The 71,751-nt window shown below is 46.1% G+C and overlaps 2 protein-coding genes and 1 long non-coding RNA gene across 3 annotated transcripts; all 3 read right to left on the bottom strand.

The window, feature by feature from the left end:
* Positions 1 to 6,985: 6,985 nt before the first annotated feature.
* Positions 6,986 to 8,962, bottom strand: LOC120113099. The gene is made up of 4 exons (XM_039133885.1): positions 8,931 to 8,962; positions 8,732 to 8,769; positions 8,561 to 8,638; positions 6,986 to 7,288 (listed from the first exon to the last, which is right to left on the bottom strand). Exons 1-4 carry the CDS (start codon positions 8,959 to 8,961, stop codon positions 7,070 to 7,072), a joined length of 366 nt encoding a protein of 121 aa, XP_038989813.1. The 5' UTR covers position 8,962; the 3' UTR covers positions 6,986 to 7,069.
* Positions 8,963 to 22,379: 13,417 nt separating this feature from the next.
* On the bottom strand, positions 22,380 to 25,559 carry LOC120113098. Its single transcript, XR_005514953.1, has 3 exons — positions 25,396 to 25,559; positions 22,508 to 22,675; positions 22,380 to 22,436 (listed from the first exon to the last, which is right to left on the bottom strand). It is a non-coding gene; the product is annotated as an uncharacterized LOC120113098 (long non-coding RNA).
* Positions 25,560 to 46,968: 21,409 nt separating this feature from the next.
* LOC103695876 (cysteine proteinase 1-like) lies at positions 46,969 to 53,231 on the bottom strand. The gene is made up of 4 exons (XM_008777310.4): positions 52,663 to 53,231; positions 52,413 to 52,532; positions 47,960 to 48,206; positions 46,969 to 47,545 (listed from the first exon to the last, which is right to left on the bottom strand). Exons 1-4 carry the CDS (start codon positions 53,137 to 53,139, stop codon positions 47,274 to 47,276), a joined length of 1,116 nt encoding a protein of 371 aa, XP_008775532.2. The 5' UTR covers positions 53,140 to 53,231; the 3' UTR covers positions 46,969 to 47,273.
* Between the last annotated feature and the right edge of the window lie 18,520 nt (positions 53,232 to 71,751).

Here is a 71,751-nt window from a genome sequence, read left to right as displayed (position 1 = left end):
CGATAGGAGCTGTCTTAGGACAACGCAAGGATAATAAGCCATATGTCATTTACTATGCAAGCAAAATCTTAAACGATGCTCAAATGAATTACACCACTACCGAGAAGGAATTGCTTGCAGTAGTATTTGCCTTAGATAAATTTTGCTCTTATTTCCTTGGTGCTCTTATTGTTATCTTCACAGACTATGCAGCACTAAAATATTTGCTGGATAAGGAAGAGGCCAAACCACGCTTAATAAGATGGATACTTCTACTCCAAGAATTTGATATCACTATCAAAGATAAAAAAGAAGTAGAGAATGTGGTTGCTGACCATTTATCACGGCTAGTTTTTAATGATTCGGTGCCACAGTTTTCCATCAAGGACTCATTTCCTGAAGAGCAGTTGTTTGCACTCTCTACTGTGCCATGGTATGCTGACATTGTAAATTTTCTTGTTACAAACCGGATTCCGGAGCATTGGGGGTCAACAGATAGAAAAATTTTTTTGCACGAAGTGAGGAATTATTACTATGACGAACCCTATTTGTTTAAATATTGCAATGACCAAATTTTTAGACGATGCATACCGAATCATGATATACAAAGCGTACTTTCTTTCTACCACACTGATGCTTGCGGTGGACACTTTGCTCTAAGAAAACTATTACAAAGGTCTTGCAATGTGGTTTCTATTGGCCTACTATGTTCAAAGATACCCACGAGTTCTATAGGACATGTGATCCATGTCAACGTATTGGAAATCTAACTCGTAGGCAAATGATGCCTCTTCAACCCATTACTAATATCGAAATTTTCGATTGTTGGGGCATCGATTTTATGGGCCCATTCCCACCATCTTTTGGATTTGAGTACATTTTAGTTGGTGTCGAGTATGTGTCCAAATGGGTAGAAGCTGTCGCTTGTAAGACCAATGATCACAAACCTGTCCTAAAGTTTTTAAAAGAAAATATTTTTTCACGATTTGGGATGCCTCAGGTTATAATTAGTGATGGTAGAAAATACTTTTGTAATAAGTCTTTCGAAATCTTATTGAAAAAGTATGGTGTCACCCATAGAGTTGCTACCCCATATCATCCGCAAACTAGTGGCCAGGTAGAGCTCGCCAATAGGGAGATCAAGCGTATTTTAGAGAAAACGGTAAATCCATCACGAAAAGATTGGTCCTTGAAATTATCAGATGCATTATGGGCTTACCGTACTGCTTATAAAACTATTCTTGGTATGTCCCCGTATCGGCTAGTCTATGGAAAAGCATGTCATCTACCTATTGAAATAGAGCATAAATCGTATTGGGCCATTAGAAAATTGAACTTTGAATTGCAAGATGATGGTTTAGCTAGAAAATTACAATTAAGTGAGTTGAATGAAATTCGTCGGGATGCGTATGATAATGCTAGGCTTTGTAAAGAATGAATGAAAATTAGGCACGATAAATCAATTCTAAAAAAATCTTTTGAACCTTCACAAAAAGTTCTTTGTTATGACTCTCGCTTAAATCTGTTTTCTGAAAAGTTACGATCAAGGTGGACAAGTCCTTTCATTGTAAAAACTGTTTTTCCACATGGGGCGGTTGAGATTGAGAATCTACAGGATGGTACGATATTTAAGGTGAATGAACACAGACTTAAATCTTTTCTTGAGAATTTTGTAGATAAAGAGGACTCCTTTTCCTTGGGGAAGCCTTCTTATGACTGAGCATGAAGGCAAAGGTATATGTATATTAGTTAGAATTATTTTTTTTCTTTTTCTAGTTTTCTTCTTATTTTGTAGGTCTTATTTTCTAGATATCAACAGCTCAAGGTATTCCTCTTCTCTCCAATATTATTTTCTCTACTGTCTCTCATATATAGTTTTCTTGTATCTATTACATTGAGAACAATGCAATGTTTAAGTTGGAGGGAGGGAAATATTTTGCAAAAAAAAAAAAAACTTGTTTTTGCATTTGATCTATTCTATTACTTTCTTTTCTAAGCAAATGCATATGTATTTTCATATTGAGTTTGTGCAACTATTAAGGCAAGGAACACATGCATACTATGACTGGTCAGAGACCTATTATTAGATCCCCGCACATGTACTTAATGATTATAGGAAGGCCTTAGGAGTTCATATTTGTTTAATGCATTTTTATTAAGCCATATCTGTAAAAGAAGTACGAGTATCCTTGTTCGTACTATAAGATTCATAATTTGGTTTTCACATAAAGATAGAGGTTGAATACCCCGGCTAGATCACCTAAGTGCCTTATGTTCCGACCTTGGTTGACCTATAGTCACGATGCAGTCACATTATATGGTTCAGTTTACCTTCTCTTTTTATTGCATATATATATATATAAAAAGAGAAAGAGATGACAAGTCTGACCTCGTGGTGTAGTCTAGTTCGAGTAATTAAGCCCGAGGGGTGTTTCACCTAATGCCTTGAGCCAACTGGATCAGGAGTCATTGGCCGAAAACTCGCTACGTGGACCTTACTAGAGCCTAAGGGGGTTGGATTATTAGAATCGTCATGTATTTAAAAATAAAAATAAGCATGAATAGGGTTGGTCGAACTGAACCCAGTGACATGTGGTAATGGCTGGTTTGACTCCATTAATTTGGAACTTTGTGAACTTTGGATGTTTAGTTGGGATTGATAGCTCCTTCTCTATATGCGAACCATTCTTGACAAATTTAGACAACATGAGATATTCTAAAAATTTGATGGATCAGGCTCTAATAAACTGTAGTAAACACTTATGAACTTGAGTAGTGCACCTAAAATTCAAGCGGTACCATGTTGTGGTGGAGGTATTAGTGCTCTAAGAAAGTCATTCTGTTTATGCATACTACACTTTAGTATTACCCTTGCTTTGATAGTTGCCATGTTTGAGAAAAATATATATCACGTGTATTGACTTAAATGTTATTATATATCATTTTATGAATGATGTTTGTGGGTAACATCACTGCAAATCCTCACGAGACGACACTCATCCACTAGGATAACCTAGGAATTTAACGGCTTGTTGCACGTGCTAAGTGCAATCGTGATTCCTACGAAAGTGAGTACTTATCTTAATTTTATGCAATTAGTTCTAATAAAACATCAAAGGATCAACCAACACTTTTTGTACTCTCATGTTATTATTTACTCTTAATTGCTAGAGACTAGCAATAAGCTAGTTGGGGGGTGTGATGAGGGCACAAAAGTACGATCTAAGTACCAATTAACTTAACCTAATGCTAGCAAAATAATGAAAAATAATAGGTGTTAATATTTGCATGATTAAATATTTTATCCTTAGCACTTATTATAATTTTTATTATTATTTTATTCATCTAAAAAGAATGCATCTTCCCAACTGCAGAACAGAGTCCATGACTCTCCTTCCGTGCACCCGAGCGACTTCCCATATTCCGCGATGCAACCCAAGCTTCCAGCCATCTGCAGTCAATTGACTTTGTGATTCCAAATCAGCATCATCCCAAGCGCCAGCATAAGTTGTTTTCCATCTTCACTGTCCACGTTCAGTGCATCCATCTCCTCCTCCCGTGAAGTCTCCCAGCATCTCGTGCATCCCAGCTTCCTCCAAGCGTCCAACCGTGATCTTCACCTACCACATCCCAGTGCGTCATCCAAATCCCAAGCCCATCGCGTCCGTCTTCTCCGAATGTCCCGCAAAGCATCCTCCTGCGAGCCTCCCGGGATGCTGGCTCATGGCATCCGCGATCTTCCGGAACCCCGAATCCACGGCGTCCGATCTTCTTCTCCCACATATCTCACGCATTCCATCCCGCCTGCAGCCATCCGTGAGCCAGCGATCAGCCCCCTCCAGCGTCCGCGGCTTCATCCATCCGCAATCTCCCAGCCGAGATCAGCGTCCATGCCCTCCGCATCAGTTTCTTCAGCATGCGGTTCATCCGTCCACGTTCACAGAGCAGATTAGTGCCCCATCTTCCGCGATCAACCCTCTCCACGAATCAAGCATCCCGTGTGCCATCCTTTCCTTCCGTTCACAGAGGCCATTCCTCCGCCCTAATCCTCTCATGCGGAAGATCGTATTCTCCACTTGATAGGTCGGGAAGGCTATAAAAGGGGGCTAGGAGGGATTCAACGGGGGCGCCGGGCGATTGAGAAAAAAAAAAGAAAACAGAGAAGGGAAGAAAGAAAGAAAGAAACAGGGTATGCCTTGTTTCTGAAAAGAAAAAAAAAGAAGAAAAAAAACAAGGGAGTTGATGTCAAAGGATTTGATGTTTGTAATGGCTTACTAACTCCCTTAGCAAAGGGTGATGGATGAACCCTTGTCATGTTGCTTTCTTCAAGTACACTCTAAACTTTTATTCTAGTTGATTTATATCCATTGGTATGTTTTGGATTCTTGCATATTTATTTATTAGATAGATCTTGTATGGTTTATATATATTGATGCATGGATTGTTTCGATTTTTGATTTGTCGTAGACGTAACCGGCACGATAAATACTTGGATGTTGAATTCATATTTTCAAATTATATATTCCATGATTAGAACTATTCTATCTAATTATCCTTAATCAAGAATCGCAGAATTTAATTGTTGAAAACAACATTGTCAAGGGGGAATCCAGATCCCTAGCTTTCTCTATATTCTTGAACTTTGTTTAATTACCTATTATTCTTTGCTTTTAATTTCTGAAAATCAACGGAAAATTGCATCTGAAATTACACTAATAATTCATAGACCGCTCCTTGAGGATTCGACCTCGGACTTTCGAGTATACTACTTGTGCGATTCTCTTGCACTTGGGAGAGCATTTTTGCGAACGCATCAGTCACCAATGGTGACCACACTTCCATCCTTCGCCTTTAGAAAAATGAATTGTGATTCATCTCCCATCATGTATCTTGAGCAGCTATTGTCCAAGTACCATTTTCTATTTATGTCATAGACTGCTAGACACCTACAACACAAAAAATTAAGTCTTTAATTTAAGTACCCAAGCTTTCTTGGGTCCTTGAAGGTTAGTAATTATGGTTTTTTTAGGAGCCATACCTTTTTAATAGTTAATTTACCTACTCTTCTAGACTTGCAGGTGAAGAATTTGTGACCTATTCTACCCTAGTTGAACAAGTTATACTAGTAGAATAGTCATTTGATGATTTGACAAGTATTTTTCAAAAATTTTTATTTTTGCAGGGGGTTATAGCTAAGACCGGCCTTGTTATATACAACATGTTGGCTATCTAAAGTTATTTGCACTAAACCTAAAATAAATTTATGTACAAGAGGTTTTAATCTCTCTACTTCTTTCTTCATATTTTTATTTTCATCAATTAGAAGAAAAAAAATTCTTGGAGAATGTCATCTTTTTCTTTGGTTAGATTTTGATTTATCTTTTTGAGTTTTTTGTTTTTCTGTCCTAGTTTTCTTAATTAATACATAAGATCAAGCATAACATCTTAAAGTTCTTCTATAGTGAAATGAGTTTGTGTTTTAAAAAATACCTCCTACTCATTTGCCATGGGGCATAGTTTTGCAGTCTCTTGTGCCTCTTCCTCCAAGCTTAACTCCAAGTCGCTATCATGGCCTTGTTTTTAAAATTTTTGGGATCCTTCTTGAGGAGAGGATAGTCTGCTCTGAACTATCTAGGCTTCTTGCACTCATAGCACACACCATATGATTCTTTGCCTTCTCCTTGCTAGTTTCTCCTTTGGAGGTGGGCTTCTTCTTGAAACTTTCCTTTTTCTTCCTCATGAACTTCTAAACTTTTTCGTAATCAGGGCTATTTCCTCACCATCCTCAGCTCAGATTCCTCACTTCCCTCTTCATCCTTAGGTATTGACTTAAGGGCAATTATCTTCTTCTTTGACTCCTTATTGTTGTACTTCATTGTGAAATCGTGTGTCATCAGGGATCTAAGCAGCTCCTCCAATGGTAGGATATTGAGATCTTTTGCTTCTTATATGGCAGTCATCTTCTCTTCGCACGTCCTTGGTAGTGACCTAAAAATCTTCCTTACAAGATCACTGTTAGTATAAGCCTTTTTCTAGGCTTTTCAAGTCACTTATAATATTTGTAAATTTAGCAAATATTCTACTAATAGATTCACTAGATTCTATTTTAAATAATTTATATTTATGAACAAGCATATTTATCTTAGATTTCTTAACTTGGTTTGTTCCTACATATGTGATTTCTAATCTATCCCATATTTCTTTTGCTGAAATTCAGGTAGAGATCCAATTAAATTCATTTGCACTAAGAGAACAATAAAGAAGATTCAAAGCTTTAGTGTTGAGCTGAGCCATTTTCTTATCATATTCATCCCACTCCCATTCGAGCTTAGGAAGGGACACTCCATCAACAACCTTAGTGCATGTGTGAGGTCTGCTGATGATGACACCCCACATGTCATAATCTAATGCTTGAATTAAAATGTACATGCCACTAAATAGTAGGGACCACTACAAAAGAAGGAATAACTCCCGATGGTTTTTTTTTGCCTCTACCGACGCTTATAAGCGTCGGCGAATTCCTAGCCCACGCTTCACAAAGCGTGGGTCAAACGTCGGGCAGGTGGGCGTGGGTCGGGTTTAACCCGACGCGTTAAAAAAGCGTCGTTGGTCTTTGCCGACGCTTTAAAGCGTCGTTCCTTATATAAGACGCCGACGCTTATAAGCATTGGTGATAACGGTTGGTTAGGCTGACGCTTAAAAGCGCCGTTAAAGGCGTGCCAGTTTACGTTCCGGTTGGGCGTGGGTCGGGTTTAACCGGTCTATGCCGACGCTTTTAAGCGTCGTTCGTTTTCTAAAACGCCGACGCTTATAAGCGTCGTTAAAGGCGTGCCAATAGTTTACGGTCCAGTTGTTTTTCCCGACGCTTATAAGCGTCGGCATTAAATTTTTTTTTTAAAAAAAAATTTTATGAAAGTAATTTTTAAGTACTCTGTGTACATTAAATTCTAACAAAACAATAGAAACAAATACACTGAATCACATATATAACAAAATACGAGTCGCAAACAAGAACTTTGATTACATTCATATTATCATATTTGATTACATTGTACTTCAAAAACATTCTAAAAACATACAAATCAAATTCCTACGTACACAATCTACAATATGTATCAAGGGTCGGCATCATCATCTCTACAATATTGTCATTAAGCTTGGGGCGAGCCCAGTCAACCAAGCTCCGCTCCTTGCTCGGGCGAGTCTTGTCCACAGACCGGAGTCTTCTTAAGCTCTGCTCTGCACCGCTCCTTGCTCGGGCGAGTATTGTCATTAAACATTCTAAAAGATATTGAAAGAATTCTTGCGACTGCAACAACAAAAATTACCATTTATTGGGTTAGATTATATAATAATAGAAAGTGTGTGCTGCAAAACTACAATGAGCCTTGAGGAAGTAGGGTTCTAAGAGTCATAAAACATTAAGTAATCTCCACAAACGTAACATTCACAAATTCACATGCTAACCTGTCAGCTATAGTAAAACAATTATAAGATTATCGTGTTATCGATTTCTATTGCATTAATATAAGCAGCTTAATACAATAAAAATATAAAAATCCTGTCAATGCGAGAATGGTTATGTTCAGGAGAAGGTTCTCAGATGCAGAGTTCTGTGCAGGTACAGATCTGTAGCATAACCATTCATTCTGATGCTTTTTTTTATAGTAAATTTAGGCTTTTAACAGACGGTCATATCTGAATCAGCCTCTCATCTCAGTGAGGGAAGATTGTAATTTTCATTTGACTAATGTTAAGCATTTCGTGTACCAGTTGAAATGAATATGAACAAGATAATATGTTCGGTAGGATTTTGCTTTGTGGTACTGATTCTACTAAAATTTAGGGCAAACTGTTAATGATTTAGCTGATGATCAAACTGAGCAACTGAAAGTACCTTGTGTCTACTACTTCCTATGTTGATGAAACCCCTAAGATTTAGAGCTGGCATGTTTGCAGGTTTATCAGACAAATGAGCAGGGGGATCCATTTACTGAGGAAAGTACAATAATTTTTTTTTTCACGTTACAGTAGAAAGCCATTGTTAAAATATTATGCAAGTCATCTGGTATTATTTACTGGTGACATGGATGTTGCTCTAAATTAAGTTATTCAAATGAAATTGATGCTTAACGAAAGTTTACAAAACCATATTTTAATTGGTGGCAAATTATGAAATTTCTAAAACCAATGTTCTTCTATTATAAAAGCCCTGAGATTTCAACTTGCTAGTGAAATGAAAGGAATGAAAATGATGGGACAAGTAACACAAGAGAATGACAACCAGCACTAGGAAAAGTAAAAGAAGTACAGTGGTATGACTAATTGAAACGTATGTATGTTGTTGGTCGGATTCCTCACATGGATTGTAAAAGAGCTGTGTTCATATGGTTATTCTAGCATTAAGCCTCCTCCAATGAAACCCTGCCTCTTTTTACCCTGATTACAGTGACTTCACTTCCCTCGAAGACCATTCTCGCAACATGTTATATGGGAACATAGGGTGAGGTTCAATCTAAATATGCATCAAGAAACAATATGATCAATAATTTGAAAATGGTATCAAGTGATCCGTACGTACAAAGTCGTCCATAAATGCCAATCTGTAGTGATCCTGGGACAAGCTGGCAATCACAAAGCATAAGCCCCGCCTCCATGCCTGTTCCATTCAGAAAAAAGATTGATACAATCAGAAAATATAGAATATCTTGTCCACAGACCGGCGTCCTGTTAAGAGCTCAAGAAGGACAACCCCGAAGCTGTTGACATCCCTCCTAGCTGTCAAGTGACCTGCTCATAGAATAAAATATGATTCAAAATGAACTCACAGCAATTAATTAGAAAAGCAATTAATTATCATGTTGCTCAAAAAAGATCTCATGATCATCATACAAGATTAATCAAAGGAATCTCCAAAATTTTAAAAACATACAAGTCAAATTCCTACGTACACAATCTACAATATGTATTAAGGGTCGGCATCATCATCTCTACGACTAGTTGAAGTATCATCAACCTACAAGAAAAAAAAATATTTTAGAAACTAAAAATACGAAAGTCATCACGCTCATACAAGAATACATTATAATTACATAAAATATTCAAATAGATTTAGTTATGTACCGGAGGAGCAAATCTCTGCAAAAAGGATGAAATATGGTCAAGCTGGTCCTGCAAAGATTGTATCTTCAACTCTTGGCTTTGCTTCAACTCAGCCATATCAGTCATATGACTCTGCCTCATCTCCTCTATCCTTGTCTCATATGACTGCTTTATCTGTGCCATCTCTGTCTTCAAACTACAAACCTCTGTAGTGCTAGTACCTTGTCTGGCATCTTGGGTATATCGGCTCATCGCAGACAGCTGAGTGGGGGTAACTCCGATACCGTAACCCCTCACGCGACCATAACGTTCTGGGCCCATCAATTCGGCATAGACCTGAGCCTCGACATGACTGGCCGCGTCGGATGATGATGACTCCCCGATGCGCTCTGAAATAAGATTTGTAGCTCTTTCCTATATCTCTCTCAAAAAAACAAACAGTCACATTAATAATTTAAAAGAAGTAAAATTAATTAAAAAATTATGATAAAATAAAAAATGAATACATAATACATACAACTATATCTCTCGACTCGTCCCGGACAAAGCTGCCATCTCGGTGAGTGTGGGTCATCTTATAAAACTCTACCTCACCAGGCTCCCTTCCATGCTCTACTATCTACACATACGGAAAGTATATGGGCAAACTATATATCATGATACGTGCTATATGTTAGTAGAGTTTCAAATAGTTTCAAAAGAACTTACGAATTCATTTCTACGTCTCGCATAACTCTTCGAGCCTGAAGTATGAGGAACTGCTTGAGATGCTCGTGCAACTCTACCAATATTAGTGTTACGGGGGAAATAAGCCGCCATGCCCCACGTGACCGGCACGCGCGCCCAGGAAGACTACGGCTGCCCTTTGATCCAGCAATCCGACCCCGAGTCGGACATCCTCGGCTCCGCAGCCCGACCCCGAGTCGGCTGCCCTTTGATCCAGCGCTCCGACCCCGAGTCGGACGTCCTCGGCTCCGCAGCCCGACCCCGAGTCGGCTGCCCTTTGATCCAGCAATCCGACCCCGAGTCGGATATCCTCGGCTCCGCAGCCCGACCCCGAGTCGGCTGCCCTTTGATCCAGCAATCCGACCCCGAGTCGGATATCCTCGGCTCCGCAGCCCGACCCCGAGTCGGCTGCCCCTTGATCCAGCGCTCCGACCCCGAGTCGGAGATCTCTTGATAACGACAGGCTATTCCCCAGAGGTACGCCGCGGCCTCCTGCTCCACTACTCCCTGCAACGGCTGTATCCGATGCTGCTCCACGATCTCCTGCATCAGCCGTACAAAGCGGAGCCCCACTATGCCCTGACGTGGCCGTACCCGGTGCTGCTCCACGACGCCCTGTAACGGCCATGTCAGTGGCCACACCATCGTGCCCCACGATAACGAACCCCCCTGAGAGACCCCCCAGCCAGGTATATATGCGGCTGGGGGGAGAAAGGGGGGGGTGAGCAATATTTCCCAGAGCACTCTCTTACTTGCGATTATCACCTCTCCTCCTCCTCCAATCTCCTCTGACTTGACCGTCGGAGGGCCATCACCACCCTGGTGGTGGTGCAAGGCTTGTTTGCAGGTTTCTTGGCGGAAGGTGGAGCGCAACCAACACCAACCAAGACAACTCAGACGGAACCCCGTTCACACCGCAGTGCCAATCGTTCTCGGTTTGGACCACCAGCAACAGTTGGCGCTAGAGGAAGGGATGAATCTTAGAACGATCGTAATGGCACGGCGAGGTGGTCGTGGAGCTTCCAATGCTTCCGGTCGCGGAGCCTCTCGCGCCTCCGGCCGAGAGGCTGCTGCGTCCCCAACGCACTCTCAGCAGCACTCCACCGCCCCTTCTCCCATTCAGACGGTCGAAGCTGCTCAGTTCGACCAGCTAGCCCAGCAGGTTCGCACCCTCGCGGAGGCAGTGCAGAATCTGCAGGGTGTGATCTCTCGGGTGCCGCAACGGGCTCAGGAGCCGCTGCCCCCCGAGCACTCGCCTCTTCCTCACAACCCGCGCTCCTTCCTCTCCCATGGAGAGGAGCGCCGGCGCGAGGAGGATTCTCGAGTGCGGTCCATTCTGCCAGGACCTTCTCATCGGAGCTGTGCGGGGTACGAGAGGCGGACCCGGGCGCGTTCTCAGACACCCCAGTCCTCGAGGGGCCCGCACTCCAGTCGGTCCCCCTCGCGCCGCTCCTTGTCCCCCACCCACCGGTCGCGCTCCCTGGACCGGCGGGTGGACGATCTCCACAGACAACTCCAGGTCCTGAAGGGCCACTCCAAAGATCCCTTCGCTGACTTGGAGATCTCCTCCCAGCCGGCGCTTGCCTCGAGGATCCTGCGGACCCCGAACCCGCCGGGGTTCAAAATGCCGGCGATCGAACCCTACGACGGGGCGGCGGACCCGCGGGACCACGTGGAGAGTTTCAGGACTCTTATGCTCCTCCATGGAGCATCGGATCCGCTCCTCTGCAAGGCCTTTCCGGCGACCCTCCGTGGCCCGGCAAGGGCATGGTTCGCCGGCCTGGAGGCTAACTCCATCCAGTCCTTCGACCAGTTCACCCGCTTCTTCATCAGCCATTTCGCCGTCAGTAGCAGGCGGCGACTGGTCTCCGACTCCCTCTTTGATGTCCGGCAAAACGAGGGAGAAAGCCTGCGGGATTATCTCACCCGCTTCAACAAGGCTACACTGGAGGTCCGGAACCTGAGCCAGGAAGTGGCTCTCTCAGCCCTGAAGCGTGGCTTCCGGAAGGGCAGACTCACCTTCTCCCTGGACAAACGCCTGCCGCGGAGCTTTCCGGAGCTGTTATCTCGGGCAAACCAGTATGCAGACGCCGAGGAGGCAGCCTCCCACCGGAACAAGGAGGCCGCCGAGGCCCCTCTAAAGCCCGGGAAGAAAAGGCGAAAAGAGGCACCCCAGAGGAGGAGCCCGACGCCTCAACGCCGGCGCAGAAGCCCGTCACCAGCAAGGAACCACGGCGCCACACGCCCTCGTTCTCCGCACCGACGCTTCAACCGGTACACCCCACTCCTGGCCCCCCGGGCCCAGATCCTCATGGAGGTCAAGGGGCGGGAGGACCTCCCGGTCCCGAGGCAGATGAAGAAGATCCCTGGGAGGAGGCCTTCTCGGGCGTACTGTGAGTACCACCGAGACCACGGCCACGATACCGAAGACTGCTTCCAGCTTCGGGACGAGATCGAGGCTCTCATTCGCCGAGGGCGTCTCGGTCGATATGTAAACGACCGACGTCCCCCGGCAGACCCGCGTCCGGCCGACCCGGCCCCTCAGGAGCCTCGGGAGCAGAATCGACCCGTTGCGGGAGTGATCCACACCATCACTGGGGGCTGCTCTCGGCCCGTGAGGAACGCAGGGGGCTCGGCGGAAGCATCAGGAGTGGCCGTCGCGAAGAGGCAGCGGGTCGGAAATGTAATCGCTTTTTGTGATGAAGATGTAAAGGGGGTTCAGACTCCCCACGATGACGCCATGGTGATCTCTCTCACTATGGCGAACTATGATGTAAGGCGTGTTCTTGTGGATAGTGGAAGCTCAGCTGATATTTTGTATTACGAGGCCTTCCAAAAGATGAGCTTGTCCCGACAATTGTTGCACAAAACATCCACCCCCCTCATAGGATTCACTGGAGACGCTATCTCGGCTGAAGGTGTCATTGAGCTGCCTGTGACTGCGGGCGTTGCACCCGCAGAAGCCACGGTGCGACTCGGGTTCTTGGTCGTCCGTGTCCCCTCGGCCTACAACGCTATCCTCGGACGACCCGGACTGAACGCCCTTCGCGCGGTGGTTTCTACCTACCATTTGCTCATGTGGTTCCCCACGGCGGCCGGGATTGGAGAGGTCCGAGGTGACCAACCAACCGCACGGCAGTGTTTCCTAGCAACTCTCAAAGGGAAGAAGCCCATGGAGGCCCTAAGCGTCGAGTCCCTTGACGCCAGAGACGAAGTGGCCTTGCGGCACGGGGAGCCGGCCGAGGGCGTAATCGAAGTTCCCCTCGAAGAAGGCCGCCCGGACCGCACGGTCCGGGTCGGTGCCAACCTCGACTTGGAAGCTCGGCTCCGGTTAGTGGAATTCCTCCGAGCCAATGCTGATGTGTTTGCCTGGTCGGCGGCCGATGTACCTGGGATCGACCCGGAGGTCATTTCTCACGCCCTCAACGTCGACCCGACCCACCGACCAGTAAAGCAAAAGAAGAGACACTGTGCCCCGGATCGGATCCGGGTGGTCGACCAGGAGGTAGACAAACTCTTGGAGGCAGGTTTCATAAGGGAAGTGAGCTACCCCGAGTGGCTGGCAAACGTCGTACTTGTCCGGAAGGCGAGCGGGAAGTGGAGGATGTGCGTCGACTACACCGACCTGAACAAGGCGTGCCCCAAGGATAGCTTTCCGCTTCCGCGAATAGACCAACTAGTCGACGCGACTTCCGGATATCAGCTGCTGTCTTTCATGGACGCCTTCTCCGGCTACAACCAAATAATGATGGCTCCACAGGACGAGGAGAAAACGGCCTTCATACAGACAGGGGGCTGTACTGTTACAAGGTAATGCCCTTCGGTCTGAAGAACGCTGGCGCTACTTACCAGCGCCTCGTCAATAAAATCTTCAAGGAGCAGATCGGCCGGAACATGGAGGTGTACGTGGACGATATGCTGGTAAAGAGCCGCCATGCGGATCAGCACATTGCGGATCTGGAGGAGACCTTCGCCACCTTGCGGAAGTTTCGTATGAAGCTAAACCCAGCGAAGTGCGCCTTTGGTGCTTCGGCCGGGAGGTTCCTCGGCTTCATTGTCAACCAGCGGGGGATCGAGGCCAACCCGGACAAAATCAAGGCCATCCAAGATATGTCCCCTCCGACCAAAGTGAAGGAGGTTCAGGAGCTCGCTGGGAGGGTCGCCGCGCTCGGACGATTTGTGGCAAAATCGGCCGAACGCTGCCAACCGTTCTTCAAGGTGTTGAAGCGCCCGAAAGACTTCCTCTGGACGGCTGAATGTCAAGTGGCGTTCGACCAGCTCAAGGAGTACATGGCGTCTCCTCCCCTGCTGTCCAAGCCGCAAGAGGGGGAGATGCTCTACCTTTACCTGGCGGTCTCCCCAACCGCAGTCAGCGCAGTACTGGTTCGGGAAGAGGCAAAACTTCAGAAGCCCGTGTACTACACCAGCCGAGTCCTCCGGGATGCCGAGACGCGGTACACGAAGGCTGAAAAGATCGCCTTCGCGCTGCTGACTGCGACCAGGAGGCTTCGCCCCTATTTCCAGGCTCATTCTGTCACCCTTTTGACCGATCAACCACTGCGGCAGATCCTCAGCAATCCTGAGAATGCGGGACGGCTGGTGAAGTGGGCAGTAGAACTTGGTGAGTTCGACATCCGCTACCAGCCCCGGCCCGCCATCAAGGCCCAGGTGCTCGCGGACTTTCTCGCTGAGTGCACTGTGCAGGAGGCGGAACCTAGGCCGCCGGAAACACCCAGCCTCGATCTCCCGATCTGGACGCTCCACATTGACGGGTCGTCGAACCCTGAAGGTGGAGGGGCTGGGCTGGTCCTTACCAATCCCGATGGAGTGATAGCCGAGTATGCCTTGAGGTTCGGATTTCCAGTGACCAACAATGAGGCGGAGTACGAGGCCCTAGTCACGGGACTCAAACTCGCCAAGGAGCTCGGCATCCGGCGTCTGAAGGTCTTCACCGACTCCCAGCTGGTGGTCGGGCAGGTTCGAGGGGAGTTCGAGGCACGGAGCCCGACCATGCAGAGCTACGTCCGGAAGGTGCAAGCACTCATTCCCGACCTCGGCAGTATTGACATTCAGCAGGTCCCAAGGAGCGAAAATGCTAGGGCCGACAGGTTGTCCCGCTTGGTGGGCGCTGAGGCACACAACTTGTCAAGGGCGATATACCTGGAGACCCTAGATGCCCCGAGCATCGGCGAGGCTGAAGCGGTAATGGCAATTGATCCGGAACCATCTTGGATGGACCCGCTGGTAGCTTACCTCGCCGAAGGGATCCTCCCCGAAGATGAAGATCAAGCTCGGCGACTTGTTATGAAGTCCGCCCACTACGTACTCTACGAAGGGAGGCTGTATCGGACCTCGTTCACCGCCCCCCTCTTAAGGTGCCTCCGCCCTTCGGAAGCGGCTTACGCCCTCAGCGAAGTCCACGAAGGCATCTGCGGATCGCACCTGGGGGCTAGGTCCCTGGCACATAAGATCATGAGGCAAGGCTACTATTGGCCGACCTTATTGGAAGACTCAAAGGATCACGTACGGAAATGCGACGCCTGCCAGCGCCACGCCAACATCCAGAGAGTCCCCTCTGTTCCCTTGGCGCCAATCACCGCCCCCTGGCCCTTTGCACAGTGGGGAATGGATATCCTCGGACCATTCCCCATCGCTTCGGCCCAGCGGAAATTTTTGATTGTCGCCATCGACTACTTCACCAAGTGGGTGGAGGCAGAGCCACTGGCCACCATCACGGAGGCGCAAGTCCGGAAGTTCGTAAAGAAGAACATCATTGTCCGATTTGGGGTACCTCGGGTCCTCATCTCGGATAACGGTCGACAGTTTGATAACAAGCATTTCCGAGACTTCTGCGAGGAGTTCGGGATCGAACATCGGTTCACGTCCGTGTCGCATCCCCAAACCAACGGCGAGGCCGAGGTCACAAATCGGACAATCCTCCAAGGTATCAAAGCGCGGATCGGACGGACGGGGCAAGCTTGGGTCGAGGAACTCGAGAATGTCCTTTGGGCGTATCGGACCACGCATCGGACTCCTACCGGGGAGACGCCTTTCAGCCTAACCTATGGCACGGAAGCCGTTGTCCCCGTAGAGCTCGGACTTCCCTCACCTCGGGTAGCCGCACACCGACCCGAGGCCAACTCGGAGCAACTCCGAGGGAACCTGGATCTCTTGGAAGAAGCAAGGGAAATGGCGCAGGTTCGGATGGCAATGTATCAGCGGAGGGTGGCCCGATATTACAACTCCAAAGTCCGACCGAAGCTTTTCAGAATTGGAGATCTGGTGCTGAGGCGAGCTAAGGCATCTCAACCTACGGAAGGTGGGAAGCTAGCGCCGAATTGGGAAGGCCCGTATAAAGTTCGTTGGGTAAACCGACCTGGCTCCTACCAGTTGGAAGCCCTAGATGGCCGAGAAATTCCAAGGGGCTGGAATTCCGCTAACCTGCGGATGTATTACCAGTAGAACAACAAGGCCAGAAAGACAATTTGAAAAGGTGCAACACTTTTCATTTCAATAATTTTTGGTTACAATGGCGTGCTCGTGTGATTACAAGGAATTCCCAGAGGGGAATTAGGGAGTAAAGAAAGCAAAGAAGAGGTGGAGAATCCGTGGAGCTGAGGACCGAGGATCCCAAACCCTCAACCCAAAGCAGCTGCAATCCCACCGGAAGTGGGTGCTTCTAACCGGAGGCGCCATCCAGCACCTCACCAAAAAGACGAGGAGCCGCCGCAGAAGAAGCTCCCGCTGCCCCCAGGGGAACGCCGCCTCCAAAGGATATTCCCATCCTCCCCAGTGGTAGGAAAGAGAAGGAATTCGAGGGGGAAGAGCATATGGAGGCGCGGTCCCGGACTGAGCGTCTGGTGCAGAGCTCAATCGGGAGGCTGAACTTCAAGGAGGGGAGATGTGATCCCGGATGAAACGCCTAGAGCGGAGTTCCGCCGGGAAGACCCTCCTTGTTGATCCCAGATGAAACGGCTAGTTGGTTGAAGTCGCAAGGGGAGCGCCTCCCCTTTCCTTCAACAGGAGTCTCTCAGTCATATGCCAAGGAGGAGGTCCGCGATCCATGGCAACCTGAACAGCTCCGGCTTGGCAAACTCCATCGTACCTGCACCTGTATTTATAGCCAAACTGCGGCCCCCTGGTCGTTCCGATGCGGGTGGCTCCAATAAATGCAGGCGCATTGAAACCGGAGCCGTTCCGGCTCCCGAGGCGTATCTCCCCGCGATTTCCTAAGCGTCATTCTCCTTAAACCGCATTCTTTGTGCAGGACAATCCGGGTGTCATGTACCCCTAGGTCCACATATCTCCGCTCGCGCCCAGGCCGTATCCTCCTCGAAGAACCCGCGTATCGCGGCCGCTCAACTAACACTCCTCGCAAGCAGCAGCTGGCGATCCGATTTCCCAGGTAACGCATTAATTAGCATTTAATGCCCTTCTCGTGTTCCCCCAGGCAACGCTTAGAGAAAAGGAGAAACATGATCGCGGCTGGCCACGGAGAAACCCCGTCGGGCAGCGAGCGACAAGCGCACGACCAGCGAGCGGAATTTCCCGAGGCTCGGCCCTCGGATGCCTGGCTAGCCCGATGATCATCCCGGGAGCAGACTAGCCGGAAGCCCCGACCGGTCGCCTCGGCTTGCGCCAGCCTTGGCCGACCAACGAGTGGAATGTCCCGAGGCTCGGCCCTCGGATGCCTGGCTAGCCCGATGATCATCCCGGGAGCAGACTAGCCGGAAGCCCCGACCGGTCGCCTCGGCTTGCGCCAGCCTTGGCCGACCAACGAGTGGAATTTCCTGAGGCTTGACAACCCTCGGATGCCAGGCTAACCCGACGATCATCCCGGGAGCAGACTAGCCTGAAGCCCCGACCGGTCGCCTCGGCTTGCGCCAGCCTTGGCCGACCAACGAGCGGAATGTTCCGAGGCTCGGCCCTCGGATGCCAGGCTAACCCGACGATCATCCCGGGAGCAGACTAGCCTGAAGCCCCGACCGGTCGCCTCGGCTTGCGCCAGCCTTGGCCGACCAACGAGCGGAATGTCCCGAGGCTCGGCCCTCGGATGCCAGGCTAACCCGATGATCATCCCGGGAGCAGACTAGCCGGAAGCCCCGACCGGTCGCCTCGGCTTGCGCCAGCCTTGGCCGACCAACGAGTGAAATTTCCTGAGGCTTGACAACCCTCGGATGCCAGGCTAACCCGACGATCATCCCGGGAGCAGACTAGCCTGAAGCCCCGACCGGTCGCCTCGGCTTGCGCCAGCCTTGGCCGACCAACGAGCGGAATGTCCCGAGGCTCGGCCCTCGGATGCCAGGCTAACCCGACGATCATCCCGGGAGCAGACTAGCCTGAAGCCCCGACCGGTCGCCTCGGCTTGCGCCAGCCTTGGCCGACCAACGAGCGGAATGTCCCGAGGCTCGGCCCTCGGATGCCAGGCTAACCCGACGATCATCCCGGGAGCAGACTAGCCTGAAGCCCCGACCGGTCGCCTCGGCTTGCGCCAGCCTTGGCCGACCAACGAGTGGAATTTCCTGAGGCTTGACAACCCTCGGATGCCAGGCTAACCCGACGATCATCTCGGGAGCAGACTAGCCTGAAGCCCCGACCGGTCGCCTCGGCTTGCGCCAGCCTTGGCCGACCAACGAGCGGAATGTCCCGAGGCTCGGCCCTCGGATGCCAGGCTAACCCGACGATCATCCCGGGAGCAGACTAGCCTGAAGCCCCGACCGGTCGCCTCGGCTTGCGCCAGCCTTGGCCGACCAACGAGCGGAATGTCCCGAGGCTCGGCCCTCGGATGCCAGGCTAACCCGACGATCATCCCGGGAGCAGACTAGCCTGAAGCCCCGACCGGTCGCCTCGGCTCGCGCCAGCCTTGGCCGACCAACGAGTGGAATTTCCTGAGGCTTGACAACCCTCGGATGCCAGGCTAACCCGACGATCATCCCGGGAGCAGACTAGCCTGAAGCCCCGACCGGTCGCCTCGGCTTGCGCCAGCCTTGGCCGACCAACGAGCGGAATTTCCTGAGGCTTGACGGCCCTCGGATGCCTGGCTAGCCCGATGATCATCCCGGGAGCAGACTAGCCGGAAGCCCCGACCGGTTGCCTCGGCTTGCGCCAGCCTTGGCCGACCAACGAGTGGAAGGTCCCAAGGCTCGGCCCTCGGATGCCAGGCTAACCCGATGACCATCTCGGGAGCAGACTAGCCTGAAGCCCCGACCAGTTGCCTCGGCATGCGCCAGCCTTGGTCGACCAACGAGTGGAATTTCCTGAGGCTTGACAACCCTCGGATGCCAGGCTAACCCGACGATCATCCCGGGAGCAGACTAGCCTGAAGCCCCGACCGGTCGCCTCGGCTTGCGCCAGCCTTGGCCGACCAACGAGCGGAATTTCCTGAGGCTTGACGGCCCTCGGATGCCTGGCTAGCCCGATGATCATCCCGGGAGCAGACTAGCCGGAAGCCCCGACCGGTCGCCTCGGCTTGCGCCAGCCTTGGCCGACCAACGAGTGGAAGGTCCCGAGGCTCGGCCCTCGGATGCCAGGCTAACCCGATGACCATCCCGGGAGCAGACTAGCCTGAAGCCCCGACCAGTTGCCTCGGCATGCGCCAGCCTTGGTCGACCAACGAGTGGAATTTCCTGAGGCCTAACCCTCGGATGCCCGGCTTAGCGCCGGAAGAATTTCCTGAGGCCTAACCCTCGGATGCCTGGCTTAGCGCCGGAAGAATTTCCTGAGGCCTAACCCTCGGATGCCTGGCTTAGCGCCGGAAGAGTTTCCTGAGGCCTAACCCTCGGATGCCTGGCTTAGCGCCGGAAGAATTTCCTGAGGCCTAACCCTCGGATGCCTGGCTTAGCGCCGGAAGAATTTCCTGAGGCCTAACCCTCGGATGCCTGGCTTAGCGCCGGAAGAGTTTCCTGAGGCCTAACCCTCGGATGCCTGGCTTAGCGCCGGAAGAATTTCCTGAGGCCTAACCCTCGGATGCCTGGCTTAGCGCCGGAAGAATTTCCTGAGGCCTAACCCTCGGATGCCTGGCTTAGCGCCGGAAGAATTTCCTGAGGCCTAACCCTCGGATGCCTGGCTTAGCGCCGGAAGAGTTTCCTGAGGCCTAACCCTCGGATGCCTGGTTTAGCGCCGGAAGAATTTCCTGAGGCCTAACCCTCGGATGCCTGGCTTAGCGCCGGAAGAATTTCCTGAGGCCTAACCCTCGGATGCCTGGCTTAGCGCCGGAAGAGTTTCCTGAGGCCTAACCCTCGGATGCCTGGCTTAGCGCCGGAAGAATTTCCTGAGGCCTAACCCTCGGATGCCTGGCTTAGCGCCGGAAGAGTTTCCTGAGGCCTAACCCTCGGATGCCTGGCTTAGCGCCGGAAGAATTTCCTGAGGCCTAACCCTCGGATGCCTGGCTTAGCGCCGGAAGAATTTCCTGAGGCCTAACCCTCGGATGCCTGGCTTAGCGCCGGAAGAGTTTCCTGAGGCCTAACCCTCGGATGCCTGGCTTAGCGCCGGAAGAATTTCCTGAGGCCTAACCCTCGGATGCCTGGCTTAGCGCCGGAAGAATTTCCTGAGGCCTAACCCTCGGATGCCTGGCTTAGCGCCGGAAGAATTTCCTGAGGCCTAACCCTCGGATGCCTGGCTTAGCGCCGGAAGAGTTTCCTGAGGCCTAACCCTCGGATGCCTGGCTTAGCGCCGGAAGAATTTCCTAAGGCCTAACCCTCGGATGCCTGGCTTAGCGCCGGAAGAATTTCCTGGGGCCTAACCCTCGGATGTCTGGCTTAGCGCCGGAAGAATTTCCTGAAGCCTAACCCTCGGATGCCTGGCTTAGCGCCGGAAGAGTTTCCTGAGGCCTAACCCTCGGATGCCTGGCTTAGCGCCGGAAGAATTTTCTGGGGCCTAACCCTCGGATGCCTGGCTTAGCGCCGGAAGAGTTTCCTGAGGCCTAACCCTCGGATGCCTGGCCTAGCGCCGGAAGAATTTCGGGAGCTCGAAGCGCGCGCGCCTCTCCGAGGAACGGCGGCAATCCCGAAACATCACTCCCTTCACCTGTTCCCCTTCTGGTTCCAGGCTCGGAAGTGGGGGGCTACTGTTACGGGGGAAATAAGCCGCCATGCCCCACGTGACCGGCACGCGCGCCCAGGAAGACTACGGCTGCCCTTTGATCCAGCAATCCGACCCCGAGTCGGACATCCTCGGCTCCGCAGCCCGACCCCGAGTCGGCTGCCCTTTGATCCAGCGCTCCGACCCCGAGTCGGACGTCCTCGGCTCCGCAGCCCGACCCCGAGTCGGCTGCCCTTTGATCCAGCAATCCGACCCCGAGTCGGATATCCTCGGCTCCGCAGCCCGACCCCGAGTCGGCTGCCCTTTGATCCAGCAATCCGACCCCGAGTCGGATATCCTCGGCTCCGCAGCCCGACCCCGAGTCGGCTGCCCCTTGATCCAGCGCTCCGACCCCGAGTCGGAGATCTCTTGATAACGACAGGCTATTCCCCAGAGGTACGCCGCGGCCTCCTGCTCCACTACTCCCTGCAACGGCTGTATCCGATGCTGCTCCACGATCTCCTGCATCAGCCGTACAAAGCGGAGCCCCACTATGCCCTGACGTGGCCGTACCCGGTGCTGCTCCACGACGCCCTGTAACGGCCATGTCAGTGGCCACACCATCGTGCCCCACGATAACGAACCCGCCTGAGAGACCCCCCAGCCAGGTATATATGCGGCTGGGGGGAGAAAGGGGGGGTGAGCAATATCTCCCAGAGCACTCTCTTACTTGCGATTATCACCTCTCCTCCTCCTCCAATCTCCTCTGACTTGACCGTCGGAGGGCCATCACCACCCTGGTGGTGGTGCAAGGCTTGTTTGCAGGTTTCTTGGCGGAAGGTGGAGCGCAACCAACACCAACCAAGACAACTCAGACGGAACCCCGTTCACACCGCAGTGCCAATCGTTCTCGGTTTGGACCACCAGCAACAATTAGAATATGTCTGCCAAAATAAAAGCACACAGTATAATATGATTCAATGTATATATTTGCAATCTATATTAATAATAAAGATAATAGAAGATATTGAAACAATATACGTGACCTGTCCTCTTTCAGAAAACCAGTAATGAACAAGCTCCCTCCACTGCTGAGGGTATACATCAGGAGGAGTCTCACGAGCAACCTCCTTCTCTGTCATACCCTCGCGCTTGAAGTCCGTCTTCAATTTTGCTTTATATTCTTTCCATTTGCGATTGAGGGACTTTAGCACCCAATCATGGCTCTCTGGAGGGAGTACAAACTTACCCTACAACAAGATTCAGAATGTTATAATAATATTAAACATCTAAAATAAAATATGATACTAAGCAAATTAATATACAGGAGGTGTCGAATTAAAAAGAATAAATTCAATTCATTACCTGTATAAGTCTAAGAAGCTCAACCTTATACGAAGGAAGCATGTCATTCCACTTCGTATAGTTGAGTGGACACAGCTGACCCTTGCGTGCAACCGATCCTAAAAAGCTTGATAGTAGACTTCCAGCTCTATTGATGGGCTGCCCCAATTCGTTGCATCGGATGATGATCTTCTCACCCGGAGGAAGCTTCCACACATCCTTTGCTTGGGTGGGTCCCCGTCTCGTCCTCACCGTCCCTTGTCCATCTATTAAAATTAAATAAAATATGTCTTAAAAAGTTAAAGACAAATATGAACATAACTTTAAATCGAATTACCCTGGATCCGGAGCTCATCCTCCGGACAATCAGCAGGAGGCTCGCGCTGAGATTCTGACTCATGCTGCTGGTGCTCACATGACTGCTGGGACTGATCAGAAGTAGATCCCACCTGAGAATGCTGGAACTCCACATCTCTAAATCGTCTCCCTCGGGGCATATTGTTACCTGGTATGCACAAAAAAGAATCAATATTTGGTTAAATAATAAATTTATACTAAATAAAGTTCCCCACCATCTTTTGCTCTTATTTTAGTTTAGTGAGTTCCCCACCATCTTCTGATTCAAAAAACATTTTAGACATATAATAGAATGATGTCAACATGAATCTAAACTTCAACAAAGATACTTGGAACTCGACTGAGAATGATGAGTTGTGCGTTAACAACTCTATCACAACCACAAGAAGGTGCTTACAAAATACCTATTTTTAACATATGTCATCAGAAATGTTTACAGGATTACAATGAAAAATATGGTCACATTCAAATTCAATGGCCAAAAGGTACTGCAATTGACTGTAACTGATTTTGCTATCTCATCACAGAACAGTGGAAAGATATATCACAATTCTCTGGAGTATTATGTATAGGTTAAATGAAATGGAGATTGCTTCTCTTTCCAGACCATTATAATATGATGCATGCTAGTGATAACCTAAGGCAGATTTTTATGAAATTGCCAAGTGTGTCAATGCTGCATTGTTCCCCAAAATGAGGAAAAGCAGGAGTTTCAAAGATAGTTCACCAAAGGCGACATTGTTGAGATTGATATGTAGGTGAATGAAGTAATGAACACAAAGAGAAATAATTTGAGCCATGCATCAAAAGACATAGAAATAATGAACTGATTCAAAAGGTATGGTTTATATGCAACAAAAACTACACGTGATAGTAAAGAGAGAGTTTAAGATCCAAAAAGAAAGAAGGAAAGAGATGCAAGCTATAAGACCTTAATGGATCTATTAAACAGGTCTAGAAAAACACACGAGCTATGGGACTACCCCTTTGTAGAATGAATGCAAGAAAAAGGACTCTGGAGGCTGACTTCTAATAAAGGGCATCAGGCTAAGCCAGTCAGTTATGGCAACTCTTACAACGTACCAAATGGGAAGAGTGTGATCTTTACAATTCAATAAACGAACAACCAATTACAAGAAACAAGGTACATGAGAATTGGAAAATATAATTGCATCAGCAAGAAAACAGTATGATCTTTAAAATTAAATAAGAAATGCAGGTGCAACAGATACTCCGAAATAAATGAGGTGCCAGTGATCTTCACTAGCTACATCAAAAATTTAAATTAATGGATAGCCAGAATAGCATGTATAAGAATACACTTCAAGATACAATTAAGTTAATAGAACAAGAGTGACCATCAAAAAAGGTTACAAAACCTCACAAAAGCATCGTGAGACAGGAACCTAAGAAAAGCACTTACAAGAAGCTCAAACACAAGAGAAAACAAATACAGGATCCAAATTAGATACAAGGAATGGCTCTCTCTCTCTCTCTACACCTTTTCATGACACCAAGAAGCATCTCATGAAGAGACATTATAGAGATTGTCATCTGACTACCCTTTTATATCCTCCAGAATAGTTGCACACTTCATATTGAACTCCAGATGTTCTTCTTTAACATAGATAAATACTGGCCACAAAAACGACAGTTTTCCTTCCTAGATTATATCCTGCCTAGCCACCTTAAATAACTAGAAAATCTTCACCAACATACTCTATTATATGACCACCTCATTCTACAGATCCTTCCAGTTCAGCCCTTCAGAAGAGACACTTGAAAAGCTAAATATCATCTGCTCCCCAACAACCATACTACATTCTGGAACTTAACAAAGTAAACTTTGTATTTGTCATTACAGAAGTGGCCTTGTAAGAATATCTGACCGTTGTTGGAGCATCTTAAAATTATTTCTTTTCATTACAAACATGATGGCGACAGTTTTTTTACTTTTGTCATTTCAGCACAACTATGATGACCCATCTAGTCTTTATAAGTCAACATCTTGTTGAATACCTATAATCCTCAAAGTCTATTGCTCCAAGTAATAGTAAAACTTTCTGAACTTTCTTACATGTTTCACCCCATTAGAGCGTGCATTATTCCATCAAACATTTTGAGCTTTAGCTAATAACTTTTGCATGAAAGTTAAACGCAATACCCTATATCAGAACCCCATCAATTACCTTTTCTTCTAGACAAAGGAATTTCATGAGATTGCTCTTTAGTCTCATAAGCTTATACTGCTACCAACATGGTACATTTTTTTACTCTCCAACCAGCAGTTTATGCTTCAAGAGAAGGCCCTCTTTCCCTTCTAAAGTCGCATACTTTTGCTTAAATTTGAATATGACTAAATCCTTGCCTCCTAATTAATATCAACATTTTAGACATATAATAGAATGATGTCAACATGAATCTAAACTTCAACAAAGATACTTGGAACTCGACTGATCATTACAAACAGTGGATTCAAAACAGTGGGAACTCGAAACAGTGGGAACTCGACTGATCATTACAAACAGTGGATTCAAAACATGAATCTAAACTTCAACAAAGATACTTGGAACTCGAAATAATGAAAAAGAGGATTCTCAGTGGGAGACCATGATCTCAAAACAGTGAAGCCCATCGAACTCTGGAGCAAACCATAGCGGCTTCGGCCCGTTCTGCTGCTGCTTCTGCTGCAACTTCTTTATCGACCCTCCGGAAGATTTTGGTTCGGCATTCCCTACCTTATTCTCATCTCTTCCCTTCTTCATCCCAATCGATAAAGAAGTTGCAGCAGAAGCGTTAAAAACAAGAAGAAAACAAAGAGGAGGAGGAGGAGGAGGAGGAGGAAGAGAAGGAGAATGGGAGGTTTACCTCAGACGGCGGCGAGGTCGACGGCGGCGGAGAAGCGGAATCGTCGATCGCCGATCGGGGCTAGGGATGGGGCTCAACCGAGAGAGGATGAGGAGAGGGGGCCGGGCGAGCGTTAAAAACAAGAAGAAAACAAAGAGGAGGAGGAGGAGGAGGAGGAAGAGAAGAAGAATGTGTTGCCCAGATAGACAACCCAAGAGGGGGGGTGAATTGGGTTTTAAAATAATTTTAACTATTAAAGCGTTTGTGGGTGACTAATTAATGCTTTTTACAAGATGATTAATTAGTTGCTGTGATGTGTATGAAATGAGGGTAATGGTAAGAGACAAGCAATCACAAACACAAAGCTTTTATAGTGGTTCGGAGCTAACCCTTGCTCCTACGTCCACTCCCCAAGTCTCTCTTGGGAATTCACTATAACCCCTTGGATTACAGCCGGTTGTTTTCCAAGCTCACAACCAAACTTGTTGTTTTACGAGCTCACAACGAACTCGGTCAGTTTTCCCAGGCTCACCGACTAGAACCAACCCCGATTGTTTTTCCGGGATCACAATCGAACCCTTACACGTTGGTTTTACACTCGGCTCACCAACCAACCTCAATACTCTTGATTCAATGCCCCGATTGAACCAAGCAAAGACAAAGGTGTAGATAAAAGAGACAAACAGAAAAATACAGCTTCTCAAAAGCAGATAAATGGCAATATGAACAATAACGAAGTTAAGAGCCCTCAAACGCTTTTAAGTTGGAGAAGAGGAAGGGCTTCTTGAACTTCGGGTCTCCTCTTGAATGTGTAGTCGACTTGAATGCAGGAGAAGGCTCTTTCAATGTTGGAAAGAAGTAGGTGGATGCAGTTAATGCTGCTCTTCCCTCTTTTTCGTTGAAGAACAAGTTGCAGAGATTGAAAGCTTGATTACTTGGAGTGGAATGGTTCTTTCCTGCCTTGCTACAGTCTTCTGTGGCTATTTAAACCAACCCCCACGGAAACTAGCCGTTAGAGAGCTTTTTCTGCCCGTTCTGCACACTCTGCGCAGCCTGACAATGTGTCCGTTGGTGGGTTAGAGTCGACTCGCGCGATCAGGAGTCGACTCGGCTGTAGCGGGAGACGACTCAAGTTTTTCCGGAGTCGACTCGGCAACTGTTCCAAATTTGAATTAAAGTTGCCTTCACGACTGGGAGTCGACTCGTCTTGACCTGGAGTCGACTCGCCAACTTCTGGAGCTGACTTGGCAATTTCGAAGTCGGCTCATCCACTGAAGTCCGTGGATCCAATTTTGAATTTGATCCACTCGAGTCGACTCGACTATCCTGGGAGTCGACTCGAATCTCAGAGCCCGAACTCCCGATTCTCTGTCTTTTGGCTCGTCCAGTCTTGGAGTCGACTCAAACTTCCTCGGAGTCGACTCGGCTCTCAGTTTCCGAAACTTGGTCTTCTGCCTTTTTGATGTGAAGCTGCCTTGGAGTCGACTCTAGCTGTCTGGGAGTCGACTCGAATCTCAGAGGCAGTAACTTGGTCTTCTGTCTTCTTTGTGGTCGCGGAGTCTCGGAGTCGACTCGCGTAATGCGGGAGTCGACTCGAATCTCAGAGTCCAGAATCTGCCCTCTGACTTTTTCTTTGTGTACTGCTGAGAGTCGACTCTTGCTGTCTTTGGAGTCGACCTGCCAACCATCGGAGTCGACTCGCGTTCCACTGGAGTCGACTCGAATCTCAGACCCGAAAACTGCTCTCTGACTTTTTCTTTGTATTCCTCTTGGAGTCGACTCTTACTACCCTGGAGTCGACTCGGTGAACCTCGGAGTCGACTCGCACACTTCGGGAGTCAACTCATTGACAGGTTCTGAGTTGAAGCTTTCAGTTCGTCTGTCTGTTCTCAGTCGGAGTCGACTCGTACTGATCCGGAGTCGACTCGAGCTCGTGCCAGTGAACTTGATACGCTTGGAGTCGACTCGTGATACTCTGGAGTCGACTCGAGTCTCAGACTTTGGTTCAAGCTGACTTCTTAACTTATCCAAAAATTATGAACCAAGTCTTGAGACACTTAGACACGATTTTCACTGAAACACTTAATTGAATTCATTAGTAAACAAGAAATATACTCAAATGCTTTGAGCTCATCAAAATCAAATAGGGTTTTAATCAATCACTCCACAATCTCCCCCTTTTTGATGATGACAAAACATTGAGTATATGTAAAGTGAATTGCACAATAAATAATGAAATAAAATCCATAAATGAATTCAAATGTCTGGTAGTTCAATTTATCCAAGCTTGAAAGGAGTGAAACAATAAATTTCGGAGTTAAAGCTCCCCCTTTCATTTAGAATTATATAAGCCTTCATATCATGCAATCAATTGTTTGGCTTATATATATTTAATGATTTAGCTTTCTTAAAAATTCAGATTCTCCCCCTCAACATATGCATTCTACTTTGTTTTGATTCTTTGAATTTCCTTTTAATGCTTTGAAGTTTTTGAACTGAAATTTTGGTTTTTAGAGGGAAAATCTGTCAATTTGTTCTTGAGTAGGATTCAGCTAATCTCCGAATATCCCTTGAATAAATTCTGGAGATTACTCCATTAGGAGCCCCAAAAGAGAGATAATGAGCCTCGGGGTACCGAATCCACTTAGAACAAATTTGTGTGTTTTAAGAGTTTATCTTTTTATTGATTTCCATTGATTCCTTTTATATATTTTATACATATTTTTCTTCCTTTTACATATTTCTCCCCCTTTTTGTCATCATATCAAAAAGGAGGTAAACAGAACACACAATCAAACATAGATCAAAAGGCACATTATTGAAGAAAAATGCGGCTACTCATTGTATTAATTTGTATGTAAGTACATTTCAGAATACAATAAGTAACGTAAAGCAATACATGTCAAAGCAAAATACAAAAAGTAGCTACGGTCTCCTCGAGGATGTAGGTCCTCCTCTCGAGGATGTATCTCCTCCTCTCGAGGATGTGGCTCCTCCTCTCGAGGATGTATCTCCTCGAGGCATGCGCTCCATGAGTGATTGGACCGCATTGGTCACGTTCTCTAGCTGGCGAATGATGGCCTGGATGGCCCTGCTCTGTGTCGTATCCAGCTCGAGTACTGACTTCTGCAGTCCGTCCAGCTTATCGATGAGCACATTCGACAAGCGCTCGGCCCCTGCGGTGGTGGTGGACATGTCACGGCCGATGTCATCCCGCATCTGTCGAGTGGTGCTCGTGACCTCACTCATGCTGTGGAACTGGGCCTGTATCAAGGTCCTCATGTTGTATATCTCTTGCCGCACCTCAGCCGTCATGTCTGTCACGGCTGTCAGGGAAGGGACCAATGCGGAAGATGTGGGCGCAGGAGAGGGAGTAGGCACCGAACCCCGGAGCTCCTAGAGCAGATCTCGGACTATCTCCTGCCGCAGCTCCCGGAGCTGCTCAGACGAGATCCGGACCTCCATAGGCTGAGTGGCTGAGGAGGAGGGTCCGGCTGAGGTGGTAGGAGCAGGAGTGGATGGAAGATCTGGATGGTCTGGAAGGTCTGGGTAGTCTGAATCGGGCTCAGGACTGGGGGAAGGTCTGGTGGTCTGTGAGGTGAGGGACGACTTCCTAACCCAGATCCCCTCTCTCTTCCGAAACCCCATCCTGTGTAAGGTCCCTGCACGCGTGCGATCAGTCCATCGCAATGCGCGAAAGGGCTCCCCCTCAGGAATGGGAATCTCGTACTCCCTAAACAGAAGGGTGAATATCATGCCGTATGGGAGGGTGAGCCTAGGTCTATCTAGGGGCTCACACATATACCTATAGATGAGTTTGGGGAAGTTGATCGGGGTGTCCTGAAGAATATAAAACATAAGAGCTAGGTCTCTCTCATTTACAAAATCAAATCTTCCTGTCTTAGGGAAGATGGACCTAGACAGTATACTCAAAAGGATTCTCACCTCAATCGGAAGTGAGCTAGCAGAAACCTCGTCTAGAGGTGACTGGGGTAGATGCCCTAGAACGGCCGTAAGGGCCTCAACCCTGTCCTCAGGGTGTGTGGGAGCCACCCCTACTAATGGAAGGTGGAGGATGTGGGCAATAAGATCCTCCATAACAAACAGAGGGACACCGGCTACTGTGCCCTCGATACCCCCATCTCCCCGATGGACAGTACCATAGAACTCTCTAACAAGGCCAGGGTAAGTGGGGAGATCTAAAGTGAGGAAGTACTCTAATCCCTGTGCCCTAAGCCTATCACCTATGGTGAACCCTTCCCGGGAGAGATAGTCGAAGTCGACATATCTCCCGGTGGTGACGGCCTTCCCGGCCAATGGCCTCGCGGGAACCGCCCTAGGCGGGGAACGAGCCGGAGGTGGTTGCCTCGCGGGATCGTGCCGCGCCTTGGAGCGCCGCTCGAGACCGGCCTCGGGTCGGGACCTCTTCCAGACAACGGTCTTACGCGGCATTATGACCTAGACGGAATGAAAAACCGAAAGGACGGAGAAAGGTCGACGGAGGAGGCTTGGGACCGACCGGGGGCGACCTAGGAAGGGATGAAAAAAAAAAACCGAAGAACCGGTGAAAGATCGACGGAAAAGGGGTTGGAGACGATCGGGGACGACCTAGGAGTCGGCTCTAGGGCTTTTGAACAGTGGCGGCTTGAGAGAAAAGTGTTTTCGAAACGACAAATCTAGGGTTAAAAAGTCGGATCCCGACTGCGAGTCGACTCCACTGAGTCGCGAGTCGACTCGACCTCGAGTCGACTCCAGAATATGCGCGAGTCGACTCTCCTTATGCGCCTGTAGACTTCGAGTCGACTCCCGACTATATGTGAGTCGACTCTCCCTCTGCTGCCATCTTTGCGAGTCGACTCCCGCAAATGCGCGAGTCGACTCCCCCTTAGGAGCCGACTCTGAAACTTACTCGAGTCGTCTCTAACTTTGGCACGCACCTAAAAATCATGCTTCGTTTGTGCCAAACGAGGGAAAATCACTAAATTAGGATCTGATTTGATGATCATTGAAGAGAAACTCTATTTTAACCACAAACTAATCATAAAAATCAATGAATCTAGTGGAAACTACCACTAGGATGGATCAATCACTCCTAATCCCCTCCTAAGCACACTAAACCTCTCTTCACTTAGGGGTTTTGTAAAAATGTCTGCTAATTGATCATCAGTACAAACAAATTGGAGTGTCACATCACCATTCAATACATGATCTCTTATGAAGTGATGTCTTATCTCAATATGTTTAGTTCTTGAATGCTGAATTGGATTTTTAGTTAGATTAATGGCACTTGTATTATCACAATTAATGGAAATTTTATCTTGTTTAATGCCATAATCTTCTAGTTGTTGTTTAATCCACAAGATTTGAGCACAACAACTCCCGGCTGCAACATATTCAGCTTCAGCAGTAGATAATGCAACCGAGTTTTGTTTCTTGCTAAACCATGAGATAAGGTTTTCTCCTAGAAATTGACACGACCCGCTGGTACTTTTTCTATCAAGCTTACATCCAGCGAAGTCTGAATCTGTGTATCCTATTAAGTTTAGGCTAGATTCTTTAGAGTACCATAGCCCTATATTCTTAGTTCCTATTAAATATTTAAAAATTCTCTTAACTGCAACTAGATGTGATTCTTTAGGATTAGCCTGATATCTAGCACACATGCAAACACTAAACATAATATCAGGTCTACTTGCAGTAAGATACAATAAGGATCCTATCATACCTCGATACAGTTTCTGATCTACAGATTTACCTGATTCATCTTGGTCTAATTTGCATGATGACCTCATGGGGGTGCTGATTGATTTGTTTCCCTCCATATCAAACTTCTTGAGCATCTCCTTGATATATTTGGCTTGATTGATGAAGATGCCTCCTTCAGATTGTTTGATTTGGAGTCCAAGGAAGTAAGTCAGCTCTCCCATCATGCTCATCTCAAATTCACTCAGCATCAAGTTAGCAAATTCTTCGCAGAGACGATTGTTAGTAGCACCGAAAATAATATCATCAACATAAATCTGTACTAACAGCATATCTTGGTTTTTCTTTTTCAGAAAAAGAGTTGTATCTACATTACCCCTAGAGAACTCATGTTCTAATAGGAATTTGCTAAGTCTCTCATACCATGCTCTAGGTGCTTGTTTCAAACCATAAAGTGCTTTGTTCAATTTATAAACATGATTAGGGTATTGATGATTTTCAAAACCAGGAGGTTGTTCTACATATACCTCCTCATTAATATACCCATTTAAAAATGCACTTTTTACATCCATTTGAAATAGTTTGAAGTTCTTAGAGCATGCATATGCTAATAATAATCTAATAGCCTCAAGTCTAGCTACAGGAGCAAAGGTTTCATCAAAATCTATACCTTCTTCTTGATTATATCCCTTTGCTACTAGTCTAGCCTTATTCCTTATTACGATTCCATTTTCATCTAGTTTATTTTTATAAATCCATTTTGTACCTATAATTGGATATTCAGAAGGTCTCTCAACTAGATTTCACACTTTGTTTCTAGTAAATTGGTTTAATTCTTCTTGCGTTGCATTTATCCAATTTACATCATTTTCGGCTTCTTCTATATGTTTGGGCTCAAAGTGTGAGACAAACGCTAGATGGTTATTTAAATTCCTAAGGGATGCTCTAGTCCTAACCGGTTGAGATGGGTCATCTAGAATTAGTTCCTTAGGATGCCCGTGAGCATACCTCCAAGCTTTAGTTAGCCCATGATCCACAATAGCCTCTTGGCTTGATGATGCTCCTTCAATCAATTTTTGATTATCATCTTGTAATGTCATTTCATCTATCTTTTCTTCAAGAATTTCAGCATCATCATCAAGGTTAACTTTCTTACTAGAGGAGATATCACTAGAATCATCAAATACCACATGTATAGATTCTTCTATAACTAGGGTTCTTTTATTAAAGACTCTATAGGCTTTACTAGTCGTAGAGTAACCTAAGAATATGCCCTCATCAGATTTAGAGTCAAATTTACCTAGATTATCTTTTCCATTATTATGAACAAAACACCTACATCCAAAAACATGAAAGTAGTTTACCTTTGGTTTTCTGTTTTTCCAAAGTTCATAAGGTGTTTTCTTTATAATGGGTCTTAATAAAACTCTATTTAATATATGACAAGAAGTATTAATGGCTTCTCCCCAAAAGTACTTAGGGAGGTTACTTTCACATAACATAGTTCTAGCCATTTCCTCTAGAGTTCTATTTTTCCTCTCCACAACTCCATTTTGTTGTGGTGTCCTAGGTGCAGAAAAATTATGAGTTATTCCCTTTTTACTACAAAACTCATTGAATAACTGATTTTCAAATTCGGTACCATGGTCACTTCTAATGGCTATTACTGAAGTATCTCTAGCATTGGTTACTTCCTTATGAAACTTTTTAAATACTGAAAAAGCTTGATCTCTATGTGCTAAGAACATAACCCAAGTGTACCTAGAATAATCATCTACAATAACTAGACCATATTTATTTCCACCTAGGCTTGTTGTTCTAGTTGGTCCGAATAGGTCCATGTGTAATAATTCTAGAGGTCTAGAGGTAGAGACACATTTTATGGATTTAAATGAGTTCCTAGATTGTTTGCCAAATTGACATGCTTCACATATTTTGTTCTTTTCAAATTTTAATTTTGGCAAACCTATCACGGAATCTCTTTTAACTAGTTTAGTTATTGTGTCCATGCTTGCATGACCTAACTTACGGTGCCATAACCAACTAGCATCATTATCTTTAGTTTCATTAACAACTAAACATTGGTTATGTTTTGCAAGATCTTCAAGGTCTACAACATACACATTTCCATGTCTAATTCCTTTAAAGACTAAACTATTGTCATTAGGGTTTGTTATAATGCATAGTGATGGTTTAAACATAACATCATACCCTTTATCACATAATTGACTAATGCTTAACAAGTTATGCTTAAGACCATCAACATATCTAACATTATCAATAAAAGTAGAAGGGGTGATTTGAACTTTACCAATACCAATGATGTGACCTTGGTTGTTGTCTCCAAAAGTCACAGCACCTCCCTTCTTAGCTTCAAGGGTGAAAAATTGATCCTTATCACCCGTCATGTGTCTTGAGCAGCCACTATCCAAATACCAGCAGTTTTTGTTGACCTTGGCTGCAAGACACTCCTACACAAGCAAATCATGTCATCTTAGGTACCCAAGTTTTCTTGGGTCCTTCATGGTTAGTCAAGTTGGTTCCTTTTGGAACCCATACCCTTTTAATTTTCCTTTTTGTTTACCTTTCCTAAAATTACACACATTTGCTTTATGACCTATAGTTCCACAACAAAAGCAGGTTATTTTCTTAGTTTTACTTTTTCCAGCTTTAACAAAGAAGTTACTAAGAAGTTTTTGTTTATTTCTTGGTTGATATCCTAAACCCGCTTTATTAAATACTGCTCGTTGACTATTTAGTATCATATTCAATTTTTCTGAGCTATATGTAAATTTTTCAACTAAGGGTTTGTATTTGTTAAGTTCTTTGGTTAGTGTTTGATTTTCTGCCTTTAGATCATTTAGTTCTTTTGTGAGATCCTTGTTTAAGATTTGTTTATGGTTTTTAAGTTCTGAGAGTTCCTTAGTTAGTTTTTCATTACCCTTAGTTAAGGTATTAGTCTTTTGAGTTAAAAGTTGGTTGCTTGTCTTAAGGTCTATATTTTCTTTGGTGATTAAATCCTTATCCTTAACTAATGAATCATACTTACGGATATAAGTTTGGTTAGTTACTTTTAATTCTCTGTTTTTAACATTTATAGCCTTATATTCAATCATTAGTTCATTAAAGGCATCATAAAGCTCATCAAAAGTAAAATCTAAAGGCGATTCGAGCGTTACCTCATTTTCATTGGCTATGAAGCAGAAATTGGCCTTTTCCTCTTGTTCCTCATCCGATGAAGAGGATGATGAGTCTGAGTCGGATAGTGTCGTGACAAGAGCCTTCTTCTTCTTGTACTTGCTCCCCTTCTTCAGTAAAGGGCACTCAGCTCTTATGTGACCCGGCTTCTTGCACTCGTAACAGCTAATCCCCTCATTTTCCCTTTCCTTACCTTTGTCCTTGCGGTAGGAATTTGAGGGGCCTCTCCTTTGATGATAGGACTTCTTGTGGTTGATGAATTTTTTGAATTTGCGCACAAGAAGTGCCTCACCATCATCATCCTCATGTTCTTCTTCTTCACTGCTGCTACTGCAAGATAAGTCCTTGTTAGATGAAGTAGATTTTAGAGCTATTACCTTTTTCTTATGGGAGGACTCTTCCTCGTTGTGTTGTTTCATGGTTAGCTCGTGCGTCATTAGGGATCCAAGAAGCTCCTCAAGTGGTAATTTGTTCAGGTCCTTGGCTTCTTGGATTGCGGTCACTTTAGCTTCCCATGACCTTGGTAGACACCGAAGGATTTTCCTGACAAGCTCACTGTTAGTATAGTTCTTGCCAAGGCTTTTTAGGCCATTGACAATGTCAGTAAACCTAGTAAACATGCATATAATTGTTTCATTAGAATCCATTTTAAATAGTTCATATTTATGAACCAAAATATTTATTTTGGATTCTTTGACTTGATTCGTGCCCTCATGGGTCACTTCAAGTCTGTCCCAAATCTCTTTTGCAGAATTGCAAGTAGAGACCCTATTAAATTCATTTCTATCTAAGGCACAATAAAGCACATTCATAGCTTTAGAGTTTAGTTGTGCCTTCCTCATGTCATGTTCATCCCAATCCTTTTCTAGTTTGGGTACCGTGACACCCTCTACATATATGGATGGGATGTATGGGCCATTTACTACAATGGTCCACATCTCATAGTCTTGGGCTTGGATGAATATTCTCATCCTAGCCTTCCAATATGAGTAGTCGGATCCATTAAAGAATGGGGGTCTTTGGGTGGACTGACCCTCAATGTGGGAAGATCCAAATGGGGTTGTCATTTTGATCTTTTACTCTTGGGTGGAAGAGTTTAGGCTCTAATACCACTTGTTGCCCAGATAGACAACCCAAGAGGGGGGGTGAATTGGGTTTTAAAATAATTTTAACTATTAAAGCGTTTGTGGGTGACTAATTAATGCTTTTTACCAGATGATTAATTAGTTGCTGTGATGTGTATGAAATGAGGGTAATGGTAAGAGACAAGCAATCACAAACACAAAGCTTTTATAGTGGTTCGGAGCTAACCCTTGCTCCTACGTCCACTCCCCAAGTCTCTCTTGGGAATTTACTATAACCCCTTGGATTACAGCCGGTTGTTTTCCAAGCTCACAACCAAACTTGTTGTTTTACGAGCTCACAACGAACTCGGTCGGTTTTTCCAGGCTCACCGACTAGAACCAATCCTGATTGTTTTCCCGGGATCACAATCGAACCCTTACACGTTGGTTTTATACTCGGCTCACCAACCAACCTCAATACTCTTGATTCAATGCCCCGATTGAACCAAGCAAAGACAAAGGTGTAGATAAAAGAGACAAACAGAAAAATACAGCTTCTCAAAAGCAGATAAATGGCAATATGAACAATAACGAAGTTAAGAGCCCTCAAACGCTTTTAAGTTGGAGAAGAGGAAGGGCTTCTTGAACTTCGGGTCTCCTCTTGAATGTGTAGTTGACTTGAATGCAGGAGAAGGCTCTTTCAATGTTGGGAAGAAGTAGGTGGATGCAGTTAATGCTGCTCTTTCCTCTTTTTCGTTGAAGAACAAGTTGCAGAGATTGAAAGCTTGATTACTTGGAGTGGAATGGTTCTTTCCTGCCTTGCTACAGTCTTCTGTGGCTATTTAAACCAACCCCCACGGAAACTAGCCGTTAGAGAGCTTTTTCTGCCCGTTCTGCACACTCTGCGCAGCCTGACAATGTGTCCGTTGGTAGGTTAGAGTCGACTCGCGCGATCAGGAGTCGACTCGGCTGTAGCGGGAGTCGACTCAAGCTTTTCCGGAGTCGACTCGGCAACTGTTCCAAATTTGAATTAAAGTTGCCTTCACGACTGGGAGTCGACTCGTCTTGACCTGGAGTCGACTCGCCAACTTCTGGAGCTGACTTGGTAATTTCGGAGTCGGCTCATCCACTGAAGTCCGTGGATCCAATTTTGAATTTGATCCACTCGAGTCGACTCGACTATCCTGGGAGTCGACTCGAATCTCAGAGCCCGAACTCCCGATTCTCTGTCTTTTGGCTCGTCCAGTCTTGGAGTCGACTCGAACTTCCTCGGAGTCGACTCGGCTCTCAGTTTCCGAAACTTGGTCTTCTGCCTTTTTGATGTGAAGCTGCCTTGGAGTCGACTCTAGCTGTCTGGGAGTCGACTCAAATCTCAGAGGCAGTAACTTGGTCTTCTGTCTTCTTTGTGGTCGCGGAGTCTCGGAGTCGACTCGCGTAATGCGGGAGTCGACTCGAATCTCAGAGTCCAGAATCTGCCCTCTGACTTTTTCTTTGTGTACTGCTGAGAGTCGACTCTTGCTGTCTTTGGAGTCGACCTGCCAACCATCGGAGTCGACTCGCGTTCCACTGGAGTCGACTCGAATCTCAGACCCGAAAACTGCTCTCTGACTTTTTCTTTGTATTCCTCTTGGAGTCGACTCTTACTACCCTGGAGTCGACTCGGTGAACCTCGGAGTCGACTCGCACACTTCGGGAGTCGACTCATTGACAGGTTCTGAGTTGAAGCTTTCAATTCGTCTGTCTGTTCTCAGTCGGAGTCGACTCGTACTGATCCGGAGTCGACTCGAGCTCGTGCCAGTGAACTTGATACGCTTGGAGTCGACTCGTGATACTCTGGAGTCGACTCGAGTCTCAGACTTTGGTTCAAGCTGACTTCTTAACTTATCCAAAAATTATGAACCAAGTCTTGAGACACTTAGACAAGATTTTCACTGAAACACTTAATTGAATTCATTAGTAAACAAGAAATATACTCAAATGCTTTGAGCTCATCAAAATCAAATAGGGTTTTAATCAATCACTCCACAGAATGGGAGGCTTACCTCAGACGGCGGCGAGGTCGACGGCGGCGGAGAAGCGGAATCGTCGATCGCCGATCGGGGCTAGGGATGGGGCTCAACCGAGAGAGTATGAGGAGAGGGGGCCGAGCGAGCGTTAAAAACAAAGAGGAGGAGGAGGAGGAGGTCGACGGCGCGTAGCTAGGGCATCGACTGATACAAAATGAGGAGAGGGGGCCTGGCGACGGGGTGGGGTTTTATGCTTTATAACGACGCTTAAAAGCGTCGTTGTTTGTCAACGTTTTAACGATGCTATAAAGCGTCGTTATTGTTCCAGATTTACCGACGCTACACCAAAGCGTCGGCAAAGGTTGGCGCTGAGCCGACCTTTCCCGACGCTTTCCCCTAGCGTCGGGAAAACATAGTCGGCAAAACCCACATTTCCTGTAGTGGACAGTTGGTTGACTGACCCTCGGCAAAAGAAGATCTGATTTGGGCTGCCATTGATCCTTTTCTCTTTGACGATTAAGTCAATGGGGGGCAAGAGTACTAGCTTTGATATCCCATATTGCCTAGAAAAAAATTAACAAGCATGTGTAAAAAAAGTGATTTTTAAAGTGCAGTGAGTGTCAAAGTGAAAATGCAGATATGAGAGGAATGAGAAGACTCACACAAAGCAAGCAAACACACAATTTTTATAGCGGTTCACTGCCAAACTTAGCACTTACAACCACTTTTCAAGAAATCCTTCTTGAAAATTCCACTATAATCTATCCGAAGATTACAACCTTATTGTTTTACTTTGGCTTACAATCAACCCGATTGATTTTCTAAGGGGATCAACCAAACCCACCTCAATCAAACTCCTAGGCTTGATAGTAATACAATCCAATTCATGATTTGGACGGGCCTTTCTCCAAGTTTCAACCTTTGAAACTTATTACAATAAAGAATAAGATTTTACAATTAAAACAACTAAAGCTCCTTAATAAGCTGATTGAGACTTGATGGAGCTCTTATGGAAGCAGTGGTTGGCCTTGAATAATGCTTAGAAACTTTGCACTTAATACTCTTGATATGTGGAAGATGCGACCTTTAAGGCTCACTCTTAATGCTCTCTTTTTTTTTGTTTTTCACCTTCTCCCTCTTTCTTCTTTCTTCGTGTTGTCTTCCTTAACTATTCCCATACATTTGTATCTTGAAAAATAGTTAGATTATTTATAACCATTAGAGAGGCTGAAATAGTTGTTGAGAGTTAAACAGTCACTTTGATTTTGCAGAAAAACTAGTTATTATTGTTAGGCGCAGATTGGCGACTCGACTTCTTTAGGGGGAGACTCGACTTCTTCAGGGGCCGACTCATGATCTTCATGGATCGACTCGAGAAAGTACTTATATTTGTTGTGTTCTATCTTCTATCTGTGGTTGTTCTGAGGTCGACTCGACATATGCTGAGGTCGACTCTTACTCTACAGGAGTCAACATGTGATACTTCATGGTCGACTCGTAAATGTGCAATTTTTCATCTCCTTCTATCTTTCGCCTAAGACTATTCTAGGGTCGACTCGACTGATCCAGGGGTCAACTCACAAAAGCATGCAAGTCTTCTTAATTGTGCTAAAGTCGACTCGTGCTCTCCTGGGGTCAACTCCTAAAACTGCCCAAAACTAAGGTCTTTTGTTTAAGCATGTGGATGTTTAGGGGTCGGCTCCTACTGTTCTTGGGGTCGACTCTTCTTGTACTGAACTTCATAAATTTGAATTACATTCTTTCCACTTTGAGGGTTTTGGGTTCATAATATCTTATTATCTATAAACATAATTGTACACTCCAAACATATGATTAGTGAACTTTTTACTCAAATATTTTGTGTCATCAAAATCAAACCTTTTGGGTCATCACCAATATTCAACACCAACCAGCCATGAAGTTAACTTCAATCAACACCCCATGGTCATTCGCCGAGACAAACATTCTTAGTCCCCTCCTGCAGGCTACTGGGTAGAGAAGCTTACTTATTGTCACCATCGACTACTTCACAAAATGAATTGAGGCAGAACCCTTAGCTCGGATTGCTGAGGAAAATTGCGAAACTTCATTTGGAAATCCATCATCTATCATTAAAAATTCTTTGGGTTCACATCACCGACAAAAACTAAAAATTTGACACTTTTTGGGTCAACAAATTTTTTTCCAAACTTGGCATCGACAACTGGCACCCCAGTCGACCATCCTCAAACAAATGAAGAAGCTAAGCTAACTAACCACACTATTTTGCAGGACTTAAAGACCAGGTTTGATTGAGCTAAGGGCCTCTAGATAGATAAGTTGCCTAGTGTTCTATAGGTCAATCGAACAACTCATCGGATCTCGACCAGGAAAACTTCTTTTAACCTCCCCTCTAGCACTGAAGTTGTCATTCTTGTGAAGATCGGCATTCCATCCTACTAGGCGGAGACATATGACGAGCAAGCTAAGATCGAGAACCACCATGTTGACATGGACCTTCTAGATGAAGCCAGAGAATGAGCTTGGATCAAGATGGCTGCCTACCAGCAACAAGCGGCCCAATACTACAACTCTTGGGTCAAGGCAAAGCTCTTCCAACAGAAGGACCTCATCCTTAGAAAAGCTGAGGTCATCTGACAAGAAGACCATGGGAAGCTTGCACCCAGTGAAAGGGACCATACAAAATTGCAGAAGTCATCCAACTTGGAACATACCAACCTGAACAACTCGATGAAAATCTAGTACCTCGAGCATTAAATTTTGATAACCTCCGATTGTTCCCCCAGTAAGAGTTGTATTTTTGAACTTTGTACTCCTTGATTGCTAATGATAAACAAAGCTTGTCTTTTATGCTCCAAAAAAGATGAGTATTGCAAGTTGGATACATCACCGTCGACCAAGAAATTCTCAAAAGTGACAGATTGGGTGAGCTTGCTAAAGACCCCCCATCAAGATTCTCGTGGGCCTAGCTAGAAAGTCAAAGCATCGAAGCACGGACGGAATATTTAGTGAATCTCCCAAGAGACCACCAACAATGTCACATTCAAGTGCCGCAAATCAGATGAGTCTCCCACCCAAGAGACCAGCAATCCGTTATTCCCATGGGCCTAACCAAGATGCCAAATAGCCAAATCATGGACAAAATATCAGACAAGTCTCCCAAGAGTCCACCGACAATGTCGCACTCAAGTGTTGCGGGTTAAGACAAGCTTTTGAAGAAGCCACCGGCCTATTACCAGCCAAAAGCTGATGAAAGACCTAGTAAAGATTAGGCTTGTATGGGAGGAAGCACGCTCAGCTTGATCAACCGAGTGCTAGCTATCCAAAAAAACCTAATCGATAAAATACATGGCCAGCCAAATGACCCATCTTTTCAAGCGAGGGAAACCAAGCATCGGGACGAAGAGTCAAACTCCGAACAAACGACCAAACACCCGATGACCCAAACATCCCACCTTTTCAGGCGAGAGGAACCAAGCACTATGATGAAGAGCCGAACTCCAACCAAATACTCGAAGGGCTGAATAACCTGCCTCTTCGGGCAAGAGGACAAGGCACCAAGATCGAAAGCCGAACTACACAACATTGACAACGTAGGCATGACCCACCGACCAAAGATCAACTACGAAAAGGGGAGCAGGGTTCGAGCTAACCACAAACGCACCCCAGAAAATCTAACATCTTATCAAGTCCAAACAAGGACACAAAGAACTCCAACATCTTATATGTGACCTACATGCCTCTGCCGAAAAAAAGCCCAAGTCTACAACCTTGGCAAAGCGATGCTAAGAATAGGGGCTAAGGTCCCCACACAAGGTAGGCAATTCTTGCCTCGAACTCTGGCACATCGGCCCAAATGAATGACGAGCTGCCAAGGCAGCCTAAACAAAGCTCGGCCAACTTAGGCACATGAAAATGAGCTATGCAACTTCCTACTATCTAAACATCATAGTAAACAAAATAAGAGGCATGAATAAAAAATGGTTTCATTAATATTTAAAAGTTACAAGGCAAAAGTAGCTTGACAACCTAGCAATACAAGCATGTGCTGAGTTACGCCCCGTTCGATGCGATGTTCGCAGCGGAATTCGAATGGAACGTCGTTCATCGCATGAACGCGCCTCGGATCATAGAATTCAAAAAATTTTCTGGATCCAAATCCAGAAGATCTTTGAATTCATTAGGGAGGAGAGATTAGGATCTGAGAAAGGTTGATTAAGATTCATAAAACTGAAACTAAAATTAGAAAAAATTAATTTGAAGATCTCATCTTCAAAAATTCTGCAGGTGAAGAACACCGCAGCCTGATGATCTATCTAGGTTCCTGTTTGAGCCACACAATTGTCCGGCCTCTACAGGTATCTACATGAGGATCTAATCATCTGAAATAGGGTCTTACCGAAGTGCTAGCTCCTTGTAAAGACCTCTCATGACTATTATATAGATTAGAAGATAAAAATCTGCAACATACCTCCTTAAAGAAGAATCCTTTCTTCTTCAACCTTACTCGCGATGGAGGAAGAGGAAGGAGGAACCTTGCACGTGGATCTTCCTTGCCTTGCTACCGTGGAAGAAGAGGAGGATGAAGACCCCTTGCTGCCGTGGAGAAGGAGGAAGAAAAAAGAGGAGGCGTGGAGAGGAAGAGGAGAGAATTAATTCATAACTTCTCCCTTGCTACCCTTTTATAGATTGGGTTTAGGGCTCCTCCTAATCTTATTAGGAGTATGGGACTATAACTCACCCTTGGATTAATGCCAAGTGTCCAATCCTTGTGCTCATAGATGCATGACATGTGTCTATTTAATCAATTGATTAATTTTCTAATCATATTAGGATTCCTAATCTCATTAGGAGAATTAATTGATTTGGGAGCATGCATCCTACGACGCCATGTGGACTTTAAAGTCCGCATAGTGTGAACATGACTTAAGTCATATTCATCCTACAACGACATGTGGTCTTTAAAATCCGCACAAACTTTGGTTTAATCAAATTGACCCAATCATGAATCCAAATTAATTTGGGTCGAACCCAATTTGATTTGGCTCATTAAATCAGCCCAATTGCAAACCAATTGCAATCAATTCCACTTAATTCTTCTTCCATTAACTCACTAACACTTAGTGGGTTAATTCAATCACCAAGTATATTGATGATTGATTTCTATTATGATTCCAAATCACAATTATGATAGTCTGACTAATTAAATCCTCTATGTGTATGATCCCGTAAGTTCTATTCTGACTGGTAGTGAGAAATATTGAGATCTTTATCTCAATATCACTGAAACTCCTTTCAGTGGACTGAAACGATTTCAGTTCTACTCTTAGAGTTCACTGATCACCAAGTGAATGCCTTCGAGTCTCACAATCCACTAGTGATACCTAGCAGTATGTGGTGGCAACCCAGCAGAATGGAATATCTGAACCTCTTGGTGCAGTTAGCGTATGATACAGTCCCTCTATCATGGATCCCGACGTGACGGAGGTTATGGATATCTCGTCAAACCCCATCGTCTGTCATATGTCAAATTTATACGACTTCCAGTTCGAGATATGGAAAACTCTTTTTCCAAAATATCTGGCCAGGAATTTATCGAACTCAATCTCATAAATCACATAGGATCACTCCTAATCTATCAAGGTCGATAGATCCCATCTAGATGCAACCCTATTCCAAAATGAACCTACTGCAGCCAATTCGCACTACAAGGATCCGAATGACTAGGGCCCAAGTTTACATGCTCGTCAAACTACAGCAACCTCACAGTAAATAGCTGAGGCATCGCAGGTCAAAGGACCAGTCATACAACTGCAGCATAAGTAGTCACTGACGAGTGGATAGACATCCATGTGACTACTATCTTTGGTCACGCTCAGTACCTTGTTCTCTAACAAGTACTTGCATAATCACTCCAGTGTATCTACACCGTGGACTCGAGACTCGTCCATCTGACTAAGTGATCTGTGCACTAATCTCAGCAGATCGATCACCGTCCCTCGTGATGGATCCATCGATCAGGAGCATTTAGAAATTAATCCCTAATGACACATGCCTCAAATTCTTAACTCCTTGAAATTATGTGTCATCATCTATTAATTTTTTGGACGATTCATGGACACATACAAACATGAATGAAAAATAAATTGCCCAATCTTATTTATTAATAAGTATCAAATTACAAATTTATGCCCCATATTACAAATATGCGTCAGCCACGTTGGCTTCTAGGGCATACTTCTAACAGCATGAAGAAGATCCAACTGCACCAAGTCCTATGGGGCTAATGACTGCGAAGAAGGTCAAACTCGTTGGGGGTAGATGACACCGGTAAGGTCACCCAACTCTGGAAGCCATCCTCTGCATTTTCCCTTGCCTCCGTTGAGGCACCAAGAAGCCAAAGAAGAAGACGTGCACCAAGCTCTATTGCTCAAGACTTGGTGGGGAGACCTCGGCAGCTGGAGGAAGGTCAGTAGTACACATAGAAGGACCAGGGGCATCTCCATCCCACTGCACCAACTCGACGGTACGCTCCTCCCATTCTATAGCCTCGGCCTCATCTCCCTCCTCCTCGGCTTCCTCCTCCTCATCCTCGGGCAGGATAAGGTTGCTAATGTCGAACTTGGGGAAGCGCCCAGCAGTTATAAAAACTGTACAGGTAAGAATCTGTGGAAGCAAAAGCAAGGCCTTTTGGAAATATTGGAAGGCCTTGTAGACCTCCATAGCACGACGGACTCTCTCTTCAGATGAAGCTGCCCACTACTTAGACACCTTTTGCTTCCTCCTCGCCTTGACATCCTGGAGCTAAGCCACCTAGCATTGAGTCTTTGAATACTTCAGCTATGTGACAACAACCTTCAACTTGGCCCCTCGTTCATCCATTCCCTTCTTCGTCTTATCCTGCTCTAGATCTACCTTCCAAGCGTGCAACCGAAGCTAGCGGTATAACTCATGAATAAGTGTCGTATGAGCAATGCTCTAAAGAAGAAAAATGGTTTGTAATGAAATAGCTCAGCTGAAGATCCATGGAAGACCAGAAAATGCTTGCCTTGTCAAAAAGGGTCCCCGTGTTTCCATCCTCAAGCTTCTTTCGATCGGCGGGGAGAATAATTCCCCTTACCAGCTCCCAAGCCACCTTTGGCTCCATAAGAACTGAGGCAGAGGACTTCACAGCTCAGTTAGTGTGATAGACTTCCTCGTTAGGGGCAGAGCATGGGGGAGGCATCGGTGTCTTAGAAGTAGCGGACTAAAAAGTTGGCAGAATCTCCATGTCAGGGTCCGCTCGGGGGACTCCAAATGAAGCCCAACTAGCTCAGGGGGCTAGATCAGTTACAACTACGCCTTGACCCGGGCAAGAAGGCGAAGCCTCATGCGGCCTCTTGGGGAGCGATGGCAAGGTGTCCTCCAATGCCACCTTGCATTTGGCGATGGCCGCCTTCCTCACTAATGATTTGTCAACCATGTCTGCGAAGACAAAAGTAAAGTAAGAAAAAGTTAGCAATAACCAAAGAATTGAAAAATGAAGAAACTCTTACCCTAAGGTCAAGCAGGGCTTAGCCTGGCGTTGACCAATATTTGCTCGGCTAACAGCTCCCAAAGAGGAGGGGCTTTGATGTTGCGCAAAGAGTCCAAGATCTACTGCTTGGCATCCAAGACAGTAGGGACTCAATTCATACTTTTATTAGGAGAGCCCCAGTAGGTGTTGAATTTCAAGGCTTCTTAGACAAAACAAAAAAGAAGCAGCTCTTTTAGCCATGAACTAAAGGAGGACCACCCTGAATCAACTGAAAACCTTCCGAGCCAAGATGTACCACCAACCTCGCTCGGTAGGATATTTCTTGAGGATGTAGCATGCATGAAATAGCTCGACAATGGGTTGTATACCATACAAAGACAGAAAAGACAAAAAGTCAATGATGATCTGCCATGCATTTGAATCAACTAGGCAAGCGGTAACTAATAACTGCTGAAAAGAAGGATAACAAAGGAGGAAGAGGAAGCCCTAACCCAACCTTCAGAGTCTTGTCATAAAAGCTAACCTTGGCAGGATAATAGGCATTGGATATCTCCTCACCCCTAGGCAGCCTAAAAGAAAAGCTAGTCAAGACCAAATAGCCTTTTCGAAATGCTGGGATGAACCCGTTTGGGTCAACTGGCAGGTGGGATGCTCGCTCTCAAAAGAAGCAGTCAGGATAGTGAAAAGAAGATGAGAAGGAAGAAAAAGAAGACAAAGCTCACCTATGGCAATTCGCCGGAAAGGATAACTGATGGAAGGACGCCAGAGAACGAACAGAGAAAGAAAGAAAGCAAAGGGTCAAAGCTTCTACCAAATAAAGAGCTCCAAGAGAGAGAACGGTGATTGCAAAGTAGAAGGCTCAAGCTTCCGCCCCCTATATAGAGCCTCAGATAAAGAGCTCATATTCAACTCAACTGGCTCACCCAAAGATTGGTTTAACTATTTCCTTCACTTGAGCCAAGCAAGCATATCTGAGGTCAGAAGTGGGAGGCAAGTGATGTCTTGGATTCGTCATTCCTAAAATCTCTCCTGATAACTCAGCCTACCGAATCAAATGATTACACATGTCCAACAAAATCAACGACCAATCAAATCTCTAAATAATCAGCGATCAGTTATAGCTCAACACAATCTCAATCCGTCCAAAAGAAAATATCGTAACCAACTAGCAAATAAGAAAAATATTCAATCACGACGAACCTAAAAAGAAATATTCTTACCACACCTATCAACGGATATGAAAAGAGTTCAACTACTTGTCCATGAATCTTGGACCCTAATCACATAGATTAACATCCTTTCCTTTATAAATAATAGGCATGAGGACCCAGGTACGATAAAAAAACTTCTATCACCATATTTTAAAACTTCTATCATTTCTATCTCTGCATGACTCAAGCATCAAAAAATCCCCAGACAGACACGTTCCAACAACTCTCTCATTGCAAAACTGCTCCAGTATCGTGCTACACTTCTTCAACTCCACCGAGCATAGCAGCTCACTTGTCAACCTGTCCACCTATCAAATCGACTTTTGAATAGGAATAGTGCACACGGATCAGACCCATTATCTGTTCTTTTTTTAAAGGCTATTGATATTGTTTTCTCAACAAAAAAAAATCAATGAAATTAGATCCAATTTTATTTACATGGAAAGCGTTGAGAACAAAGAGAAGTGAATATTCGTTCCAACAGAAACGGATCTCTAAAAAACTCAGCTCGGATCTCTAAAAAACTCAGCTCCCTCCGTCCCTCCCTAGAGCTGTTGGATGTACATGAGTATCCACGGAGGTCTGAACGTATTAAATCCAATTATAGCACAGGCCTCCCATCTGCTCCTAGGATACAAGCGAGACTCTAGTTCACAAAAGCATATATGTGGGTTTTGCCTAGATATGCACGATACATATGGCATTTTATCCAAGAAAAGTTTAACAATTTTGCCTCATCTAGTGAAATCATGCTGCTTAAGGATGAGCAAAAGGGCACAAGCAATGATCATTCACAGCTTCCATGCAAAGAAGGACCAGTTACAATACTAATATGCACTTTCCAATCATTAAGTACCTTCCTATGTACTATAAAGACAAGGCAAAGCAAAAGGAGATATAAAAAATCAAATTAACAATTTTTCACTAGCAGCTTGCAGGCATTGTATATACCAAAGCCAGATGAAAGCCTTCCAATAGCCATAAGCAGTGCACGGTTATCAGATACCTTATAAGCAGCATAGAGATCCAGGCAAAGTCAAATACCTTACAATAATTATATGCAGTTGCCAGATATCATGTAACTGGCGAGAATGTTAAATGTCACAACAGTAGAGTACGCATGCCTGCTGCTGGGCCAGCAATACAAGCATTGCACTATTTGCAAAGGGAATATGGATGGTTGCATAAGAGCCTAAGCATCTTATGAGCTGCGAACAGCAGCAACGGTAGAGACCATGGAGTCAACCCCACAGACATTGCGACCCCTGCAGATCTTATAGTACCCATTCTCACCCCAGTTTTCGCCCCAAGAGTTCTTTATGATCCAGTATGGCTTCTCCTTGAATCGAATAGGAGCATAAGCAGCAGAGCCATAACCGACCAGGAGCACCCCATGATCCAAATGCCTTCCACATATGTATGGGCATGACACACCGCCAATGTATGTCTGCATAAAGACTGCATTGATACCCACTGCATGCAAAGTGATCACAGAGATCAGGAACCATTCGCTTACCACATGAAACAACAATGGATAATATTTTCTACAGCCTAGTACATACAGATTACAGAGCAATTCATATCCCATATGACATCCCTTAGATATTTCACATAGCCAACTTTGACCCACTCATTTTTCAGATTTCCTATCTATCAATGCCCAGAATGAAGTTGACCGTTTGAATTCAATTGTCTATTCAGAATGCCAATGCCTCTGATAGAATTGTCCTGGAATTTAGAAAAGCAAGCACAAGCAGAAGGCAGGTTCTCTCTCTCTCTCTCTCTTTCTCTCTCCTTTATCTTTCCTAGTTGTGAAATTAAAATATAATGTAAAGACGCCTTCTAGCAATTGTAGCTTTAATAAAAGATTTTGAGAAACTATCCTACCTGCAAGAGGGCCATGTTTCACAAGATTAGCAGCAATTTGATCTTCATCCATGGAGACAACACTGAAGTTTTTAACTGAAGCAGCAATCTTAGACTTGTCAAATTTACAGCGACCACGGTCTGTCCCGGTATAAGGATAATCTTCCTCACGCTCAAGCCCGCCAGATTTGAGTAAGTACTCGAAGGCAGTTGTCATCAACCCACCATTGCATCCTGAGTCGCATGAATCAGGTTCGGATGAATCACACTGCAAATGATTACAAATGCCATGCATGAGAGTGGAATTCATCATAGAACTTTGCCGTGGATTTTTCATTTTAGCACGATGCTGTGTTAAAAAATGTTCTCACAATGCACCCCACACCTTAGACAAGCAGCCAATTGCCTTATTCAAATTGTTCTCAGCAATGTCATTTAGATCTTTTTTAGTCTTGTTATGTTAGTGAAATTACATGAAATACATCAAGGGAATAAAGAAAAAGAATCAGAAAGTTGCAAAAATCATCCAGGGATATTCTTAGGACAGCAACTTTAGAAGACATGCTCAGCACTTATAGTTTCTGTTTATGTATGATTCACATAGGTTAGGAGTTGACAGATGCTGGATTGTACCTCTAGGCTCCAATACCTTAGAAACATGAGAATTTTTGTTGAAGATAAACTGTAAAATCATATCCAAAAGATCTATTATCTTATATAATCTATTGAAAATCACTAGACATTTAAGTTTTTTCACAGCAATTCTAGTATTCTAGACTTATATCATCTTTTCATTTCTTTCTGCAAATTATAGGACATATCTGGTAAACTGATTCAGCAGTAAATCTTGATAGCAACATCAATTTGACCACCAAACATGGTTTATTTTGCAAAACTGAAAGTTATTCAGACCTAAAGTTCATGGTTTTTTTAAATTTTTACAGAATCCTTTCGTATTCTACTTTTAAATGAATAAAATTGTGAAGGGAAAAATAGAAATGTAAATTTGACTTGCGTTAACTTGATAAATAGAGAACGGGAAAAAGGTTGATGTTGTTCGTATCTCCCAGCCACTATGCTTTAACTCCTAGATAGAAAGTCCATCAGGAAGATACTTGATTGATTATGTGGGTAAACAATACACCCAACTCAGGTTTCATTATTTGTCAAAACAACTTCCAGTACTAGACAAACTGTGATGTCATTGTCGGTGTCAGTGTTTGACAGCTCAGAGGAAAATAAGAAGTGGACAGACACCAATACCTAAGACATAAAACCTGGGTTAATGAAATGGCATGAAAATCCAGGCATCAGATTCTCAGGTCAATATACCAATAAAGAAGTACCATTGCAACCTGCCTATATTATGCAAATTGCAACCATATGCATGAAAAATTTACAAACTTTTGTCATACTAGAAAAAAAAGGCATATTTCACCAAGAAAAAACAGAAGATTTATTCAAGAATCTTTTGTCACGAATTAAAAGTTGAGCTGCCAGACCTGCAACAATTTGAAAAGTTTCAATGTAAGATGAGATTCAGTACCACATTATTCAATGATTTCAGAATTGATACAAGAATAATGGTTAAAGAGAACATATAAAGAAAAAAATAAAAAGTAAACTAAATGAGGGATGAAATTCTCAAACCAGTCATGATAAAGACATAATTTTACATGCAAGTGGGTCCTTAACAAGATCCATATCAACCTATGCCTCATTTAGGAGGACAAACAAATGATTAGGCTGAAGAGATACTTGAATTTGAATAAGCATCATTGGTTATCCAACAATGACAAGTTTTCTGATGTAAAAATTTATTGGCATGACCAAATGAAGAAAAGATGTCCTGTATCCTCTCCTTGGTTTATTTGCAGATACACTTTAACTTTTTGTTAAGAACCAAATAAATTCTGAATCAAAAATTTCCTTTTAGAAGTATCTGTTTGTTAATCACAACGGATGGCATGTCTGTCATTTTTCTAGCAACTTTCTAAGAAGAACAAGACATGCAGATATTGCTAGACCATTTCACTAGGTGTGAAAATGCCTAACTTCAGCTGTTAACAAAAGTTGGACATCTATATAGCCTTTCATAAAAATAATATTTCTGATTTCTTTGGTCTACAGTATCACACTTACACCCATCTCCAGTCAAGATTCCAATAGGCACTACCACATTTAATTATCTGACAACACAAAATTTCAGATGCCCATGTTATCAACTATTTAGCAACAGTAACAACTGGAGGTAGTCAGCCAGTGTGTACTAACAACGCATCTATAGTTTAAGACAGATGAATGTGTCATTAGTGTCTTTGTAATCATCTCCTTGATATTTTATTTTGATCTCTTTAGATCTTATATCTTAGCAAACTGCATACAATTTCCTTAACAAATTAACCTGCTGCATGTCCAGCAGAAAAATAAGTTTATTTGGGACATTGAACAGGAGAAAATGTAAGGGATCGCTTGATCTCCATGATCATCTCAGGATGATCTTGCTTCAGTTCCACATAAAGGTCTCATATGTTCCAACCCTTTGCAATATGCTGTCTCTCCCGCAAAAGTTAGATATTGGAATCAACATGTTGCCAGGTGCGACACTACGACTGTGATCATACATATAGGTACTACTAGATTGGATATATGAAACAGAAAATATTACCATACACAATCTGTAGCCAACATATCCTAGTTGACTGTCCCCATATGACAACACAGTGTCCCATAAACTCCATACAACCCTTTAACAGATTCCAGCTACACACATGAAAATCTTATCCAATTGCACATTTAAGAAGAATCTAGTAAGAGGAAATCAATAAAAGGACATTTAGGTAAAGGCAATAGATTTAATTAATTCATATCAATATTTTCTAAAGCTGTTTCATCATCTATATGAGATTGACAAAGTACTTTACTGTTTGCTACACTTTACTAGGGTTCCAATTTGTTAGTGATTTTCAAAATCACTCCTGATTTCAAATATTCCACTGCTTGTGATAACATTCACCAACTGGTGATGCTTTAGATAATCTTAGCAAGCAGCCAGAAGTATAAATCATAAAATATAAGATTGTTCATCTTCTATATTTAATTATAATAGAGATAAATGCATTAAGAATGATGGAAAAAAGAAAAAACACTATCAAGATAGTCAGTACTTTATCTTCCAAAATGCTTCAAAAGATTGGCACCATATAGCTTACAAACATCATTGTTATCAAAACCCATTTTCCTCATCCAAAATACAAATTTAACTAAAGTATACAACATGCACTGCATTATTCAAAGAATTTTTGGAACATCCGTCCTACACAAGCTCCTTATTCCAATGCCATTATGGTGGAAAATTCCTGAGAATAATGTCTCTCATTACTGAAAGAGTCCAACTATTCAGCACCCTTCAAAGTCTGCAACTTAAGAATTCGAGAAGTATCCATATATCTCATGCATGTATAAATTGGTGACACAAGTCAACACATACTCTTTGAGCTGTAAATTAGCATCCTTCTATGTCTGACTTCTGAATCAATTATTTGGAGGAATAGACGTCAATAATGGCTATATGATATCAAAAGGAACTACATCAAAAACTAAGACTAACAGATTAACCTGAATGAGCATTCAACCTAAACAAGAAGGATTTGCCAAGTAGAAGCAATTAGTTATTAAGCAATTAATTCTTAAAGAATTGGATCAGCATGCATCAAATGTCACTTGTTTAGCTTACTTTTCTTTTACACACAGTGATATGAAATCTTGATACAGGACCTAACTTGGATCTGTTTAAGGTCCAGCTGTGTAAATTTGGGTAAGTAACAGGCAATGCCAATATCAGCCCAATGAAAATGCTTGCCCGTCTGAACAGCATTGGTTTCCGTTCTGTTTTAAAGAGGAACCAGAATTAAGAGAAAGAGCATGTCTTGCTTAAATTAAAGTTTATCTAATATCTTAGACAATTGGTAAACTAATTAATCTAACCGCTATTACTGATGCACCAGTCTCCATGGCCCAGTTATTTGGCTACCTAAAAGCCTGATATTTCCCCAGCCTCATTTGCTCGCTCAAACACTACTCTACCTCATAAAAACATGCACTTCTCCTCTTACATCAACCCAAGCTTCAAATGTGATCTGCCGACTCTTTTGTATTAGTGTCGAAAAATCTTTAAAATACATCCTTTTTTCTCCCAGAAGATGGCAGATCATAATCTGCCAATCAGATAATTATTTATACAAATTTTCAGAATATCGTAGCCAGAGTGAACAACAAATCAAAATCATTTGTTAAAAGTCATTTGTTTAAAAAGAAGGAATCATAAGTAAAACAAGGAATCAAGCCAATCTATCTCAACATCACGATAATAATTTTAAGCAAAAACAAAACTCCTCCAGAACAGGCTCTAATCAAGAGAAACAAAAGAAGAAAAAGGAGGGGGAGAAGGGGCTGTGGGGAGGAGATGTCAGACCTCATGGTCGCAATCAACGAGCTGCTGCTCGCTGAGGCTTTCCAGTTTCCCGGTGGCTAGAAAGTTCGCGCCTTCCAAGGATCCTGCAGCACTGAAAGACCAGCACGATCCACAGGAACCCTTAAGAAAATTCAAAAAAAAAAATCACGAAGAAAAATACAGTTAAAAAGACAAATCATCAGGAAGAAAAAAGGAGAACCAAAAAAAAACAGCAAATCTGAGGGACCAGGGGAAAGGGCAAGGGCCGTACCTGATCCTTGACGCCGGTGACGGCGCCGTGGTCCCTCCAGTCGAAGTCGGTCGGGAGGTCGTTGGTGGGGAGGATGGGCGCCTCATGGGACGAGGCCAGCGCCCGGCGGAGGCGCCGGCCGCCGCGAAGGCCGAGGAAGGTCCGCCGGAACTCGGCGGGGGTGAGGTCAGAGTACTTGGTGATGCCGTGCACAGCGGTGGGGTCCATCTTCTGGTGCCGCCTCGCCCGCCGCAGGTTCGCCTTGAACACCGAGAACCGGTAAGCGTGCTCCTTCTCGTCCGCATACGACTTTCCGAACCGCCGGAGGAAGCTCGAGAAGTGGGCCTCCGCGTTCAGCATCGGCTCGTCCTCGTCGGCCTCCGAGACCACCTGGACGATCAGCGGATCATCGTCGGCATCGGACGGCGAGGAGGACGCCACGGAGGCGGGGAGCGCTACTCCGACGAGGAGAAGGAGGAGGACGAATCGGCGATCCATTGTGGTGCGGTGGGTCTCTCTCCTTGGCTGGCTTTCCCGTTTCCTTCTTAATTTCTACCCTCTCCCCTCTCCCTCCAAAGATTCCGATCTTCCTCCCTCCTACCTAAATCTCCAATTGCGTGCTTTCGTTGGTGTGGTTTGCACAACAAGATTCTCGACACGTGTCCCCATCCCTGGGAAATATCTATTCTTGTGGTTTTCCTCCGTGCAACTTGCACACCAACGCAAGCACGCCCCGGAGCTGTTTCGATGCTGCTTGATGACACGTGTCCTCCTCGTGCTACATGAGATAAAATACACGGTAGGCCCACTAGTTAGGTAAGATGAAGACGGTGCAGGGCAATTTATATGCAACCCATTAATCCGGTCTGCCAACGGTCGGTATTTAAATTCAACGTAAACAAATTTCGGTCATAAATAAATTAATTCATTTTATTAAATAAGTCAGATTCACTTTTTTGATTTATTTAATCTATTTTTATATATTTAATTATGGATCAGATAATTATCCTACCTATTTAATCTATATAAAATTTATTTAAACTATTTAAAATCTAATTAACCAATTTCTAATATATTTAACCTAATGCATTTAACCTATTACACCTATTTAATCTACTAAATATCTGTTTAATTCATCTAATCTGATTTAATTTATTTAATAAATAAGTTATATAGATCGAATTGAATTATCTGTTTAATAAATAAATAAAATTTGAGTTAATAATTTTTTTATCCAATTCATATTCCATCCGACCCGTCTCGATTCTGCCCGATTGGAGCACATGGACGATGGCCCCGTCTCTTTAAAGTTCTGATCCTGGGCCCTTGAGTGCACGGAGATCGAGCGGTCGGCAAGATGTGGATAGGATGAGCCTTTTCCCGTGGCGGTGGTCCGGATCTGACGTAAGCTGGTAAAGCGTGCACGGCTCTTCGGTTGTTCTGTTGTGATCCTACGGTCGAGAAAGGTTCCGTGCGACGTGGTCAGCTTGTATATTATATCAATATTGTATCAACTTATTCCACATCTGTCGGTCTCACGTGAACCGCACCTATCGCGAGGGTTGAAAGGTTTGCGGAAGAATTGTAGAATATCTATCAATGGAAAAAATAAGCAGAACTCTTTGCGCTGCAATACACCATTGACGTCCAGGTAACCACGTAGACCAAGTGCTTGAATGGTGGGTTTTCCATGGTTAAGAAGTTTGGCCTGCTGCCTCCGTTTGCTTTTTATTGGTTGGTGGTGACGGGAATTTGTCTTCTAGCATCATTTAGTATAAATTACTTGGGGTTACATTTTCAAGGCCTGTGTCACTATGCTGCTCTCCTGATAATGTCAGGGCGGCATCGTCTACCAAAGAGTCAAATAAAGCTGCATCTTACATGCGAAAATTTAGCATATACTTTTTAAAATATTTATTGGGGCCATAAAAAACTATTAAATATTATTATTATTACTAGCAAAAAGTACTACATGCAAATATATAAAAAATTATATAATTAAAAATTATATATAATTAGTTAATATTATTTGTATAATTTTAGAAAAATACATTTACATGTTAGTTAAGAGATCCATGTTAAAGTTACAATTTTCAAAATAAAACGATATGTACTATTGCCCCTGAGATTTGGCACAACCTAGACATCAAGCTGATAAGATTGTTGGAGAGGTCGATTTGTTTTTTGTTCCGATTGGAAGGTCTGGCTTGAAGGTCGTTACATATCTCCAAGATGAAAAAGATGGAGAAGACTTTTCTCGGATGGTAGCTTTTAACACTGGATCTAACCTAAAACAACATAAACAAAGAAAGTCTACTTACCGGAGAGTGTCTGATGGAGAATCCTCCGATACTTAAGCTAAACTCAACTCTCAGAGAGTAGCGGAGATGTCATAAGAGCGGCAAAATAGCAATGTAAGAAAAGATTTTGCACATCAGAAAAGTTGGCTTGAAGGTCCCTGCATGTCTTCGAGATGAAAGGGATGGAGAAGACTTTGCTCAGATGGTGGCTTTGATGCTGGATATGATCTGAAATAATACAAATAAAGAAAATCCTCTTACCGAAGAGTGTCCGAAGAAGGACCCTCTGATACCTAAGTTGGACTCAATTCTCAGAAAATAGTGGAGGTGTTGTAAGAGCGGCATAATGGGGTCAATATAGAGCTTAAAGGACATAGAAAAGTCTAGAGAACTTACCTAGATAGTCCTCGGGTGTGGTTTATGTAGGCGAGTGCTAGCACCCGTCGCCGAGCAAATCGGGCCTGTGTTCTGGCTATTTTTGAAAACAGATCGCGTCTCGCCCGAAGATTATGCCCACATGGATTGCTTACATGTCGCATGGTTAAGAAAATTGTTTGCAATCATGGCTGAGTTGTCGCCAGTTAGAGGGCATATCTTGAAATTCACAAGACTCTCTACAGGCCTCTAAGGTCGGCTATATGGCAGGCTTTTATTGGTTAACTTATGGCTATGTGATGAGTTCCTATTAGTTGGCCTACAACATTGGTTGTGGTCAATTTCAAGTTGTATCATTTGCTACCTACTTTCAAGGTCGAGCTAGCTTGCTTGGATTGAGCAAAGGAAGTAGCCTTTTCTGTCGAGCCAACTAATCGAAGAAAGCTATGAAGCCAATCAGTCGAAGTTGTCTTTTCAATTTCGAAGATCTTTTGGAAGCTACATTTATGATTGCATGTTAATATCTGCTTTTTTCCAAAGCAGAATCATTCCTAGTGGAATTTTTGGAGCAATGATAAATGCTTTTGATGGTGGCGATCCCGATGTCGCATGAGATCAAATGCTTGGGCGACATGTGGCAGAGATCAGCCCGAGCAGTCAAACCACCAGGTCAATTCGAGTCATCAGGGGCTTTATATAAGGCAGAAGACCCATGCATCTCCTTCATTTTTGACCTCCTACAATCCAGCGCTTGGAGAGAGAGACCGAGGGTGGATGAGAGCCTCTTGGGGTCCTTCTATCCTATTCTTGATGGAGTTTTTCCTCCTCATTAGAGTATTTTCTTCTCTTAAATCTCTGGTAGGTTCTCTATCTTTCCTCTTGATTTTCTTTTGGTCCTCAGGTTTCCAAGGCCCTCTTTTCCTTTACTCCCCTTTTTCCTTCGTTTCCTCTTTTTCGTTACAATGGATTTGTCTTTGGTGGAGGGGTCGTAGGATGAGGAGAAAGCGGTTCAAGGGTGAGAATGATAATGTTATTTTGATGATTAACACAACCATTGAGGCCATATCAAATTAGAAATGCAAATTAACTCGATACATCATTGATAAATGGTACACCCTCGATACATTCATGATACATTAGGAATATATGGTCAAAACCACTCTCAAGAATTGATAAACGAGATAAATTTGTAATAGAGAATGGTAGAAAGCTTAAGAATCCATTTTGGCAAAGTTTTACGTTAAAAATACCTAAAAGGATAATTCGGTAATTTCTACTATTAAGGGTATGAAACTCTACTGTGCCATGCATTGTAATTTACTTGGAATATGTTTTATTGATCTTATGTGCAAGTCTAACCCTAAGATGCAGAGAATCATGATTAGAGTCGACCCCAAGAGGTTTGGAGCCGACCCTAGCACATTTGGCACACAATGGCATGAAGTGGCACACTCGGCACGGGGCGTAAAATCAACTCAAGAGCACTTGGGATAGAGTTGGAGTCGACCCCGAAACATTTAGAGAGGTTTGGAGCTCAAATGGCACAAGTTGGCATCAAGTGGCACAAGGTTGGGTCGACCCCAAGGAAAGTGGAGCCGACCCCAGTAGAGCTGACCCTTGAGAAGCCAGAGCCGACCCCAAGCTTCCAATGCAAAAATTATGTTTCTTGAAAACACTGTAGCGGAGCCGACCCCAGAAAATTGGGGCTAACCCCAGTGGGGCCGACCCTAGAAATGTTGGAGCTGACCCCAGTGGGGCCGACCCCAGAAATATTGGAGCTGACCCCAATGGGGCCGACCCTAGAAATGTTGGAGCCGACCCCAGCTTGAAACGCAGAAAACATGGTCTCTGGATTTTCTGAGAGGGTCGACCCCAGAAGAGTTGGGGTCGACCCGAACAAAATTGGGGTCGACCCGAGCACGACTGACAGCTCAACGGCTAGTTGTGCAGAATTATTTTTTAAGCTCCCAACGGCTATAAACGGCTAGTTTCTTCAATCCAACGGTCAGGAAGGTCTATTTGGAGGTTGGAGGAGTATTTAAGAGGGAGTATTCATCAGAGGAAGCAACCTTTTGAAAATCATCAAGTCCATTCAAGAGAAAATCCTAGCAAGGCAAGCTTCATTCAATTGTTTCATTCAAGAGTCAAAAGAAAGTGGTTGAGCAGATTCCAAGAGACATTAAGAGCTCCACCAATCCTCGAAGAGTGAAGCAATCTTGACAAAGAAGAGAAGAGCTTTATTAAAGCGATAACTATATTTTAAACTCTTCTTTGTAGCTTATAATTATTTTATTTGCTCATTTAGGAGCTTTAGATCCTTGTTCTTTATTCTTGTTGTAAGGTTTGTTGGTAAGCCCATAAAACCAATATTGTAGGTTGTTGGTAAGCCCGTAAAACCAACGTAGGTTGTTGGTAAGCCCGTAAAACCAACATAGGTTGTTCGTCAATCCGTAAAACCAACGTAGGTTGTTGGTGAGCTCGTAAAAGCAACAGTTAGGTTTATTGGTGATCCCGAAAAACCAATTGTAAAGGTTTTAGATTGTGAGCTAGAAAAACAATCCTACTGTAATCCAAGGGGTTATAGTAAAATTTCTAAGGAAACGCTTGGGGAGTGGACGTAGGTGCCTTGGGGTGCACCGAACCACTACATATCGTTGTGTTTGTGTTGTGCTTGTTCTTATGCTTATTCTTGCATTATCTTTCATCTTTGCTTTAGTTTAATTCATTCAAATAATTTAAGAAAGCATCCACCGCACTTAACTAAGAAAACTTTTAAAGCACCAAAAATTTAGAAAAATCCAATTCACCCCCCTCTTGGGTTGTCACCTTGGGCAACAAGTGGTATCAGAGCAGGTACTCTCTTGTCATTTATAGTCTTAACCGACTAGAGCCAAAGATCATGGCAACCCCGCATAATGTGTTATTTATCGAGGAACTTTCCATAAACAGACCTCCACTGTTTGATGAAAATAACTATATCCAATGGAAAGCTAGAATGAAAATCTTTGTTCAATCACAAAACTATGAGTTATGGAATATCATAACAAATGGCCCTCACTCACTCTCTCACACTATTAATGAAAAAGACTTAGCACAATTGAATGCTAATGCTATGAACATACTATATTGTGCTACCCATGAAACTGAATTTAATGAAATCTCTACATGCTTATCTGCTAAGGAGATCTGGAATACTTTAAAAAATATTTATGACAAAATTCAGATTAGCTCACATGTGCTTCAATTATATACTAACAGTGAGCCTGCAGAAAAAGATGTTGAATCTCCCAATCAGGAAGAAAGAACAACAAATGAAGAATTCGGTGATGAAAATAAGGATCCATTCCCAAACACCGAAAAATTCAAAAGCTTCCTAAAGATAAAGAAGAATAGGAAGCAAGAAGAAAGGAAGAAAGCAAGAAAGCTTTGACCAAGGAAGAGTCAAGCAAGAAAATGAAAGTTAGGAGCAACAATGATGATACTAGCTCCAAAGAACTACAAGAGGTAACTAACTTATGCTTTATGGCACAAGAAGATAAGGTAAAATCTGAATTTGATTTTACACCTAATGAATTTCAAGAAGAATTCTCTTATGATAAACTATTAAATGCTTTTCATAATTTATATGGTGTATGTAGAAAATTAGCTATAAAAAATAAAAATCTTAAAAAGCTAAATCTGAAAATGTCAGAAGAAAGAAATTCTTATGCTGAAATGAAAGACAAATTAAATTCTGAGAATGAACGCTTAAGGTTAAATTCAGAAAAATTGATTCAGAAAAATCAGAATTTAATTAAAGAAAATCAAAACTTAAGTAAAGAAGTTAACCAATTGAAATCTTTTATTAATAAATTCACTGTAAGTTCAGAAAGATTAAAAACGATGTTTGAAAGGCAACATTCTATTTTTGATAAATCAAGACTTGGCTGGATTCCCTTGCTCAACAATAAACCCCTAAAGAAAAAGGTTATCAATTCGCCAGGCAAACCATCAAATAAGATAACTTATTCAAACATAAAAAGATTGGGCATAAAAACTTTACCTATGGTTCTAATACGAATAAATCAAATGGTAAAGTTATTACTATTAAACAGATTTGGGTTCCAAAGGAACCATATGCACTAACCCTCAAGGATCCAAGCAAGTTTGGGTACCCAAAATGAAAATATGAGGGTGTAGATGTAGGTGTGCCAAGCTACCCATGGAACAAATGAAACTTTCATACAAATGAGTGTGTTGACACATAATTAAAGATAAGTCTCAATTTATTCATTAAATCTAGTATAAGGTTTAACATTCTACATCGTGTATCGAAATTATCTTTTTATGAAATTACGATACTCTCTGCATCAAAGTTTTTAAATGCCTCATATGTTAAATCTTATCTCAATGATTTTAGCATGAAACTTTCTAGTGCTTGCATCATGATAAGAAAACAATGAATGGATATATATATAACCTTCTTCTTCAAGTTTACAAAATCTAAATTCCCTCTCTAGTATAAATGTTTGATGCTAATTTCATGCCTTCATGTTAAAACTTTATTGAGCATAATACTTATGAAATCTTATTTCATCTTTTGTGAAGGTATGAATATAATCTATCATTATATCATTCATTCCTTATATGATTATTCGAAATATACTATAAGTCGCATGTGTGCATCATATGTTAAATCATCATCATCTCAAATTGGTTCAATCATAAATGATTAATGTGTTATGATCATAATGAAAAACTCACTTAAAAGTCTTACAATAACGAATTATTTTTCCTCTTACAAGTAATTTTCAAGACTATTCTAAAACTAAAGTCAATAAATCTGATCTTTAAAGTGTTTCATTGAGCATAATCATTATATCCTTGATTGAATGATTAATACCCTCTCCTAAAATGATCTCAAATTTCACTGATTAATTTTTAACTCATCATGTTTAATCTGAGCATAAAAATCTGTTAAAGCATGAATATTAATTTTCTTGAACTATCTCTCATAAGTCAAAAATATTTCTTATTTGCTCTAAAAGAAGATTGCCTGTCTTCCTGAAACAAGAGTATCTGTGTTGAAAGCTCATAATCAAAATTTTGATAGAAACAACTATTTAAGATAATTTGATTAAAATTCAACTTGTATATTTTATTGATAATTATCTTAAGCAAATAGAATCTAAGTTAAATTGATTCTGAAAACAAAAAATTGATTTAACTTTAATGAATCTTTCTATTGCCTCACATGCTTGTCCTTGAACTATTTTACTTAATGAAGTTATCTCTTTAGTTCAAGTGACTTGAGCTTGCTTATATTTAGGCAATCTCTTGAGTAAAGTGACTCAAATTCAATTATTGTCATGTCTCATGTTGAGTCATCTAGTTAAGAAATATGTTGTATGAATGTTTTTGTATCCTAGAAAACCTAATGAATTGCCTTCAAGAAAAGAAAAAGATTTTGCTAATGATATAGAATTTATGAGGAAGAAATTTCAACTTGAAGGACACCTCGATGAAAGATACAATAAACATTCCCTTGCAAACAAAAAAAGAGAGATTTTCTTCAGCTAAGGGTGTAAAGAATCTAAAAGGTATTTGGCTTGAAGAATGCTAAATGCACTGGTAATCCGAACCCTTCTCTTGTGAGTTAGTTGAGCAAAATCAATAGTCTGAAATTATGTAATAGCATGATTAAACCTTTAATTGCTGATCATCTTGATATCATGCTTCATTCTCATGCTAATGATAATTGTTTCATGGTATGATTAAATTAAAGTTTACTTTTGCCTGTATAATGCATAACCATGAAATATACAAGTTTATGCCTCAAATCTCTAATTCAAAATAACTTGTGATAAGCTATGAATCATTGGGCATAATGAAAATGCTGTTTGCATGATATATATTTATATGCAGCATATTAGATTAATTCTTTATTCTGCTCTTTCATGTAATTACTTGAAAATAACAAAAAGAGAGAGATAAAGAAAAAGAAAATGAACATTATTCGGAAGAAGTAAAAGCTAAGTAAATACTCCAATCTTAAGTAAAAGCAAAGCAAGCATAATATATTCAGCACATTTGTGAGACTTGTGTGAGCATTCTTTTGGAAGGGATAAAATTCATAATTAATTATATTTAAATAGGAAGAGTTATGAGAGAATATCTTGTTGTTGAAGAGAACAGTTTAACCTTTCTATATTGCTCATCATAGAGATGGTGCCAATGGGGAGGCTAGTGGTAGTATCCGGCACTATTTGACCCAACTATTCAGTGTAGGGTATATTAGGGACGGCATAAGGGAAGGCTAGTGGTAGTACCTCGTGCTCCTTCCAACTCCACCGGATAGGGAGCAAATAGAATATAAAATCGAAAAATAAATGAAGATAATCAAAATGTTCATTGAGTGGTTAAAAAAAGTGTTGCTGGTGGTCCAAACCGAGAACGATTGGCACAGCGGTGTGAACGGGGTTCCGTTTGGGTTGCCTTGGTTGGTGTTGATTGCGCTCCACCTTCCACCGGGAAACCTGCAAGCAAGCCTCGCACCACCACTGGGGTAGTGGGGGCCCTCCGACGATCAAGTCAGAGGAGATTGGAGGAGAAGGAGAGATAATAGTAGCAAGTAAGAGAATGCACTGGAAGTTCTTGCTTACCTCCCCCCTTCTCCCCCCAGCCGCATATATACCAGGCTGGGGGGTCCTTCTGGGGGGTTGGTCATCGTGTGGCACGATGGAGTTGCCACTGACATGGCCGTTACAGGGCGTCGTGGGGCAGCGCTGGGTACGGCCATGACAGGGCGTAGTGGAGCTCCGCTTTGTACGGCTGTTACAGGAGATCGTGGAGCAGTGCCGGATACGACCGTTGCAGGGAGTAGTGGAGCAGAGGGTCGCGGCGTGCTTTAGAGGAACAGCCTGTCGTTGTCGAGAGATTGCCGACTCGGGGTCGGATTGCTGGATCAAGGGGCAGCCGACTCGGGGTCGGGCTGCGAAGCCGAAGATATCCGACTCGGGGTCGGGTTACTGAATCAAGGGGCAGCCGACTCGGGGTCGGGCTGTGAAGCCGAAGATATCCGACTCGGGGTCGGGTTACTGGATCAAGGGGCAGCCGACTCGGGGTCGGGCTGCGAAGCCGAAGATATCCGACTCGGGGTCGGGTTACTGGATCAAGGGGCAGCTGTAGTCTTCTTGGGCGCGCGTGCCGGTCACGTGGGGCATGGTGGCTGAGTTCTCCCGTAACAGTAGCCCCCCACTTCCGAGCCTGGAACCAGAAGGGGAACGGGTGAAGGAAGTGATGCTTCGAGATTGCCGCCATCCCTCGGAGAGGCGCGCGCGCTTCGAGCTCCCCGCCTTCTTTATGGCGTATGGCGGTTGTTGCTGACCTGGCAGTCTGAGGATTTCGGCGGACATCCTTCCTTAATGGCGTCGATTCGCCTTTGGGGCGCGAGCGACCCTTCGGCAGCCAGGCGTCCTCTGGCGTCACCGAGGCGTCACCCACCTTTCCGCCTATTTAACCGGGGGTCCTCCTCCGTCCGCCTTTCTCTTTACAGACATCTTCGAGTTTCTCCTTTGCGCTGCCGTCATCGCCGTCGGACTGTTCGCTTGCTCCTCCTTTGACGCTCTCGGAGCCGTTCTTCCTTCTCTTCCGTTGAGTTGCCTCATTCTTTAATTTAGGGCTCTCCATACTCTCCTTTTGTATTAGTGTACTCCAGTCGTTCCGGTCCTTTCCCCCTTCTTGACCCTGTCCTGACCGTAGATTCACTGGCCATTAGGGATGGGCGAAGTGAGAGCAGACCGCATTAAGTCGGAGTTGGTCGCCGAAGACCTAGATAGGTTCGTGGCTCGATACCACCTTCCCGAGGCCTGCAATGTTACACTCCCGGGGCCTGAGGAGAGGATGTCCCATCCTCCTCCAGGGAAGGTTGCCATCAATGAGGGCATTCTTCAGGCCGGGTTCCGCTTTCCCCCCTCAGACTTAGTCGTTCAGGTGCTTCGGGGTTTAAGAGTGGCGCCGACGCAACTGGTGCCGAAATCATGGCGCGCCCTGACGGCCTTTCAGGTTCTCTGCCGCATACACGAGGTTTCCGCCACCCTGAATGTCTTTTGGGAATGCTACGGCCTGAGCGGCCACCCCCAGGATAAAGGGTGGTGGTGCTTTGCGGCGCGGCGAGGGTGCGGCCTTGTCAAGGAGGCTCCTACCTCCATTCACGGCTGGAAGGGGCGCTTCTTTTTCGTTGACGCAGATCCCTCTTGGGGAATCAGGGCAATCTGGGAGACGCCGATAAAGTCCCCGATTGGCCTATCGAGGTTGTCGAGGGAGGAATCCGATGGCGTCGCCGTCTTGAAGGAGTTGGTTGCCGAGGGCCGGCTCCCCCCGGTGGCTCGCCTTATTTCCGAGGATACCTTGGTGAACGTCGGTCTGAGCTCGGTCCCCACTGACCGTGAGCCCGCCACCATTTCTTTTTTAGCTCTTTTCTCCTCTTTCGTTTCGTTCTTTCCTTCAGTTTCTCAACCTCCGACCACCTCGTCCTTTTTGCAGAGATTGACGACGTCATGCGGTCGGACAAGGCAACGGCTGTTGGCAGGACGTCCCTACTGGAAGCAGTCCGGAGGAAGAAACGAGCTCCTCCGAGCGGGGCCCCACCGGCGAAGAAGTCCCGCCGGCAGGCGACTCCGACGCCGACAGACGGGTCCGGACCCACCGATCAGGAGGACGCCGCGGGCGCGGACCGGGAGTTGACGCTGTATCAGCCCTCCGATGCCGAGACTACCGTTTCTCCGGAGGCATCACCCGGGCACGCCCGAGATGGACGGGTCGGACGTGATCGGTCCCCAGCCCAGCCTTCGACTCGGTCGGCTCCGGATGATACGAGGAGGGACGCGCCGAGGCCCCGGCCGAGCGGGACCCTGTCAATTCCAGGGGCGGTCCCCGCCCCGAGCATGGTCAGCATGACTCTTCCCCAAGCGATGGGTAAGGGTAAGGCTGCAGAACCACCGTCCGACTCCGGGGAGAAGTCGGGGTCGGCCTTCACTTTCGCCGGCGCCCGAAACCTCATCGAGACGGTACTGCTGGAGAAGGACCGCAGGCAGGTCCGGGAGATGAGGGTCCCTGACGTTGGGGCTGCCAGCTGCGTCTGTCTCATGTCGGTGAGTGTTCTTTCGGTCGCTTTCATCATTTATAGGCTCTGTTGATCCCCGCCTGACGCCCTCGTTTTTCCTATCTCTTAGCTCGCCCAGTACATGATCCGCCTGGAGGAGTGCTACGAGGAACAGGCGAGGCTTCTGGCGAGGGCCGAGAGCCAACTGAAGGCAGTAGAGGAGGGAGGTCAGGCTGCGGCGGGGAGGACGACCAGGGACCTCGAGACAAGGCTCCAGGTGGCCGAAGAGCGGGCACTCGGCTTCGCCACCCTCGAGAAGCAACTGTTGGAGGCTCGGGAGCAACTCAAGGTTGCCTCGGGTCTCGAGGGCGAGATCAAGAAGGCGGAGGAGCGGGCCGAGAAGCAGTCCCGGAAGGCTGCCGACTACCGGGAGAGGTGGGAGAAGGCCCAGCGGTCAGCCGACAACGCCCGCAACCGGACCCGGTCTCTTGAAGCCAAGCTGGGCGAATTGGAGTCGGCCTTGGAGAAGTCCCGCGCGAGCGACCAGGAGCTTCATTCGCGCCTGGAGGAGGCTGAGGCTGCTCGCATCGCTGCCGAGGCGAAGCACAAGGAGGCCCAAGCTGATCTGCTGAGTGTCTCCTCCGAGGCGGATGACCGGATTGTGGCGAAGGTCTTGGAGGCAAAAGCTCAGATTATGGAGCGAGCAGAGGCGGCGCTGGCCGAGAAGAGTGCGGAGATCGGGCGTCAGGCGGTACAGGCTTATCGTCAGTCCGCCGAGTTCACCCGTGACATGTCGGGGGCGGTACAGGCCTATCGTCAGTCTGACGAGTTCGTCCGTGACATGTCGGACGCGGGGTCCGACTCCTTTGTCTTAGGCTTCGAGGAAGGCCTGGCAAGGGTGTCGGCTAAGTACCCCGAAATTGACCTGAGTGGGATCTCCCTTCTCGACTCCCCTCCGGCGCCATTGCCTGCTGCTTCTCCAACCGTCTCCCTACCCCCTACGGACGTGCCCGACGTTCTCGACCCGGGGGTTCCTCCAAGCTGACCTTCTGTATTTTGTTCTTTTCTTTGTGTGTTGGCGTTTTGCCAAGTTGTATGGGTCTCAGTCCTGAAACAATGAAAGTTAATGCAACTAGAGTTTCTTCATTTCACTTTCGTCCTTCTTCTTTTTAACTCTTGGTAGCGTCTCGCTGACTCCCGACTCTTGAAATTCTTCTGGCGCTAGGCCAGGCATCCGAGGGTTAGGCCTCAAGAAATTCTTCCAGCGCTAAGCCAGGCATCCGAGGGTTAGGCCTCAGGAAATTCCTCCGGCGCTAAGCCAGGCATCCGAGGGTTAGGCCTCAGGAAATTCTTCCGGCGCTAAGCCAGGCATCCGAGGGTCAGGCCTCAGGAAATTCTTCCGGCGCTAAGCCAGGCATCCGAGGGTCAGGCCTCAGGAAATTCTTCCGGCGCTAAGCCAGGCATCCGAGGGTCAGGCCTCAGGAAATTCTTCCGGCGCTAAGCCAGGCATCCGAGGGTTAGGCCTCAGGAAATTCTTCCGGCGCTAAGCCAGGCATCCGAGGGTCAGGCCTCAGGAAATTCTTCCGGCGCTAAGCCAGGCATCCGAGGGTTAGGCCTCAGGAAATTCTTCCGGCGCTAAGCCAGGCATCCGAGGGTCAGGCCTCAGGAAATTCTTCCGGTGCTAAGCCAGGCATCCGAGGGTCAGGCCTCAGGAAATTCTTCCGGCGCTAAGCCAGGCATCCGAGGGTCAGGCCTCAGGAAATTCTTCCGGCGCTAAGCCAGGCATCCGAGAGTTAGGCCTCAGGAAATTCTTCCGGCGCTAAGCCAGGCATCCGAGGGTTAGGCCTCAGGAAATTTCGCTCGTTGGTCGGCCAAGGCTGGCGCAAGCCGAGGCGACCGGTCGGGGCTTCAGGCTAGTCTGCTCCCGGGATGATCATCGGGTTAGCCTGGCATCCGAGGGTCGAGCCTCGGGAGATTCCGCTCGTTGGTCGGCCAAGGCTGGCGCAAGCCGAGGCGACCGGTCGGGGCTTCAGGCTAGTCTGCTCCCGGGATGATCATCGGGTTAGCCTGGCATCCAAGGGCCGAGCCTCGGAAATTCCGCTCGTTGGTCGGCCAAGGCTGGCGCAAGCCGAGGCGACCGGTCGGGGCTTCAGGCTAGTCTGCTCCCGGGATGATCATCGGGTTAGCCTGGCATCCAAGGGCCGAGCCTCGGGAAATTCCGCTCGTTGGTCGGCCAAGGCTGGCGCAAGCCGAGGCGACCGGTCGGGGCTTCAGGCTAGTCTGCTCCCGGGATGATCATCGGGTTAGCCTGGCATCCAAGGGCCGAGCCTCGGAAAATTCCGCTCGTTGGTCGGCCAAGGCTGGCGCAAGCCGAGGTGACCGGTCGGGGCTTCAGGCTAGTCTGCTCCCGGGATGATCATCGGGTTAGCCTGGCATCCAAGGGCCGAGCCTCGAAAAATTCCGCTCGTTGGTCGGCCAAGGCTGGCGCAAGCCGAGGCGACCGGTCGGGGCTTCAGGCTAGTCTGCTCCCGGGATGATCATCGGGTTAGCCTGGCATCCAAGGGCCGAGCCTCGGGAAATTCCGCTCGTTGGTCGGCCAAGGCTGGCGCAAGCCGAGGCGACCGGTCGGGGCTTCAGGCTAGTCTGCTCCCGGGATGATCATCGGGTTAGCCTGGCATCCAAGGGCCCAGCCTCGGGAAATTCCGCTCGTTGGTCGGCCAAGGCTGGCGCAAGCCGAGGCGACCGGTCGGGGCTTCAGGCTAGTCTGCTCCCGGGATGATCATCGGGTTAGCCTGGCATCCGAGGGCCGAGCCTCGGAAATTCCGCTCGTTGGTCGGCCAAGGCTGGCGCAAGCCGAGGCGACCGGTCGGGGCTTCAGGCTAGTCTGCTCCCGAGATGATCATCGGGTTAGCCTGGCATCCAAGGGCCGAGCCTCAGGAAATTCCGCTCGTTGGTCGGCCAAGGCTGGCGCAAGCCGAGGCGACCGGTCGGGGCTTCAGGCTAGTCTGCTCCCGGGATGATCATCGGGTTAGCCTGGCATCCGAGGGCCGAGCCTCGGGAAATTCCGCTCGCTGGTCGTGCGCCTGTCGCTTGCCGCCCGACGGGATTTCTCCATGGCCAGCTGCGATTGTATTTCTCCTCCTCTCCAAGCGTCGCCTGGGGAACACCAGATGGGCATTAAGTGCTAATTAAGGGGTTACCTGGGAAATCGGATCGCCAGTTGCTGCTTGCGAGGAGTGTCAGTTAAGCGGCCGTGATACGCGCGTTCTTCGAGGCGGATGCGGCCTGGGGCACGAGCGGAGACACGTGGACCTAGGGGTACAGGCCACCCGGAGTGTCCTGCACAAAAAATGCGATTAAGGAGAATGACGCTTAGGAAATCGCGGGAAGATACGCCTTGAGAGCCGGATCGGCTCCGGATTCAATGCGCCCGCATTTATTGGAGCCACCCGTATCGGAACGACCGGGGGGCCGCAGTTTGGCTATAAATATAGGTGCAGGTGCGACGGAGCCTGCCAAGCCGGAGCTGTTCAGGTTGCCATGGATCGTGGGCCTCCTCTCCGGCGCATGGTTGAGAGACCCCTGCCGAAGGAACGGGAGGCGCGCCCTTCGCGACTTCCGCCAACTAGTCGTTTCATCTGGGATCAACAAGGAGGTTCTCCCCGGCGGAACTCCGCTCTAGGCGTTTCATCCGGGATCACGTCTCCCCTCCTTGAAGTTCGGCCTCCCGATTGAGCTCCGCACCAGGTGCTTGATCCGGGACCGCGCCTCCATATGCTCTTCCCCCTTGTATTCCTTCTCTCCCCTAACACTGGGGAGGACCGGAATATCCCTTGGAGGTGGCGTTCCCCTGGAGGCAGCGGGAGCTTCGTCTGCGGCGGCTCCTCGTCCTCTTCGTGGGGCGTGGATGGCGCCTCCGGTTGGAGGCAGTGTGGACTTCTCCTTCGTCCACTTCTTCTTCATCCGCGCCGGCTCTTCGTCTCTTTCGTGAGACGCCGATGGCGCCTCCGGTTGGAAGCACCCACTTCCGGCGGGATTGCAACCGCTTCAGATGGAGGTTTCGGGATCCCAGATCTTCAGCTCCTCGGAGTCTCCACCTCTTCTTTACTTTCTTTACACCCTAATTCCCCTCTGGAAATTCCTTGTAATCACACGAGCACGCCGTTGTAACCAGAAATTATTGAAATGCAAAGTGTTATACATTTTTGAACTGTCTTTCTGGCATCGTCGTTCTACTGGTAATACATCCGCAGGTTAGCGGAATTCCAGCTCCTTAGAATTTCTCGACCATCTAGGGCCTCCAACTGGTAGGAGCCAGGTCGGTTTACCCAGCGAACCTTATACGGGCCTTCCCAATTTGGCGCTAGCTTCCCACCTTCCGCAGGTTGAGATGCTTTAGCTCGCCTTAGCACCAGATCTCCGATTCTGAAAAGCTTCGGTCGGACCTTGGAGTTGTAATATCGGGCCACCCTCCGCTGATACATCGCCATCCGAACCTGCGCCATTTCCCTCGCTTCTTCCAAGAGATCCAGGTTCCCTCGGAGTTGCTCCGAATTGGCCTCGGGTCGGTGCGCGGCCACCCGGGGTGAGGGGAGTCCGAGCTCCACGGGGACAACGGCTTCCGTGCCATAGGTTAGGCTGAAAGGCGTCTCCCCGGTAGGGGTCCGATGCGTGGTCCGATACGCCCAAAGGACATTCTCGAGTTCTTCGACCCAAGCTTGCCCCGTCCGACTGATTCGCGCTTTGATTCCTTGGAGGATTGTCCGATTTGTGACCTCGGCCTCGCCGTTGGTTTGGGGATGCGACACAGATGTGAACCGATGCTCGATCCCGAACTCCTCGCAGAAGTCACGGAAATGCTTGTTGTCGAACTGTCGGCCATTATCCGAGATGAGGACCCGAGGTACCCCAAATCGGACAATGATGTTCTTCTTCACGAACTTCCGGACTTGCACCTCCGTGATAGTGGCCAGCGGCTCTGCCTCCACCCACTTGGTGAAGTAGTCGATTGCAACAATCAAAAATTTCCGCTGAGCTGAAGCGACGGGGAATGGTCCGAGGATATCCATTCCCCACTGGGCGAAGGGCCAGGGTGCAGTGATTGGTGCCAAGGGGACAGAAGGGACTCTCTGGACGTTGGCGTGGCGCTGGCAGGCGTCGCATTTCCGTACATGATCCTTTGAGTCCTCCAACAAGGTAGGCCAATAATAGCCTTGCCTCATGATCTTGTGCGCCAAGGACCTAGCCCCCAAGTGGGATCCGCAAACGCCTTCGTGGACTTCGCCGAGGACGTAGGCCGCTTCCGAGGGGCGGAGGCACTTTAAGAGGGGGGCGGTGAACGAGGTCCGATACAGCCTCCCTTCATTGAGTACGTAGTGGGCGGACTTCATAACAAGTCGCCGAGCTTGATCTTCGTCTTCAGGGAGGATCCCTTCGGCGAGGTAGGCGACAAGCGGGTCCATCCAAGACGGCTCCGGGTCAATCGCCATCACCGCTCCAGCCTCGCCGATGCTCGGGGCATCCAGGGTCTCCAGGTAGATCGCCCTCGACAAGTTGTGCGCGTCTGCGCTCACTAAGCGGGACAGCCTGTCGGCCCTGGCATTTTCACTTCTTGGGACCTGCTGGATGTCGACACTGCCGAGGTCGGGAATGAGTGCTTGCACCTTCCGGACGTAATTCTGCATGGTCGGGTTCCGGGCTTCGAACTCCCCACGGACCTGCCCGACCACCAGCTGAGAGTCGGTGAAGACCTTCAGGCGCCGGATGCCGAGCTCCTTGGTGAGTTTGAGTCCCGTGACTAGGGCCTCGTACTCCGCCTCGTTGTTGGTCACTGGAAATCCGAACCTCAAGGCATACTCGGCTATCACTCCATCAGGGCTGGTGAGGACCAGCCCGGCCCCTCCACCTTCGGGGTTCGACGACCCATCGATGTGAAGCGTCCAAATCGGGAGGTCGAGGCTGGGTGTTTCCGGCGACTTAGGTTCCGCCTCCTGCACCGTGCACTCAGCGAGGAAATCCGCGAGCGCCTGGGCCTTGATAGCGGGTCGGGGCTGGTAGCGGATGTCGAACTCACCAAGTTCTACTGCCCACTTCACCAGCCGTCCTGCATTCTCAGGATTGCTGAGGATCTGCCGCAGCGGTTGATCGGTCAAGAGGGTGACAGAATGGGCCTGGAAATAGGGGCGAAGCCTCCTGGTCGCGGTCAGCAGCGCGAAGGCGATCTTTTCAGCCTTCGTATACCGCGTCTCGGCATCCCGTAAGACCCGGCTGATGTAGTCCACAGGCTTCTGGAACTTTGCCTCTTCCCGAACCAGTACCGCACTGACTGCGGTTGGGGAGACTGCCAGATAAAGGTAGAGCATCTCCCCTTCTTGCGGCTTGGACAGCAGGTGAGGAGACGCCAAGTATTCCTTGAGCTGGTTGAATGCTGCTTGACATTCGGCCGTCCAGAGGAAGTCTTTCGGGCGTTTCAACACCTTGAAGAAAGGTTGGCAGCGTTCGGCCGACTTTGCCACAAATCGTCCGAGCGCGGCGACCCTCCCAGCGAGCTCCTGAACCTCCTTCACTTTGGTCGGAGGGGACATATCTTGGATGGCCTTGATTTTGTCAGGGTTGGCTTCGATCCCCCGCTGGTTGACAATGAAACCGAGGAACCTCCCGGCCGAAGCGCCAAAGGCGCACTTCGCTGGGTTCAGCTTCATGCGAAACTTCCGCAGGGTGGCGAAAGTCTCCTCCAGATCCGCGATGTGCTGGTCTGCATGGCGGCTCTTCACCAGCATATCGTCCACGTACACCTCCATGTTCCGGCCGATTTGCTCTTTGAAGATTTTGTTGACGAGGCGCTGGTAAGTGGCGCCAGCATTCTTCAGACCGAAGGGCATTACCTTGTAACAGTACAGCCCCCGGTCTGTTATAAAGGCAGTTTTCTCCTCGTCCTGTGGAGCCATCATTATCTGGTTGTAGCCGGAGAAGGCGTCCATGAAAGACAGCAGCTGATATCCGGAAGTCGCGTCGACCAGTTGGTCTATCCGCGGAAGCGGAAAGCTATCCTTGGGGCATGCCTTGTTCAGGTCGGTGTAGTCGACGCACATCCTCCACTTTTCGCTCGCCTTCCGGACAAGTACGACATTTGCCAGCCATTCGGGGTAGCTGACCTCCCTTATGAATCCTGCCTCCAAGAGCTTGTCTACCTCCTGGTCGACCACTCGGATCCGATCCAGGGCACAGTGTCTCTTCTTCTGCTTTACTGGTCGGTGGGTTGGGTCGACGTTGAGGGCGTGAGAAATGACCTCCGGGTCGATCCCAGGTACATCGGCCACCGACCAGGCAAATACATCGGCGTTGGCTCGGAGG

The sequence above is a fragment of the Phoenix dactylifera genome, chromosome 14 (assembly GCF_009389715.1).
Source record: "Phoenix dactylifera cultivar Barhee BC4 chromosome 14, palm_55x_up_171113_PBpolish2nd_filt_p, whole genome shotgun sequence".
In the NCBI taxonomy this organism is placed as follows: domain Eukaryota; kingdom Viridiplantae; phylum Streptophyta; class Magnoliopsida; order Arecales; family Arecaceae; genus Phoenix; species Phoenix dactylifera.
Note: the sequence above shows the minus strand (reverse complement) of the source record. Positions and strands in the feature narration are given on the sequence as shown.

Excerpts from the sequence above, each read along its gene's own strand:
- LOC120113099 (XM_039133885.1), bottom strand. The coding sequence starts at position 8,961 with ATGCCGACCCTTAATACATATTGTAGATTGT. Across the intron at positions 8,770-8,930 it reads TAATACATATTGTAGATTGT|GTCACTTGACAGCTAGGAGG; the intron begins GTACGTAGGAAT and ends TTCTATGAGCAG. Across the intron at positions 8,639-8,731 it reads GGGATGTCAACAGCTTCGGG|GCATGGAGGCGGGGCTTATG; the intron begins GTTGTCCTTCTT and ends TGAATGGAACAG.
- LOC103695876 (XM_008777310.4), bottom strand. The coding sequence starts at position 53,139 with ATGGATCGCCGATTCGTCCTCCTCCTTCTCCTCGTCGGAGTAGCGCTC. Across the intron at positions 48,207-52,412 it reads TCGTTGATTGCGACCATGAG|TGTGATTCATCCGAACCTGA; the intron begins GTCTGACATCTC and ends AATCATTTGCAG. Across the intron at positions 47,546-47,959 it reads GAAACATGGCCCTCTTGCAG|TGGGTATCAATGCAGTCTTT; the intron begins GTAGGATAGTTT and ends CTTTGCATGCAG.